General features: G+C 51.9%; 5 protein-coding genes across 5 annotated transcripts in view; 3 read left to right on the top strand and 2 right to left on the bottom strand.

Moving 5' to 3' along the window:
• Positions 1 to 1,484: 1,484 nt before the first annotated feature.
• LOC116947244 (serine/threonine-protein phosphatase 2A 56 kDa regulatory subunit epsilon isoform-like) lies at positions 1,485 to 36,752 on the top strand. Its single transcript, XM_032962762.2, has 13 exons — positions 1,485 to 2,053; positions 17,311 to 17,507; positions 23,228 to 23,329; positions 25,759 to 25,851; positions 26,254 to 26,384; positions 26,831 to 26,890; positions 27,630 to 27,738; positions 28,121 to 28,174; positions 28,602 to 28,652; positions 29,558 to 29,677; positions 30,271 to 30,398; positions 32,289 to 32,390; positions 32,901 to 36,752. The coding sequence occupies exons 1-13, from the start codon at positions 1,900 to 1,902 to the stop codon at positions 33,007 to 33,009; spliced, it is 1,410 nt and encodes a 469-aa protein (XP_032818653.1). The 5' UTR covers positions 1,485 to 1,899; the 3' UTR covers positions 33,010 to 36,752.
• PACC1 (proton activated chloride channel 1) lies at positions 36,239 to 48,234 on the bottom strand. Its single transcript, XM_032962761.2, has 9 exons — positions 47,987 to 48,234; positions 47,012 to 47,102; positions 46,700 to 46,812; positions 46,052 to 46,217; positions 45,719 to 45,873; positions 44,423 to 44,565; positions 42,378 to 42,516; positions 41,133 to 41,240; positions 36,239 to 40,077 (listed from the first exon to the last, which is right to left on the bottom strand). Exons 1-9 carry the CDS (start codon positions 48,023 to 48,025, stop codon positions 39,913 to 39,915), a joined length of 1,119 nt encoding a protein of 372 aa, XP_032818652.2. The 5' UTR covers positions 48,026 to 48,234; the 3' UTR covers positions 36,239 to 39,912.
• A 610-nt stretch (positions 48,235 to 48,844) lies between these two features.
• On the top strand, positions 48,845 to 52,120 carry NENF (neudesin neurotrophic factor). The gene is made up of 4 exons (XM_032962760.2): positions 48,845 to 49,343; positions 49,990 to 50,050; positions 51,323 to 51,426; positions 51,576 to 52,120. The coding sequence occupies exons 1-4, from the start codon at positions 49,161 to 49,163 to the stop codon at positions 51,750 to 51,752; spliced, it is 525 nt and encodes a 174-aa protein (XP_032818651.2). The 5' UTR covers positions 48,845 to 49,160; the 3' UTR covers positions 51,753 to 52,120.
• A 561-nt stretch (positions 52,121 to 52,681) lies between these two features.
• LOC116947239 (rho-related GTP-binding protein RhoQ-like) lies at positions 52,682 to 58,079 on the bottom strand. Its single transcript, XM_032962756.2, has 5 exons — positions 56,992 to 58,079; positions 56,131 to 56,189; positions 55,658 to 55,822; positions 55,192 to 55,287; positions 52,682 to 54,690 (listed from the first exon to the last, which is right to left on the bottom strand). Exons 1-5 carry the CDS (start codon positions 57,113 to 57,115, stop codon positions 54,535 to 54,537), a joined length of 600 nt encoding a protein of 199 aa, XP_032818647.1. The 5' UTR covers positions 57,116 to 58,079; the 3' UTR covers positions 52,682 to 54,534.
• Positions 58,080 to 60,737: 2,658 nt separating this feature from the next.
• GLRX5 (glutaredoxin 5) overlaps positions 60,738 to 69,906 on the top strand; it is an 11,651-nt gene continuing 2,482 nt past the window's right edge. The window contains exon 1 of the mRNA XM_032962758.2: positions 60,738 to 62,002. Coding sequence (XP_032818649.1) covers positions 61,687 to 62,002 — 316 coding nt within the window. The 5' untranslated portion in view covers positions 60,738 to 61,686. The remainder of the gene's footprint in view (positions 62,003 to 69,906) is intronic.

Raw genomic sequence — 69,906 nt, forward strand, 5'->3', positions numbered from 1 at the left:
TTTATTATAAATGCATGGTATTGAGTTACACGGCTGGTAAAACAATATATAGGGACTTTTAATGTCTCCGAAAGACTTTAAATTCCCAAAACAGCTACTGGACAACCAGGACCGGTGGAAAATTCTTACCTCTGACCCGTGGGCCCTGGCACATTGGATAGCACGTCACTGGGGAGTTGTACTCTGTCGTCTCTTCAGAGAGATACTGCAAGATGGGAGGGCCCTTCTGTTTGGAGGTTTACAATGGGAGGACCTTAGCGTGCGGAGGTTTGAAGTGGGGGAGCCCTGGTGTTTGGAGAGGCCCAGCGTTTTTTGGTGGACCCTAGTGAGGAGGGATGCGGTAAGGGGCCCTCTTCAAACCCTCACGAGATGGGCCCGGGGCCGTGTGAGCGAATCGAGCTAGAAACATTGGTGCTCGTTCCGCTACTTTTTGACTAAAAAAAAAATGCACTCGGCAGACAAAGCAAAACGAGAACCCGGGACGACTCCGAGTTTTCGTGACCTGTCGCATTTTAATCTTGGGAGGCTCGGCAGGCTTTGGGCCTGGGGTAGCGCTTGAAAAGGGCGACCACGGTGCAAAGCAGACCCCCACCGGGTGTTGGTTCGTGGTCGTTTGCGTGGCTTTGCGCGCGCGTGCTGCCAACTGAATGAGGCAGCGCAGCCGCAAAACCCGCTGTTGTACTGCACTTCAGCCAACGTCTGCGCTCCCCAGCCTCCAGCGTGAAGTCTGACCAAACAACCCGCGCACCATCCCGCTCCCTCACCGACGAGCAGCGGATTGTTCGTTGGTGTACGCGACGTGATTCTCGGTGTTGAACCACGCAGAAACTTTGTGATGGGCCGCACATGGCTGGCGTTGAGAGGATAGAGGGGTGGGGGTAGGGATGGGGTAGGGGTAGGGATGGGGTGGGGGTGGGGATTGGGTAGGGGTGGGGGTAGGGATGGGGTAGGGGTGGGCCCCGGGGTGGGGGCCCCCGCGTACACGCCCCGTGACAGTCGCGGAAGGTGACACTCGGGAACATTGAGATTTTCCCACCCCCGCGAGTGTTTGTCCCCTTTTAGGGCGGCCATGTTTGGTAGGGAGGGGGACAGCAGCACTCTTGGGGTACGCAGCGACTCGCAGAGGCTGGCGTGACGTCACTGCACGGCCCCCGTGCCTCCGCATCAATGAACGGGGGGGGGGGAGAGGAATCCTCACCTACCCAACATGGCCGCAAGCTCTTGCCAGCCCCCGCCCCCCACACGAGTGACGTCACGAACATACCGCGGCCTCCCACCTCCCCCCCCGGCTTTGTTGACGTCACGCGGCCGTCATTGTCACATTTCTCACTTAGAATAGGCGGTTGCCCGTCCCCGGGGGTCACGTGCGCGCTCGCTGGCCAATGGGACCGCGCCGTCGCGGACGGTGCGTTCTATGAAATCTAATAACGCGCGTCGCCGTCCAATGAGCGCGCTCACCGGGCATCACGTGACGTATATAAGGGCCGTCGCCCCGGCAGTCGCTTCATAACGAGCGGCGCGGCGCCTGGAGCGCGGCCAACTTTCCGAAAGCAGAACAGAATTAAAACAAAAAAAAATAAGTAACTCGCGCACGAATGCGAGTAAAGCACATTGCTTCGCACAGTAAACGTTCACTCTGTTCAACCATTTCGTTTTGCCGCGGTCGCAGGCGCCGTGAAGGTGATGGAGGAGGCGATGACGGCGCCGTGAGGAGGAGGGGGGGAGGCCCCGCGTGGGGGTGGCGGCGGTGGGAGAGATTTAACTCTCCCCACTTGGACTTTTATTTCACGGCATTTACATCTTTATTAAACGCGCACAACTCGCGAGGATTAAAGGCGCACCACCGCCGCCGCCGCCACCACCCCCTCTCCCGGTGCTGCCGCGGCAGAGAGGGCAGCGATGTCTGTGGCGAGTGCCGTGGGGCTGGAGAAGGCGGACGGGTTCAGTAAGCGCTCGGTGCGGCGCGCCGCCGGGAGGCTCAACCAGCGCCGCTCGTCGCTCTTCCGTGCCCTGGGCGCCCCCGTCGAGCTCAGCCCCCTGCCCCTTCTCAAAGGTGGGTGCCGGAGGTGGGGGATAGGGTCCCGGTGGGTCCTTGTGCGTCATGATAGGTCCGCGTGGCAGGGGTGGCTTCTAAGAATATAAGTGGACTCCTTTGGCTGGGGTTGACTGCTGGAGGCTCCCCGTGCCTTTTCGATTGGCTTCTGGTACGACACTGGGTTTGGAGGTGACCCTGGTGGACTTTGTAGGTCCCTTTTGGTATGGGGTGACAAGAGTAAATGGCAGTGACGATTGGATGATCGGGTTAGCCGATTGTCGTTCTCTTGGCTGAGGTTGATTAAGGAGGGTCCCGGTGCGTGTTTTGGTAGGATTCTGCGACTTGGGGTGGCTTCTGGTGGAACCCTCTGGCTGGAGGTGACCCCGTGTGGGTCATCATGGTTCACTTTTGAGTGGCTGTGGCTGATGAGGGTGGCTTAACGTTCCCCCCGGTGGTTTCCTTGCGGCTGGGGTTGATTTCCTGAGCTGAGGATGGCTTCTGCTAGGGCTAGCGTTGCTACCTTGTGACTCCTGGTGGGTCACTTTTTTCTGTGGATGGCACCCGGTGAGTCCCTGTGAATGGAGGTGGTAACCTATGTGAGCACACATTGGTGACTGTTTGACAGCGGGCAGGCTATAACATAGCACCCTGCCTTAACAGCACACCAACATAGGTCATACCAACACCCTAACATAGCATGTATTGTTAAAATCACACGCCATAACATTGCACATGAACACATTAATATTAAACGGCGGTACAGGGTTACTTCCACTGACAAAGACATTCTGACAGCACGAAATCCAAACAGCACGCTCACTGACAACACGTACCACAACGTCCACCGTCACGTATAAAACCTGCAGCTAAACTTGACATAGCACATACCCAGGCACACGCTGTGACACAATAATGTACAGCCTGCGGAAATCCACTGCTGGACGAAGGCCTCTCCACTCCGTTTCGTTCATGGGGATTGTTTGACCATACTTCACCACGCCGGGTAGTAGGGATAGGGTCAGTAAGGGGGAGGAGAAGGCCAATGCCCGGTTCCGATCCGGGGCCGGGAATCGGAACTGAGGTCGCCCAGTGCATGGCACAGCGTGCGCTAATCGTTGCTCTACCGTCTCCACCCAAGCGTGACACCCTAGCCAAACAACCATCGTGACAACCCGACAGAACACACACACACACAGCCGCTCGGCGCACACACCGACGCGCAGAGTAACATGGCCGCATACCTTAGCAACACTCACACCCTCGCAACAGCACGCGCCCTAACGCCCACGCGGACTGTAACAGCACTCCCAGGTATGCACGAGCCCTGACATAGCGCCCACTGGCATGGCTCACACCTCAAGGGCTCAAGTGCCTAGCTATTCAGAAATACCCGATTGGGTTGGTGTGTGTCTCGGGAGGAGGGAGTTGCGTGTGTGTGGGGAGCGGTAGCGTGGTGGTTAGCGCCCTGCGCTACGAACCTGGTGAGCCGAGTTCAATTCCCACTCACGGCCAACATCTGTGACGATTATCCGAACCCGTCCTGGCCTCCCCTTGGTCGAATTGGCCTTAAATGACAACCTGGTACGATATGTAAACCTCGCCACTGGGGAGACAAAGGCGGCCGGGCTGCATAGGTGCTTGCTAACAGCACTTGCCTCAAAAGTCTGAGGCTGTACGTGGGAGTTTTGGTCTTTGTGCAAGTTCACTTCTATGTGGTGTGTGCATGTTTGTGTTGTGTGAGTTGGTATCTGTGTGTGCGCGTGGTTTGTTTGTTAATGCGAGCCGAGCGTATTTCGGCGTGTCCATGTATTCGTCTGTACATGCGTTATTGCGTGTAAACTTCGCTTAACACTGACCACGCATAGCAGCAGCCTTGAGAGACGTGATTGTGGCGGTGTCTGCAGAGGTGTCGTCCTTTGACGAGGTGGTCCGAAAGCCGAGCCGCTGCCCAGAATAAAGCCCTCGTGTTTTCAGGAAGGGCTTCCCACACCTACACACCCGGTCAGGCCCCACAGGGACTGCATTTCCTGGGCAGCATTCGCTCGTAATTGTCCCACGCCAACGTGGGCCCCGGCAGTGGCCCACGCTCGACACGGGGGGCCCAACGTTAATCAATCCGCCCCTGTTATGAGCGCATCGTCGTGATATCGGCGCTGATCAAGTCACTGCCCTCGCCAATGAACATTAGCCTACAGTACAGTACCACTATCTGCCCCTCCAGCAGATGAGCTAGATATCATTGTTCCATCTCTACAATTGTAATCCTCTCAGGCATGTTTTTTTTCTTCTTTGGCTTCCAATCTGTCACCAGTCTTGTCCATCGGACCTTTTTGTGATGCTGTCCCTCAAACATGTTCGTTCGGTGAACTTTCTCGACATGTGCAGAGGAAAGTCTTGTCGCCGAGTCTTGTTCAGCAGGGTCCTACTGCATTGGGATGTTTGGTTAGCTTCATTCATGAGTGTTTTTGGCTTCGTGTTCGAGAAAACTGGACTCGATGGAGAAAACCCACAACTCGCAAGGCTTGGTGCTTACCATTGGTTGCAGTGCTGTGTTTCACGTTCACAGTATTTGTTCACTACAGTGTATCCATCGCTCATTTTTCAAGTGCACTCCTCCACACCGCTGTCACGCAGTGGTGCCCTCAGCCTAAAGTTTGTCACTTATTGTTTAGTCACATCGGGTATGAAGATATCTTAAGGCCTCTAATGGAAATTGGCATCAACAAAGAGAGAACTGGAGTCAGAAGTTCTCACGTTATAAACCCAGCAACCCGAGTACGATTCCCGGCCACGGCTAATGTCATTTGGCGACTGATTTCCAAACCGGTCCTGGGCTCTCCTCTACACTGCACTGATCAGTGTGATCAAGTATGGGCAAACGACACCCATAATCTGCACGGCATGGGTAGGCCTTCATGTACCAATGGAGTAACAAAGGGCCGTAAATATTTTATTCCGTTGTATGTCATAGCGCAAATACAAAATGATGCCAGTCAAGCTAGGCAATGAAGGAATAAGGAATAATAGTGCTTCATCCGCTCGTGAGGCTGATTGATGCCGCTGCGTAGATTTCTGCGGTTATCCTCTACAGCTCTCCCATGTGCGTCCAGGTTGTACAACATGCTGCTCAACCCGAAAAGACATCAGAGGCTGATTCGTATTGACAGTAATTATCCAGAAAAACGCTCGCACACTCTCGAGCCTCTTATCGGAGGGGATTCTGAGTGGCATGTTTTACCAATTCCCCATTGATCTGTAATTATTTGACACCTTTAGGCACGCGTTTCCATGCCGTGGTATTTGGCTCAAGACCACATTTACAAAATCCATCTCAAAATCTCCCGGCGCTCGTCGCGGTCGAAAGTGTTGCGTTTCCACTCCTGGTGTTTAGCCAACACAGCGCAAATGTTGGCACCATCGCCTTCTCCCTGAGGGTCGTTTACAAAGCAGCCCCGTACTCTCTCTCTCCATTGTGTTATAGAAAACACGACGTTCCAGCAGTATGACTTTACGACTGGGACGGATAACCCAGCTCGGGGCACGAACTCAAACTCGTCTCGATGAGAGCCCCTGGTTCTCTCTGTCAGAAGGTGGTTGTAGCATGCTTAATGATGACGATGATGTTGTTCAGTGATGGTGGAGTTCGTGGCAAGTTCCACGATGATGGGAGTGATTAAGGTGTTTGCGGGCAGTTGAATGAGGATGACCATGTGTACCTTTCGCACCATTCAAGGTTGCACGTGGCTTGCGGGGTGATGGTCGGGCGTGAGAAATTGAGGCGTCGTGAATCTGAGCCTCCGCTTGATATCTTTGAAACGTCTCGCTTAGCGTCGTCAGATGACGCTGCCCTTTCCGTAACTTGCTGCTAAATATTGAATCGCTGCTTTATTGTGCTGGCTTCATACGTGAGTGCGTAAAGGAATAGGGCCAGTGATCGCAAGTGAACCCAAATGAAAGGCACCTGTAATAACAGCGGTTACATGGCAACGGCTTCATCATACACGATAGATTTACAAATAATACACTGTCTCACAACCAGGCTCTTCAGTTCCATGGTGTATTTAGTGCCATCTGTTTAACTTGCAGGTACAGTAAGGTGCCCACTGGAACAAAGAGCGTCTCTTGCAACTCTCTGAACTTTGCGCCAACGATGTGGTCCCTTGTGTTTTACTGATTTATTTATTTTTACGTCAAATACACTCCAAATGTAATGTTTTGAAATGTATCTAGAGTGCTGTGAGTTGGCACAGCTTTCACAAGCTATTGGCTGCAACAAGACTGGCAGCTAGCCTAACAATACCGGCAATCACACATGTTTGTGTTTCATCATCTCGTGTGTATGGTTTTAAGCGCCTCTACCACTTTGTCGGAGGTCAGCCACGGTTATGCTTTGGAGAGACCGGCGCACGCCAGAGGAATGTGGAATTTACGTAGCTGGTGCGGGGCCCACTGGTACAGCCCCAACGCTGGATATCGAGATTGAGCTCCGTTTGCGCAATGCACACGCATGGCCCTTTGTTGTCACCCTGCTGCTGGACAAGTGCCTCCCACCCCCCCCCCACACCCTGCGCATCGTGGGGGTTAATTGACCGTATTTCCCCACGCTGGTCAGTGCGGGTTGCTGAAGGTGAAGAGCGTGGACATGGAGGCATAGGAGTGCAGTGCAACAGCGGCTTTGGCTGCACTGTCCTCAGATGCACTGTCCTCGGCTGCACCACGCATAGCCCCTGAAGCCTACGACACCTGCTGTGCTTGGTAGCTGCCAATGCAACCAGGGTCTTTGCTCAACTCTACCCCTGTCTTCCTAAGATCTGACGGGATCGGGCGCATTTCGGGTGACTTGGTCATAGGCGCAGCTGAATAGATGCGCAATGCAAGTACGAATCGTACATAATGCTCAGTCGAGCTGGGAGACGGCTTCGCTTAAATGCCGTGTGTGTGTGAGCATGCGCAACCACAGGTCCCGTTTCGTCAAACATTTAAATGGACCGCAGCAGTAAAATTCCTTGGTCCATGTGTGTGTGACGAGTTTACCTGTTTACAAATGCGCCCCAGAGTTGGGTTTCTGAGTGGGAGGAGAATGAAGCCGGAAGGGATCGGAGAGAGAGAGAGACTTGAGTTTCCATGCAGAAGTAAGAGAACCAATTCCACTTGTTCAGATCGAAAAAGCCTATGTAGCAAGTTGAGCCACTTTTACCGTTTTCTACAATGGCGTTGTTTTTCTATAGCAGTCATTTAACTGCGGAGCTGTAGTTAGCGATGTCGTCGGCTTGTGTGCAGGTGCTGTGTGGATTGTTACGTCCTGCGACTGTGAGATATAGCGATGGCTTGAGGAGGCTTCTTCCAGCAGTGGATTAATCGTGTCCGATGATGATGGTGTTTTGTGCTGTGCTTTACACATTGATTTTACAGTTGCATCCTAATTGTGCCTATCTGGTTGGAATATATACCCCTGCATATTATTTGCTACTCATTCTCTTCATCCTCAACTTATTTATTCGGCAAAATAGAAAGGACATGCACATTTTTTGTCCAGTGCCAAAGTAGGATGCATTTGTTTCCGTCCCGTTTGTGTTACCAAATGACTTTGGTTTTAATAAACACCATCTATTCATGTCAACGAGTGCAATACAAACGTGACAATGGAGGAGGTGATGTTTACCGTCTCATGCTGTGGTGATGCCTCGTGGGTGATGGGCGTGGGTCAAGATTAAATGAGCGAGTGTGTGAGTGAGGGAGCGTGCGTGCGTGAGGGAGCGAGTGAGAGTGTGAGTGTGCGTGCGTGCGCACGGGTGAGTGAGTGTGCGTGCGCGCGCACGGGTGAGTGAGTGTGCGTGCGCGCGCACGGGTGAGTGAGTGTGCGTGCGTGCGCACGGGTGAGTGAGTGTGCGCGCACGCGCGAGTGGGAGAGGCACTCCGCATGTTCGTTCGTATCGCGGGGCAAGTTTGCGCACGCGCCGAGCATTCCTCCCACTGCTCCCACCAAGCAAGTTGCCGGGGCTCCCTGGGACGCCCCACCCCCCTTGTGGTGGGAGGAATGGTGCCAAGAGAGTTTTGAAAGGAGATGACGATGATTCACAACAAGAGCCGGTGTCTTACTGCTCGCATGAACGTGGGATGGCATCTGCGTTCGTTGGGGAACCAATCTGCATGTATTGGGTGGATTGTTGCATTGCAGCACCGTGAGGGAGTGATGGGGAGGCCTTCATCCAGCAGTGGATTTGTCGTGGCTTATTATTTACGTCTGGAACTGATCTGTCATTGTGGACCATTGAAGGAAGGAATGCAACAGTACCCGGAGACAACCCATGCTTATGAGGGGTTAATACTCATGCACAGATGGATTGGACATCTTGCAGACCAAGCCTACAACACCTGGTATTTCCAGGGAGTGGCTCATGCACGTACTGAGCAGGATCGACCCTACTTAGTGTCTAAGTTCCAATGGGATTGGATGCGCTGAAGGTGATTCGGCTGCAGAGTTGATGGCTGTATTGATGTGAAAATGTGCACAGCAGTCGTAATTGTACAGCCGGGCTTGATGGCAAATGTCATGTAAACAATACCGTTGAACCAAGGCAAACCCCTGGATTGGATTCGACTTCATTGGGTCTCATCAGTAGGATGTGGCCTCTTGTTTTAGGTGAGAGGCATCTGATAATAGAGTAAGGGACGGTGAAACACTGGATATTTAACCACGGCAATTGCAGACAGAGGCGAGGAGGAAAGTCTTAACCCAGCACACAAACAGGGAGACGGTCAGCAGTGTGGATGGCCAGGTCGAAGGCTGAGAGCTCCAGACTGGGGACAGCAGAGAGAAGCAGCCGCCCTCCCACGGAGAAGGAGAGGTCCACGGGGGGTGTTGTTGAGCGGATGACGTGGTTCATGGATCAGCTTGGATCGCGTCACTGTAATCTCTCGCTGCGCTCGTGTGCGTTTAAAAGAGCCACGATTGTACGATGCGGCCCTGGGTTTACGTTTCCAAAATATTTAGGGCATAAAAGTGGCGTTGTGTTGTTTTTACCCCGCTGCCCAAAGTGTCATGTGCTGGGAAATGTTACGTGAGAGAATGAGAGAGCGGTGTGTACGGGTTGTGGTGAACAGTCGATTTGTAGTGAGCAACGGTTTATAGTGGAGCTCTGTTACCGTGTGACGGGAGACGTGGGGCAGCAACGTAGCCTAAAGCAGTGCAACAACTTGTCCTTGCCATCCAGTGAACTTCACGGTTTGATTGGAGAATCAGTTGCGTTTTAAATATTTGTGGCCTCTGGTCACTAGAGGAGTCACACGAACACATGACATCCAACAAACATATCAATATCGCCAATATTGCCTGTCAAGAACAAGTAATTGGGCTTGGGCAAGACACGTAGCTTGGAGGGATGATGGCCGGTGGTTGAGACTAAACAATGGAGTGGCAAACAAAGTGTGGAAACTCACCCGAGTGGATGTACACTGTACTAATGCAGAGATTGAGCCGTGCATTATGCCACTATGCAGGAGCTGGATGGATTGGTTACATCGCGTGACCGTGAGGAATGGCGACAGCTTGGAGAGACCTTAGTCCAGCAGGGGTTATAGCATGGTTGATTATACAATGGAGAACATCGACTTTTGAGCTATATTGAGCTTTAATTTCATGAAAATCTGCCCATCTCGGCTCTAATAGTTGCACATGCATGTAATGCCAGGTCACAGCCGCGGTGCTCTCATTGCCAGGTCTTTAATGCAAAGCGGCCTTAGCAAGATGCGTGTGCTGCTTCATCCTCTTGGGGTCGCAGGCCCCCACTGTCTTTAATCCGGCACGTGGAGTGTAATCCGGATTGGCCTCATATCCGCATGTTGTTCAGGTGGAATTATAAGGTGATGGCAGTACACGTGGGGGTGGGGGGAGAGGAGGGGGCAAACCTGGTGGTGACGTAAAAACCGAGATCTTTAGGAGTTAACGGAGGATGTGGTCATCAGAAAGAGCAGCGTGGTGGCACATTGCGCTTGATTGTTTTACAAGGCATCGAGTGAGTGCATGGCTGAGAGCGAGGGAGCCATTGTGAGTTTGAGGGATTAAGTGAGGGGGCTTGCGAGTAGGTGAGCGAGCAAGTGCCTGAGTGAGTGACTCTAAGTATGCAAATAAGCAATCGAGTGAATGAGCGAGCCAGCGAGCGGCTCGGTGAGTGAGTGAAGCGAGCGAGTGGCTGAGTGAGCCGATCTGTCTCGGATCTGATTTCATTTCCAAATCCGCTCGTTTTGCGATGCCCGCCGGCGAACAATCGTTTCATTATTCATCGCGTGGCACTCGGCCCCACTCTAATTGAGGAGGTGTGCTCACTGAGACCACGTAGTTTAATCACATTTCTCTGCTCCCTCCTCTCACAACCCCCGACTTCCTGCCATCCCACTTAAGTCGCACACACACACGGTGGTTGCTGTCGGGAGTGCGCGGGCCGTGACAGTGATGGGACCTCTTCGTGTCACGAGGCCGCCTTTTGGCTCTGTGTGTGTCGGTCAGTCACCTTTGTTAGGTCATATCGAGTCCAATAACTCCAATAATGCAAACTTTATAAAATTGGCTATGCTAAATAAATTCCGCTTGACCCCTGCACTTACATACCAACACACCTATAAGCGCACGCATGCATTCAAACAAGGGCAAAAGTAAACCATATAACTATACAGACCTGTTTATGAGCTTACACATCATGCCAAGTACTCATTTAAAGCTGAGTCAACCTTGGGGGGGGGGGGGGGGGGGGGAAGCCCGGGATCAGTTAAAATATCTGCCACTAAATATTAGCCATGGCCGAGAATCGAACTTGGGTCACCGGGTTTGTAACAGTGTGCTCACCACGACGCTTCCCCTCCACCAAACCTACCCACATGCAGACCCATAAAATCTGGTAAACAAACAGAAACTGCATTCCAAGGACAGACACTCCCCGTGCATGTACGCTCCCACACCTGAGCACGGCCAGAGCTCGGGGCGGCCGTGTCCGCAGAGTCTCTTATCGATCGCAAACTTCAGGGGTCGACGGGTAGGCATGTCGCCTGCCCGTCGACCGGGGTTTTCTTCACCATCCCTGCTTTTGGGTCAGGCCAGCAGCGAGTGAACATGGTTGATGCTCGCGACGCACGCATCGAAGTGTGTGAATGACGATGAAATATTTCCGATGACCGATATGTATATATTTTTGCAAATCAATTGCTGATTACTGGACTATGCAAACGAGGCAGGAACAATAGGACGAGCCTGTTAAAATGTAGTGTTTGAAATGTTTTGCAACCTCGATTCGTGATTATTCATGTAATCATTTGAAAGAGCTGGGTGGGAAGCGTAGGGGGAGGGGGGGCAGGGGAGAGTGAACAGTTACATTCCGAGCAATGAACCAATTACTGTGTCCGGCTTTATAATTCGTCCCTGCAGAACATCATTCCAAACAAGATGCACACTCTGGCCTGGGGGGCTCTCGCATGTGACCTCCATCTGCCTGGGTTTTTTCGCAGTTGTGCTTTCTGTGCAGCTCTCCCTCGTATTGTTGAGTTGTGCCACCTTGTGATGTCCAACACGATGTCTTGACGTTTCGCTCGACGAGCCAAGAGCTTTCTCAGGAGCTGAAGTGAAGAAGATCCCAGCAGGTGGGGTGAAATGTCACTCGTCATTGGAGGAGCTATGTGAGCCGCTCTTCCGAAAGTCGGCAGAGGCCGGGCACAGGTGGTTCTGCACACAATCTACTTTCTACCTCTGACAAACTATAATGAGTACAAATTAAATTCTTCTCCTTATAGGTGATATCACAGTTTCATTTCCAAACCGCTCAACCACTTGAATTGCCAAGTCAACAAGATCAGACTTTCCATTCCACATTCTAGCCGCCATAAGGGGCAGTCCCTAACAACGTGTACATTATATACATGAGGCGGTGGGGGGGGGACGTGGTGACCCAGTGGTGAGCACAGCTGCTCCTTGAACCCAAATATTTGAGTTTGGTTCCTGGTCACGTGCAGTGAGCTAATTCTTTGGCCACGGCCACACATTGGTGGTGACTGATATCAGAACCGCATCACCGCCAATATTGTGAAGAATAGTCAAAAACCCTCATCACCTAAATGGCCCGGGAAGGCCTTAATCCGTTTGTGGATTTAGACTGCCTAGAATGTACTTTCATTGTTGTGATTTAGTTAGACCAGAGCGCTACATTCTCTTTTGGTAGTGACGGTGGTCGCGATGGCAGGGTGGGATGGAGAGGCAGCTTCGTGCGTTTTCGCTGTGCGTAAGCAGGGATGACGACACGTCCTGGAAGCCGGCCAGGCCGTGTTGTTTGTCGCCCACTTAGGCTAATTGCTTGTCTCGATGACGCCGGTGAGTTTTCCGCGGGACTGTGCCTGGCACGACCGGGAACGTTCGCGCGGAGAGATGGATTTACGCTCGGTACAGCCTGTTCGTATTAGAAGATCTTAAGGCATGATGGAGTTGCCCTGGAGTCTCACACCGAGTCGCCACGGAGTCACCCTGGAGTCAAGCTGGGTGACACGATTGTGGGGTTTTAGAGGGCGTTCTCAGGAGAGCTCACAGCAGTGCCGTGTGCTTAGGTTAGTGACCCCATGAGGCCACAGCAGGCAGTGCATTGAGGTCCACGTGAGAGGTCACAGGGGTGCGATGAGGTCGTGATGCGACAATGACGTCTTGGCAGCTGCATTGTTTGCGTGGCAGGGGCCGAGGTTACACCCCACCCAAGTTTCAACTCTCACCCGACCCTTCCTCCGCTCCTGCCACCACCACCGGTAACGCCACCATTGTTCATCGCACCCTGTAAACGTGACGCACCTCTAAGTGACCGTCTGTGTTCTATGGGAACGCCCAACCCTGAGAACTCAAAATTAAGGCACAGCGGTAAACACAGCGGCAGTAACAGTGGGGCGCAGCTGAGGGTTGCACTGTCAAACACAAGGTGTGACCCGCTTTTTGTTTTCAGAGGGTAGAGAGACAACATGGGGAGGAGGAGCGCCTCCGGAGGGGCTGTGGAAGCGTTTCCAATTCTTCTCCTCTCCGATTCTCTAGAGAGTGACAGGTGCTTCCTGGCACGGTTTGCTCATCGCCGAGTGAGAGCAAGCAAAAGGGAGAGGGACGAGAGAGCAAGATCGACATGGAGAGATAAGAGTGAACAAAAGAGAGCGATGGAGAGCAAGAGGGAGAGATGTAGAGCACGAGAGCAAGATGGAGAGCAAAATGCAGAGTGAGAGAGAGTGAGACCGCGAGAGAGTCAGACCCAGAGCAGGGTCTCCCTCCCTTGTGGGCCCCGTGAACCGCGCGTGGGGCGAGAGTAACGCGACGGGATTGTCCCTCGCACATCGCTCCCACGCCAGGGTTCACGGGAGGTGCCGGTCGCCAGTCGAGGTGGAGAGAGGGAGGCCTCCGGGGAGCGGGGAGGGGGCTTGCGCTGTCCTTCGCGTCGGCGAATTGGAGCGACGGGAGCGCGCGTGGCTCGTGGGTCAAACTATGGTGGCACGAGCGCCGTAATTGGGTTGAGGATTGCGCAAGCGTCGCGCGAGTCGCACCGCGGCCACGATGGTGCGTAGGAATTAGTTTTCGTAGTGTGCCACCCGAGGTTAAAGTCACTTGTTAAGCGACTTAATCAGCCACGCGAAGCATGCGAAGTGGCGCGTTCCCGGTAATTACCGACCCGCCCGACTGCTGTGCATAACGTGTACAGACGGCGCTCTTGCCATTAGAAGCCCCGCCGGCGTGATTTGCGAGGAGAGAAATGTTTCTCACACCCACCCAGCCCCCCCGCGTTTTCCTGTCTTGAGTTTGTTTGTGTGCGTGTGCTCTCGTGTGTGCTTTAAAACAAAAACATTACGGACAAAAATAAACAGGTCCTGTGGTATGTTGTACCGTACCACACTGTGATGTGCCCGTGACATACTCTCACATACTATCACATACCATCAAAGTGAGCAATGTGCCAGGATTCATGGTAGGTGGGGGGGGAATAGTTCCAGTTTGAAATTGATGCTGACATGATACCATATCTTACTGCAGGCCAGACCTCTCGCTCACCAAGACCGCCCCCTTCCTCCTCTTACCATCCCTCCCCTCACCATCCCTCCCTTCACCATTCCTCCCCTCCCTATCCCTCCTGTTACCATCCCTCCGCTCCCCATCCCTCCCATCACCATCCCTCCCCTCACTATCCCTCCCCTCCCCATCCCTCCCCTCACCATCCCTCCCCTCACCAACCCATCCCTCCCCATCCCTCCCCTCCCCATATCTCCCCACCCCTCCCCTCTGCATTCCTCCCCTCCCCCTCACCATCCCTCACCATCCCTCCCCTCCCCATCCCTCCCCTCTCCATTCCTCCCCTCCCCATCCCTCCCCTCCCCATCCCTCCCCTCTCCATTCCTCCCCTCCCCATCCCTCCCCTCACCATCCCTCCCCTCACCAACCCATCCCTCCCCATCCCTCCCCTCCCCATCTCTCCCCACCCCATCCCTCCCCTCACCATCCCTCCCCTCACCATCCCTCCCCATCTCTCCCCTCCCCATCCCTCCCCTCTGCATTCCTCCCCTCCCCATCCCTCCCCTCCCCATCCCTCCCCTCCCCATCCCTCCCCTCACTATCCCTCCCCTCACCATCCCTCCCCTCCACTCCCCATCCCTCCCCTCCCCATCCCTCCCCTCCCTATCCCTCCCATCCCTCCCCTCACTATCCCTCCCCTCACCATCCCTCCCCTCACCATCCCTTACCATCCCTCCCCTCACCATCCCTCCCCTCACCATCCCTCCCCACCCGATCCCTCCCCTCACTATCGCTCCCCTCACCATCCCTCCCCTCACCATCCCTTACCATCCCTCCCCTCACCATCCCTCCCCTCCCCTCACCATCCCTCCCCTCACCATCCCTCCCCTCACCATCCCTCACCATCCCTCCCCATCCCTGTCCTCACCAACCCATCCCTCCCCTCCCCATCCCTCCCCTCCCTATCCCTCATCATCCCTCCCCTCCCCATCTCTCACCATCCCTCCCCATCCCTCACCATCCCTCCCCTCCCCATCCCTCCCCATCCCTCCCCTCCCCATCCCTCCCTATCCCTCCCTTCACCATTCCTCCCCTCACCATCCCTCCCCTCCCCATCCCTCCCCTCCCCATCCCTCCCCTCTCCATTACTCCCAGCACCTCTAGCACCTGGCCATCGTTATCTCATTGACTCGCTCCAAAAGCCACTTCAGTCACTCACCTCGTGGTCAGGTATGTACAGCAAGACGCTTCCCACAAACCGAACGGATTATCTCGTACATTGGATGGCGATCGTTGAGGCTGCATGACAAATGCTAGCCCAAACTCAATTCGAAGTCATGGTCGGGTGCCCCATTATGGTGCCCGAATGTTGCCACGGCTACGCCACTCCCATGCATTTCAATTCCATGTCCGTCCGGTGCCATCACAACAAGCTGTTGTGCCTCAACACGAGTCCCGAGGTCTTTATCTCTTTTTAACGGACAATAGTTCGAAATGCTCGCCAGACCTCATGCTTCGTGCAGCCTCCGGTTAGCACGGATGCCTACGTGCGGTGCGAAGGAAGTTCAACATACTTAGGTGTGTCCCAAGACAAGAGCTCCCTTTCTTTCTTGGGATTTAACTTGCGGCGGGTTTCGAGGGAGCACGAGGGCGGCTCGGAGGGATTCGTCGCTACTTGTAATCCTCGCATCATGAATGAGGCCCAGGTCGTGCTCTGATGGAAGAAACCCCTTGACTGTAATGACAATGGAAAATAATAATGCCATTTTGATCCAGGAAAGCTTCGCTGAGTGTCAAGACACTCTTTGAGGAACATCCTACATTTGGATGTTTGTCCAGTTCCATGAAGGAGTTTATAGCTTCACGTGGGGGAAAACTGGACAACCCGGGGAAAACCCACACATGTGAAGGGATATACATTCCAAACTCCGTACAGATGGGTGCCGGAGTTCATTGCTGTACTGCCATCTCCTGGCCATCTCATAGCCCAAGCCCACAACACTTGGCATTCCCAGGACGGTACCTGCTTAGCTTCCAAGACCTGATGAGATCGGAGGCTTGCGTGGTGATTTTGACGTAGACTCTGAAGTCGCGAATATTATCCACCGAGCTGCCATCGCTGCTGCGGCTGCCATCGCTGCTGCGGCTGCTATGACAGTGCGAATGACGGGAAACCATTGCACTTTGTGTTATTACTTTGACTGTAAACGTATTGAACGCGTTGGCACGTTCCTACATTATTAATCTGCCAGTTGGCGTCCGCAGACACCGTGTATTGAGCGAAGTTTATCAATCTTTAATGGGGCCCTTTTATGCAGCGGAATTACAGGTTGCGTTTTAAACGGCCGATGCACGCCCATCCTGATGATTAGAGGCTCGGTGATGCCGGCGGGGGGTGGGGGGTGGTGAGCAGTGTGCCGGCCTGTGCTCCGGTCAGCTGGATTGCGACAGGTTTTCAACGGATCAACGAGGGCGGCTCGGAGGGATTAGTTACGATTTGTAATCGCAACGGACCGCGCGCTACTACATTGGGTTTCTGCTTGGTGGGCTGAAGCCCCCGCAGAGCGATATGCCACACAAAATAGCAACCAACGATTAAACTAACTACCTTCTTGGCTGTTGTGGGTTAGTTGGGGTCTTTAGAAGCAGTGAATCACTTGAAATTGTAATCTTATCATGGCCTATGCTGTTTGGGTAACTTAATAAAACACGGGTTGTGTGTATCGTCTGTATGTGTGCCTGCCTGCCTCTCTGGACCTTTAACACATACTGGAGAGTGCGATTACGGCACTGGTCTCACTGAACAGTAGTAGGTGAATTGTTCAACACTGATTCTGACAGCTGTGATTCATATCGGGAGCGTAAAAATCATCCGTAATTAGTTGATGAACTGATTAATTGGTTCGTTGGAGACAAATTGGTCATCTCGTGTCAGGTGTGCAGAAGAGGACTGTCATGTTGAGCAGAATGAACACCGCTCCATCGTCGCCGTGACGCAATTTCATCCCACCATTGTCGTCTTCTTCCAATCTTTTATCTTCTTACTGTCTTCTTCCTATCTTCTCTCCTTCTCATGGCCTCATTCTATCCTGTTTTTACCCCATTCCTAAGATCACAGCCGGAGAGCGCTGTCTGGTTACGTGCGTGCGCATCGGTCCTTTGGAGGATGGCATCGCTTGCGAGGACGGCCACGTGTCGGAGGGCGCTGTGGGGATCCGTGCGTGTTCGTGATCATTCTTCCCCACGGCTTGCTTCGCCCGCACAGACACGCCGGCGGGGGAGGTGCAGGAGCTGTTCTGCCACAAGCTGCAGCAGTGCTGCCTGGTGTTCGACTTCCTCGACTCTGTCTCCGACCTCAAGGCCAAGGAGCTGAAGCGCGCTGTGCTCAACGAGCTGCTCGACCACCTCACCTCGGGGCGAGGCTCTCTCACAGAGCCGCTCTACCCCGAGATCATACGCATGGTGGGTGGCGGCGGATGTGCTGTACGGTGGTGTGTGGTGGCATGGTGGGTTGTCATAGTGTATGTTGGGCGGTGGTGATAGTGATGTATGGTCGTGGTGTATGGTAGGTGGTGGAAGTGGTGTATACTAGATAGTGATGTGTGTGGTCGGTGGCGATGGTGGTGCATTGTGGGTGGCGGTGGTGGCATGGGGAGGTCGTCATCCAGCAGTGGATGCAGAAAAGGGCAGTACACGTTCATTAAAACTGGCAAATGTTTGTCCAGTGGCCTGCGTGCAGCGTGTGTGCGCTTGAGAGATGTTGCCATGGTGCTCTCAGTGACACCGCAAACCCCACGCGAGAGTTGGTAACAGGATGAGCGCTTCCTATTTATTTTCGAGGCCGAAGCCGGACTCAAGATGGGAGGGGGAAAAAAAGTCTGAGCCGAACACTTGAACCCCTCAGCGGAGCGGCTGCACTGTTTACCGACCTCGTGTTGAACCCTGGTGTTTGCGTAGGAAAGCCTTCCTTTTTGGGTAAAGGGATCTTTGTGGGGGGGGGGTGGGGTAGGGGGAGTGGACGAGCAAATTCCGCTGTTGTCTCCGGCCCGCGCTGTCCTGGTTGTGCCCTGCGTTTTTGTTTCTTCTCTGTAGCCGAAACCGCCAGGTCTCTCTTGCTAAAGAGTTTATTGACACTACACCGCTACACCTTGTCCTCCAGCAGCAGCAGAAACCTCTTGTGTTGTTGAGTAATCATCATCAGCCATCGTTAATAAACTAAACTAAATGTTTTTAAATTAAAAACTAAACAATTTTATTTACGAGGTTAAGCCTACTGAGCTATATAGCTCGTTTTCAGAAGTGACGCAGCCACAATTGATAGCTCAACGAAGTGGCTTATCACGTGGAAATTTATAGCAGTCAAATACTCTAAACGCGTATTGAATCTAAATGTGGAGGGAAAAAACCGGAGGGCCCGGAGAAAAAACACCCCGACCACGGGGAGAACATGCATACACCAAATATACAGCAGGCGTCAGGGTTGGAATCGAACCCGTGACGTCCTGCATACCAGGCGAGGGAGATAACATCTCGCCATCGCGGGGCCCCTGGATGAAGGTCTCTCCAAGCTCCCGCCCATGCCTCGCGGTCCTGCAATGCACCAAGCAGCTGCACACGAGTTAATGTCATCATCCATCTCCACAGTGCACGCCCTCCTGGGCTTGGTCCCTCATTTGACTACCGCTCCTTCTCCTTGATCAGCGCTCATCATCCCTTCGAGCGACGATTGCTACCCAAGCCCACTTAGGTTTCTTAATAGTCACGATGGTGTCTCTGGGTGGCGACTGTTGCGTAATCCATCTCTTCCCCTTTCTCTCTCGGTGTAGCTCTCACCTGGTTCTAAATGAAGCCCAGTGATTGATGCGCTCATAGCAGTGGTGGTTTACATTTTAGTGCAAAGGTGTCTGCTTCACCAGCTGTGCAACTTGCTTAAAAAACGAAGGAAAAATCTGCTGATATCATTTATACTTCATCCCAGCAGTCACTGAAGCAGCAGTAATTCATTAGGATGACTTATTGTAGTATGCTTGCACAAAGCCTTTGTGCCTACATAGGTGTGAGGAGTGGTGGCAAAGTAGTTGGCTTACTGAGCGACCAACTCGGTGACCTGGATTCGATTTCTGGCCATGGGCAACATGGATAACATCACAATAATCAATTGCAATCCAGTCCATCGATTACATCACCACATGTAGCGGCTCGTTACACACACGGAGCGTCGCATGCAGCAGCGGATTTTCTTTGGTCACGTAGGAAATTCACCCGCATGCCCACGGTTGTTTTAACGCCGTAAATCTTGGCATGGCTTGTTACAACGTTGGTGGCAGGTGCTCACTGCGGCGCCGGCGCTACCAGCAGCTGCCCTCTGCTCTTTACCAGCAACACCTCGTGGCAGCTTGTTAGCGTCTGCTGCAAACGTGCCGTGGTGGAGTCGGCCAATTGTTATGATTAAAAAGCTGTTTAGTTTTCAGCCCATGTCGCACTTACGATTATGCCGGGGCGTTATTTTTATTTATTGCCTGCCCGAGCCCCCAGGGGCGGCAAGGAATGGGTAATTTACGTTTAATTGGCTGCGTCTAACGCTGGCCTCTGTTAAATTGGTGTGTCCATTCGTGCAGGCCTTGTCTTTTCGTTTGCACGATGATTCTCAGTCCTGCCTCCTCACCTCCGACCAGCAACCACCGATGCCTCCTTCGACGGGAGTCCGTCTTCAGATTTCGGGACTTTTGTCGCATGATGTGACGCTGTGACTGTGGCACCGTGAGAGCCATTGCCACGGTGTCACCATCGCGTGGCACTCCAGATGAAGTGTGTGTTCTGGCACGCAATGTATTATTTGAGTTTTGTTTTATTTTTAAATCGCACTTGGCGGTGAGTGGCTGGGTGGGTGGGTGGGTGTGCCGTGCAGGCGTAATTAGAGGGTGGGTCTTATTGGAAAGCGTTCACAATGAGTGTGTGCGGGAGGCACCTGTTTTACGTGGTCTTGTAAAAACCCGATGCGGATTTGCTGTGAGCCGGTCCGGAGCATTGCTCTGCACATGCTGATTGTGGAATGTTCCCCTTGGAGGGCATTGACACCGATGGGTTTTTTTAATACCCAGAGGCCTTCGCTAATGGAAGACACATTTAACACTGATTTCCTTCTGGGCAATTCTTTCTTTGGCATAACTCGACCTGAAAGACCCTTTAAGGTCAAGGTATGCTACAATAAGACGTAGAGTGATAGGCAACGTTGTTAATGGGGTAATAGCCGACTTAAGATCTGAAGTTTATTTTTCAAGGGAGAACTGGCCTTAATTACGAAAAACAAGCATCCAGATTTGAATGTCTAAATAAAACTGCAGAACAAAACATTAAAAAGTACATCGTGAATACAAATATTTTAATAATTATGTACAGTGAGGGTAAAAAGTATTTGATCCCCTGCTGATTTTGTACGTTTGCCCACTGACAAAGAAATGATCAGTCTATAATTTTAATGGTAGGTTTATTTGAACAGTGAGAGACAGAATAACAACAAAAAATCCAGAAAAACATGTCAAAAATGGTATGAATTGATTTGCATTTTATTGAGGTAAATAAGTATTTGACCCCCTCTCAGTCAGATTTCTGGCTCCCAGGTGTCTTTTATACAGGTAACGAGCTGAGATTAGGAGCACACTCTTAAACGGAGTGCTCCTAATCTCAGCTTGTTACCTGTATAAAAGACACCTGTCCACAGAAGAAATAAATCAATCAGATTCCAAACTCTCCACCATGGCCAAGACCAAAGAGCTCTCCAAGGATGTCAGGGACAAGATTGTAGACCTACACAAGGCTGGAATGGGCTACAAGACCATTGCCAAGCAGCTTGGTGAGAAGGTGACAACAGTTGGTGCGATTATTCGCAAATGGAAGAAACACAAAAGAACTGTCAATCTCCCTCGGCCTGGGGCTCCATGCAAGATCTCACCTCGTGGAGTTGCAATGATCATGAGAACGGTGAGGAATCAGCCCGGAACTACACGGGAGGATCTTGTCAATGATCTCAAGGCAGCTGGGACCATAGTCACCAAGAAAACAATTGGGAACACACTACGCCGTGAAGGACTGAAATCCTGCAGTGTCCGCAAGGTCCCCCTGCTCAAGAAAGCACATATACATGCGCATCTGAAGTTTGCCAATGATCATCTGAATGATTCAGAGGACAACTGGGTGAAAGTTTTGTGGTCAGATGAGACCAAAATGGAGCTTTTTGGCATCAACTCAACTCGCCGTGTTTGGAGGAGGAGGAATGCTGCATATGACCCCAAGAACACCATCCCCACCGTCAAACATGGAGGTGGAAACATTATGCTTAGGGGGTGTTTTTCTGCTAAGGGGACAGGACAACTTCACCGCATCAAAGGGACGATGGACAGGGCCATGTACCGTCAAATCTTGGGTGAGAACCTCCTCCCCTCAGCCAGGACATTGAAAATGGGTCGTGGATGGGTATTCCAGCATGACAATGAACCAAAACACACGGTCAAGGCAACAAAGGAGTGGCTCAAGAAGAAGCACATTAAGGTCCTGGAGTGGCCTAGCAAGTCTCCAGACCTTAATCCCATAGAAAATCTGTGGAGGGAGCTGAAGGTTCGAGTTGCCAAACGTCAGCCTCGAAACCTTAATGACTTGGAGAAGATCTGCAAAGAGGAGTGGGACAAAATCCCTCCTGAGATGTGTGCAAACCTGGTGGCCAACTACATGAAACGTCTGACCTCTGTGATTGCCAACAAGTGTTTTGCCACCATGTACTAAGTCATGTTTTACAGAGGCGTCAAATACTTATTTCCCTCATTAAAATGCAAATCAATTTATAACATTTTTGACATGCGTTTTTCAGGATTTGTTGTTGTTATTCTGTCTCTCACTGTTCAAATAAACCTACCATTAAAATTATAGACTGATCATTTCTTTGTTAGTGGGCAAACGTACAAAGTCAGCAGGGGATCAAATACTTTTTTCCCTCACTGTAACGAGCTCCTTCCTTCAGGCAGTCCTGCAGCATCTTTCTTGGACTGCCTCTCGGTTTCTATCCCAGAATAATTTCCTTCAGCACCTTCCGTCAGCGTGAGCTTTCACCTCCGAGATTGTGGCCAATGCACATCTCCTGCAATGCCAGCATTATTCTAACGCCGGCTCCTCTCCTCCCAAGCCTGCTCTAGAGCCTCCATCTTTCACTCCAACAGATTGCCTCCATTCATCACCAAAGCCCACATTGAGACTTTGCAGCCTTGTTCTTACGTCTTCCTCTCTCCAAGTATCCGCCGCACATAACGCTACGCTCTTCATCTGGGGTCTGAGGGATTAGGTCTGCTAGAATGCCGCCTAGGCCAGGAATGCGTTGCCAGGTGCCGGTGTTAGGGTGGCCGGGTCGGCAGGTCACGCGTGGGTCCCTCTGTTTCGTGTTTACTCACTTTGTGTTTTAGTTACGGCTGAAGCCTCTGTTTACCGATTTGTTCTCTCGTCTCGCTGATGGCCGCGGCGCTGTGTGGCGATGGCTGCATGCGTCATGGCGCCCACGTGTGCTCTTCAGCACGTGCGTGGCGTGCGATCAAGGCCACGTGGGCGCCGGTAGAGAAGGGGCGGGTGCCATCTCGTTCTTCAGGCTCTTTAGAAATCTGCTGGCACCCCCCCCCCCACTCTTTTGTGTTTTTAGAAAAAGAGTATTTAATGGCAGCCTTGATGTTATCACGTTTTATACCTGAAGGAAAAGAATGCAAGACTTCATCTCTGTAAAGGCTGCTTTTGTTGCTGTGGTAATAATAATGATTAAGAATGATTCTTCTGCATGCCAATTTCTCAGTCATGTGAGGTCTGTTTTGTTGGACTCCGCTAATTATTGGCCCATGTCTGTGTCCATTCCACAGTAGTTCATAATAACTATAATAAGTCCCTGTGTCAATCCACTGCTGAATTGTGACCTCCATGTGACCTGATTTTTTACATCGTATCGTCGAGTCGCTGGCAGGAAGAGCATAAATCGTTTCATGCCTAAGCTCAAGATGCACAAACCGGAGAGATACCCCTGCAGGATCTCTGTGGCGGGAGGAGAGATTGTAAACCGGAGCACCGTTGTGCTGAATGTGGTTGACGCGGCATAAGCGTGGTTGGCGGTGGCAGTTAATGCGGCGGTGGTGTCGCCGTATGGTCGCCCGCAGGTCTCCTGCAACGTCTTCCGAGCGCTCCCGCCCAACGACAACAACGAGTTTGACCCCGAGGAGGACGAGCCCATGCTGGAGGTCTCCTGGCCCCACCTGCAGGTGCGTGCTCGCCCCCCCACCCCACAGTACACTCACAGCCCTGAGAAATCCCACACGGGTTTACATAGGCCATTGCGATGTATTACTTGCCGGATGCACTTAATTGTGAAAGGGTATATTTTATTAAACCATTCATGACGCTCGGAACACCGGTGAACAGAACTGACCAAGCATCTTAATTCAGTACCCTGCTGGAAATTGAGTCCTGATGGGACTTCATCGATAAATAAAATTAAGTAGTATCACCACAACAATACCCACTCCCCCACTTAACCCACCTCCCTCTACCACAGAGCACTTCCTTTCTTCTCCCCTCATCTTCGTGACACCAGACATAGCGTAAACTCATGGCCGGTCCCAACAATACCGTACTTGCATACAGTGAGGGAAAAAAGTATTTGATCCCCTGTTGATTTTGTACGTTTGCCCACTGACAAAGAAATGATCAGTCTATAATTTTAATGGTAGGTTTATTTGAACAGTGAGAGACAGAATAACAACAAAAAATCCAGAAAAACGCATGTCAAAATGTTATAAATTGATTTGCATTTTAATGAGGGAAATAAGTATTTGACCCCCTCTCAATCAGAGGTTTCTGGCTCCCAGGTGTCTTTTATACAGGTAACGAGCTGAGATTAGGAACACACTCTTAAAGGGAGTGCTCCTAATCTCAGCTTGTTACCTGTATAAAAGACACCTGTCCACAGAAGCAATCAATCAATCAATCAGATTCCAAACACTCCACCATGGCCAAGATCAAAGAATGCTCCAAGGATGTCAGGGACAAGATTATAGACCTACACAAGGTTGGAATGGGCTACAAGACCATTGCCAAGCAGCTTGGTGAGAAAGTGACAACAGTTGGTGCGATTATTCGCAAATGGAAGAAACACAAAAGAACTGTCAGTCTCCCTCGGCCTGGGGCTCCATGCAAGATCTCACCTCGTGGAGTTGCAGTGATCATGAGAACGGTGAGGTATCAGCCCAGAACTACACGGGACGATCTTGCCAATGATCTCAAGGCAGCTGGGACCATAGTCGCCAAGAAAACAATTGGTAACACACTACACCGTGAAGGACTGAAATCCTGCAGCGCCCGCAAGGTCCCCCTGCTCAATAAAGCACATATACATGCCCGTCTGAAGTTTGCCAATGAACATCTGAATGATTCAGAGGACAACTGGGTGAAAGTGTTGTGGTCAGATGAGACTAAAATGGAGCTCTTTGGCATCAACTCACCTCGCCGTGTTTGGAGGAGGAGGAATGCTGCCTGTGACCCTAAGAACACCATCCCCACCGTCAAACATGGAGGTGGAAACATGCTTTGGGGATGTTTTTCTGCTAAGGGGACAGAACAACTTCACCGCATCAAAGGGACGATGGATGGGGCCATGTACCGTCCAATCTTGGGTGAGAACCTCCTTCCCTTAGCCAGGGAATTGAAACTGGGTCGTGGATGGGTATTCCAGCATGACAATGACCCAAAACAACAAAGGAGTGGCTCAAGAAGAAGCACATTAAGGTCCTGGAGTGGCCTAGCCAGTCTCCAGACCTTAATCCCATAGAAAATCTGTGGAGGGAGTTGAAGGTTCGAGTTGCCAAATGTCAGCCTCGAAACTTTAATGACTTGGAGAAGATCTGCAAAGAGGAGTGGGACAAAATCCCTCCTGATATGTGTGCAAACCTGGTGGCCAACTACAAGAAACGTCTGACCTCTGTGATTGCCAACAAGGGTTTTGCCACCAAGTACTAAGTCATGTTTTTGCAGAGGGGTCAAATACTTATTTCCCTCATTAAAATGCAAATCAATTTATAACATTTTTGACATGCGTTTTTCTGGATTTTGTTGTTATTCTGTCTCTCACTGTTCAAATAAACCTACCATTAAAATTATAGACTGATAATTTCTTTGTCAGTGGGCAAACGTACAAAATCAGCAGGGGATCAAATACTTGTTTCCCTCACTGTACATATGCTATTTCCTATCCAGTTTAATGCAGAATAACAACTTGAAAAGAAAGCATGCAATACAAGTATTCTGTGACGCTTTTAACGTGTGTGTTTGTCCCTAGAGGTATTTAGTTTGTGATGATTGTATCACCTTGTGAGCCACACGCGATGCCTTGTCACATCTTTTGGGGCGAGCCTTTGATCAACGTGGCCAGTTTTCTATGGCGCAAGTCCCTAACAGCAACATGACTTTACATTAACATTCCATTTGTATTGGGTCATCTTTACGAGAGTTTCCATGACCCTGAGTGATAGACAGGTGGACGGACAGAGTTAATGCATTAACGCTTTCAACATTTCGCTGGAAAACATTTGAAAACAAAATTCACACAACTTACATTGCCACTGCGATCACTTGCACGTGGCCGCACGGACCAACAGCAGCGCACAAACGTTCCCGCTCTCCCGCTCTCCTACAGCTCGTCTACGAGTTCTTCCTGCGCTTCCTGGAGAGCGCGGAGTTCCAGCCGGCCATTGCCAAAAAGTACATCGACCAGAAGTTTGTCTTACAGGTACGGTCGCCAACCGCATAGCGTGCCTCCGTGTTCTGCCTGATTGGCAAAAAACAACGTCACCTGCCAGGAGCACGTTCCGCCACAGCGGGGAAATGTGGGGTGATTAATCATATGTGGACTGTGGCGTGTACAGCATGCGTACTGCGCGTGTATACCGTGCATTAATACCGTGCGTATTAACTGTGCCTGTGTACTGTGCGTGTGTGAGCCGTGCCTGTACCATGTGTGTACTGTGCATGTACCGTGCGTGTGTACCACGCGCGTACTGTGTGCATACTACGAGTGTACCCTGCGTGTATGCCATGCCTGTAACATGCGTGTGAACCTTGCCTGTACCGTGTGAACCTTGCCTGTACCGTGTGTTGTTCCACGCCTGTACCTTGCATGTGTACCGCGCAGGTGCTTGAGCTGTTTGACAGCGAGGACCCGCGGGAGCGCGAGTTTCTCAAGACCGTACTGCACCGCATCTACGGGAAGTTCCTGGGGCTGCGCGCCTTCATCCGCAAGCAGATCAATAACATCTTCCTCCGGTGAGACACGGATCCACGCACTGCTCCAACCGACCGTGCTCTCCGCTGCTCCCATCATCGGCATCATCGGCCATGATCAATCCACTGCAGGATGAAGGCCTCCTCCCCAAGCCTGTCGTCGTTTCTCTTGGTTCTGCGACGTGACCACCCGAAATACCCATTTGGTACCTTCAAATAAGTGGAGGCCTTTTCATAATGGCACTGTGTTTTATTCTTCCTCTGGTTCTTTGTCCTCTTGGGCCGTGGGCCGTGACCATGCCCTTCACCGGCATCTCCTCGCATCGTCTCTCCACTCCTTCCTGTCCGTTGCGGCGTCTTTCAACCGAGCCCACTTCCATCCCGTCCAGTGTTTGATGTTTGACGTTCGGTCAGATGGTGGTCATCCTCCTCTACCCCTAGGACCTGCCGGTGGCCCCTTCGTCACCATCCCCTGCCGTGTGTTGCAGGTTCATTTATGAGACGGAACATTTCAATGGCGTGGCCGAGCTGCTCGAGATCCTGGGCAGGTGAGAGGAGCCTTCGCGTGCGCACACACGTACGCCCCCATTGTCACGCCGTTGCTGGATGAGGGCTTCCCTACGACGTGCGGGCCCGTGGGGGTTTATCGACCGTACTTCACCACGCCGGTCAGTGCGGGTTTGGTGTTAGGCGGAAAGCGTAAACGTGGAAGCGTTGTACAGTGCAACGATGGATCTTGCTACAGGTGCCCGCTGCTGCCCTCGCATGCGCCAGTAAATCGGCGTTGCATCCTGACCCTGCGCGTAGAATTGGACTCGTGTTTATGTCTCCGAGCAGTAACCTGTGACGTCGAACGGGAGTGGTTCAAGCACAGAGCACCACGCTTCGTCTACTTCACTCACAGATGTTAACGATCCCTGGACGTCATTCGTAAGAGTAGGCCATTGTGTGCTTGTGTCGGGGTCCAAATTTGCCAAATTCGAAAAAATTACACCGCAAATTACTACTAACATAACAGCAGTCATGGACCCCTACTGGCAGGCTAATGCCCCATGTCACTCATGCACATGAGACTGTCATGGTCTTTTGAGTTCTCAGCTAGTTAAACAAAATAAACTCGTATTTGTGTGTGTTGGCGTTGATGACTGTGTAAGGGGAGGAGGAAGGTGAGTGGGGGGGGTGCCTCTTCTCTGATCTGGTATTTCATGGGTAAAGATCTCTAAACCTGGCCCTGGGCTGGATCTTCACTGAGACTGTGTCCGCGTGTTTGTCCGTGTGTCTGTGCAGCATCATTAACGGCTTTGCGATGCCCCTCAAGTCGGAGCACAAGCAGTTCCTGGTGAAGGTGCTGCTCCCGCTGCACACTGTCAAGGTTCTCTCCCTCTTCCACGCACAGGTGCGTGCTCTGCCCCTGTTAGACAGGTGTTGTGGATGCTGCACACGCACGGCAGGCAGGTTCACTGTATCCTTGCTTACAAATGTGCTCTATCCTTGTTGTAGACTGGCGTATTATAGTTACTCGTGTTACAGACAGGTGTGCTGGTACTCTCAATGTAGACAGATGTGTGCTAGTTACTCTTATTACAGACAGGTCACAATGCGCACAGATATGTGTTGTACCTTTGTTATCGACAAGGGAAATGCACATTTGTTACAAACAGGTGCGCTGTATCCTCACATACATATGAAATAGGTATCTCCCTGCATTGTTCGACTCCTGTGCTGTAGTTTTAACCAAGTAAGCATTGTGCTGTTTTTGTTGCTCGGTGCGGTTGCAGCTCGCGTACTGTGTGGTGCAGTTCCTGGAGAAAGACCCGCAGCTGACGGAGCCGGTGAGTTGGAGACTGACATTTCCCCCCCCCCCCACCCCCCCGATGACCTGCTTCTTCACTCGTTCACTCACTCGCTGACCTACGCGCCCACACTCGCTCGCTGACCTATGCGCCCACGCTTAGTGAGCCCCAGGGCGTACGTGACCGAGGGCCCCCCCCCTGCTTACGTTTGCCTCGCCCCCGGGACTTGTGACCAGAGCGTGCGTTGCACGCGGTGGTCGCTTTCGAGAAATGCCAAACGGTGTCCAAACGGGCAATGTCACCAACCCGAGAATGATCAAACGTCTCGCGGAACACAGCAGTTGACGCTACCACTCCACAAACTCGTTTCACACAAACCTGATAAAAAAAAACATAGTTTTTATGTATGTGCTCATATTGAAACCGAACTAAATTGTAATTGTGTCTCTCCTGCCCTCTTTCCCAGGTGATTCGAGCGTTGCTCAAGTTCTGGCCAAAGACGTGCAGCCAGAAGGAGGTGCGTAACCGCACAGGCAGCCCCATCCATCTCTGTTACTCATTTATAATCTTTCAGCCGGAATGCAAAGCCGAGACCTGGAACAAAAGAGGGAAACGAAAATGCGTTTTGCTTCCCGTGCTGCCCCTTCCTTGCTGCTGTCGTTTCTCTTCCTGCTCCGAGAGGTCGAGATGCCTTGTCCTCTGCGCATCGTTGTTGCGATGACGCCCACATGACGACCCGTCTGCTGTGTGCCACGGTGACGAGATGTTAAATACCCCTCGCCTGGTATACAGAAGATCGTCGGTCCGATCCCGACCCTGACGCCTGTATATTTGGAGTTTGCATGTTCAACCCATGGCCGCGTGGATTTTTCTCCCGGGTCTTCCGGTTTTTCCCTCTACATTTAGAATCAACATAACATGCGTTTAGAGTATTTGGCTGCTTAACATTTTTTCACGTTACGCTAGGTCACTTCTGAAAAAGAGCTATATAGCTCAGTGGGCCTTACCTGGTAAAAGAAAAAAGTTTCAATAGTTTAGTTTTAGTAGTACACCAAGTCTGCCAAAGCAGCCTTGAAGTCTTAATCTGTTGGAACCACGAATTGGTTAAAGCAAATAAAGCCAGCACACCGCCCAATAATGACATTTTCAACACGATTGAAATCTTACTCCTCCCGGAGAGAGAGAACACCTCGACTGTGAGGCTACATGGGGGCAGCAGAGGGCACTGCATCAAAATCCATTGTTGTCCTTTGCTTCTATGTTCCCATGTCTTCTTCCTGCCTTCCGCACGAACCAGCGGCTTAAAGTATGGTCCAAAAACCCCCACAACCCGCACGTGATATGGCGAGGCGTGGATTGATAAAAAGGGGGCTGCATGTGCACGCGTGGGTACTGACGGCATGGTCCCCCGGTGGCGCACAGGTGATGTTTCTGGGTGAGCTGGAGGAGATCCTGGACGTAATCGAATCAAACCAATTTGTCAAGATCCAGGAGCCACTCTTCCGCCAGATCGCCAAGTGCGTGTCAAGCCCCCACTTCCAGGTGAAGCAACGCACGCACTCCATCCCGGGTTTTCGTTGTTACGTCGCAGGTTTTGGTGTTGGGCCACAGCGGTGGATGTGGACAACCTTGGTCGTTTTCAACGATGTCGCTTAGTCTGACCTTGATGCTAAAACAACCCCGACCTCGACCTCCCACACAGCCGACCCCGTGACTGCTGTAGGTTACCAGCGTCATAAACGCCGAACAGCTGAGTGGCTCCACGTGCTACACACACGCCCTATATACATACACACCCGATGTATACACACATACATATATAGACATGTATCGATCGAGTTAGGGGGTTCCAGACAGGCATTTGGCATGTCACAGGTGAGGCTTCGCCTAGCCTGCCCACTGGGTTGACCACCCCCGACCCATCGGGTTTAATATATTTTAGTAACACGGCCAACGATGCATCACCGTCGTACGTCACGCCCGTCCCCTACATGCATCCTGTACACCGGTATTGACGTCGCGCGATCGCTCGCCCGGCGCTCGTTAGCGGTGCCGAGATCTACCGACCGTGGTGGACGAGGGCGGGAGTGAAAAGCTTGGCTCGCGCTCGGCGCGATGTTGTGTGGCACGCGCAGGTGGCGGAGCGGGCCATGTACTACTGGAACAACGAATACATCCTGGGACTCATGGAGGAGAACATCTCCACCATCCTGCCCATCGTCTTCGGCAGCCTCTACCGAGTCTCCAAGGAGCATTGGAACCAGTGAGCACTACCGCCACCACCACCAACTGCTGCCGCTACCGCCACCACCATGCCTAAAGAGCGTAGTTCCGACCATGGACAAAATCCGCGTCTTGTTTTCTTCATTTCCATTCCAGCTTTATGGAGGCCACTGGCTCCATGTGTGACATATGTCTGGGATATCGTAATATTTAAGTAATCGATGACTCTTCAAATTATCAGTTCGACTGCTCGATTAACCAGATCGCACGAAAATTATTGGGGAGAAGATTCTCACCTCTGTTTCTGCATGTACCGCTTCACTGGAGGTGATGGGTGGGGCATGGTGATGTATCATCAGCCGTTTTGCGCTGGGCGTGTTTTGTATGGGGTCTCTCACCTTCGAGAGGCAGCGTGGCCATTTTTAACGGGGTCCGAACAATCGGCCAGAAATTAAGTAGTTGATATATGCTATCTTTGATAAGTCGACTAAACGTCCCAATATTAGCCGCTAGCAGTCCTATTCCATTGTTTTCTACCAAACAACGAGTTGCTGGTCTTGCGTCCTTTCCATCGCCTCCAGAATGACCCCTTAAAGCCGTCCGTTTCAGCTCGGACGTCCTCTGCTTCTGTTGCCTTCATCTGTCGTTTTTTTTTGTTGAGCGGTAGTGTAGCGCATGGCAGTCTACATTATTCAATCCTTGGTGTCTTTTCTTTTTCAATTCTCTGCCGATGAATGGTCTGGTCCATGACACAGTCGCCAAATGCCACCGCCGCTGAATTGCACTTCCACCGCAGGTGTCTACGGCACTCAAGTGGTCGTTTTAATGCAAAATGTAACCCCATCTATATTGTCTCGTAAACTGTTGACTCGCCGACGCTGATCTTAATTTGAATGTCAGTTTTTACTTGCTGTAGACTCCCAGCTCATTTTATTTGGGTCTTTCGGTAAAGTCACGTAGATAGGTTAAAAAAATCATAAAATCAACAGAAAACTAGCATAATTTTTTGAACCTATCTACGTGACTTTATCGAAAGACCCAAAGAATATGAATTCCTGCAGTCACGAAAGCTTTAAGTCAAGATTTACCCAGATCATTGTTTACACGTAAACCTCACGGGCAAAGGAGAATTGAGGTTGCACTCAGTGTGCACGTGTGTGTCTCTGTGCATGTGTGGCTGGGTGGAGCAGTAGCGTGGTGGTGCAAACCCGGCCGCCTTGGTTTAAATTCCTGGGCATGGTTTCTATCTGTGACGAGTTACTACTAAACCATCTAGGCCTTCTCTTGGTCAATTCAACCTTCAATGGGTTATTGGTGGAGTGTGTAATACACGAGCACGGCTGAGGCAGGTGCCAGGGAATGTCTCTTTTAATCTTGATTTGAAGCTTTCGTGACTGCAGGAATCCATACTCTTTGGTTCTTTCGGTAAAGTCACGTAGGTAGAAATTAAACAAATCACGTTTCGATCGTAACACAAGCAATCTTCATCAGGTGGAACAACCACAGCAAGAACATTTTCCAAAGGGTATGAATGTCTCTTTTCCTGTGTGACCTAATGTGTGTACGCACGTGTCTGTGTGTTGGTTTCTGAATGTGTTTGCCCATGTGTCTCCGTGTGTATGTGGGAAGCGGTCGTGTAGTGGTTAGCGCGCTGCGCTATGAGCCCAGCGACCTGGGTTCGATTCCTGCTCCGTCAACAGCAATGACGAATATCTGAACCGGTCCTGGGCCTCCTCTAGGTCGACTCAGTCTCAAAATGAGTACCTAGTGTGGTCTGTAAACATGACCACTGTCGTGTGATGCTGGCCACCCACTCCCTCGTGTGCTCTATCGGCCTTCATAGGTGCTCGCTAACAGCACTTGCCCCAACAGTTTGTTAAGGCTATACGGGGGGGGGGGGGGATTTGTCTTTGTGCGTGGCGATATTCAGAACCATCGTTGCCCTGGTGTACAACATCCTCAAGACCTTCATGGAGATGAACAGCAAGCTGTTTGATGAGCTCACCGCCTCCTACAAGGCGGAGCGGCAACGGTGAGAGTTCCCTTACGAGACGGTCACTGTCGCCGTCCACTGGACGTCTTCAGTGCGGCGTCGCCGTTCGCCCCGTGCATGTAAATACGATTGTGTTTGACCAGTGAATAATTGATGCAGTTGGGTATCTTTTGGAAAGTGGTCGGAACTCATGAGACTTAACACACGAGATGATACACACAGGACATTATAGACACAAGACGGTAGACACAGGACATCGTACATGAGGCTGGCCAAACGAGATGTTTATTACAAAGAGAACAAAGGAGACGGATCAAATGGCACGAAAACAAACACCAGAGAATGTTAATTGATTCGGCAAATGTGTTACTGGCCTAGGAAAAATCTTAATCGTGTGCATTCAAAGGTCAATTCTTGCCACTGGGTGGCAGCAGTCGTGCATGATCCTTTCCTCCTCAAACATCTCGCAACCAACTGATACGCGAGACCCCCCACCTGAGATGTGTGCGGTGTGGTGTGTGCGGTGTGGTGTGTGTGGCGGCATGCTAGGGAGAGGAAGCGGGAGAAGGAGCGTGAAGATCTCTGGCAGAGGCTGGAGGAGCTGCAGCTGCAGCAGTCGCCCAACAACAACAGCGCTCGCGCGGCAGGCACCAGCTAGCTCCTCCTCGTCCCCCCCCCCCGCAGACCGCGGGTGTCCCCACGTCAGGTTTTCATCCTCCTCCAACATCCTCTCCTATTTTTTTTTTACTTTATAATTTTAGTTTCTATTTCTTTGAGGGGGCATAACACGAATTTGCAAACATCAAAAGTGGTGAAAGGAACGCTTGAGATGGTGGGTGTTTGTGCGTTGCGTTTCTAAGTATATGAACGTCCTTTGGCCTTAAACTCACCGCGCGTGAGCTTTAAAATAAATAAACAGGTGGTGCAAAATGTCCAGAGAGCGAGACGATAGGCGAGCGCGCGTCTTGTGTCGGGTGCAGCATGCGCACGTAGAATGCGAGCGACTGTGTTTGTACGCGCGATGTGTTTGTACGCGTGTACGCATGCGTGCGTGTGTGCAGCGTTGGCCGACAAGAATGCCGAGAGGGTGCATGTGTGGTGGTTTCACTCCCCAGAGCGAGTGCTCTGTACACGAACGCCTCGACTCCCTCTGCCCGAAAAAAATAATACCCTCCGCCCCACTGCGATTAAACATTTCAGGTTTATTCATTCGGACGTTACGTACTTCAGCAAAAAAAAAAAAAATACCGCAAACATATCTGGACAAGAGCTCGTTCCTGAAGTGCATCCAGGAATCGGGCGCGTCACGTGACGCAGCATCGACTCGTCAGACACCTTGTACATATGCCTTTGTCTTCCACAGGGTTTTTTCGTAAACAGTTACGCAGACGTTAGCGTCTCAAATTTGGTTTTTAAAACGTAAAAGAGAAACTTAATGCAAAGGTGTTCTACGTGAGTATTCGAAGTTCCGTAGAAGAACGCAGCGAGCGGCCGGGTTGCGTTTCTTCCCAAAGTTTTTCTTCCTGCGACTTCATTTGTTGGGGTGCGCCCCGGCACTTTCACTTGTTTCCACATGGATTAGTACCGGTTTGTAAAGTTGGGTTCTGTTCTTGGGAAGGTGTGTGTGTGCGCGCGCGTTATAAGGGCACTCCGTGTAAAGGTCGTTATATTTTTTGTTGCTTTTGACAAAGCGAACGGACGGAGGTGTGCTCAATACAAACTCACGTCAGAGGTGCAGATGGCCGGGGAGAGGGGGGTGGGGGGGGGGGGATTGAGACCTTTACACCATTACTCTTATTCAGAAAAAGTTTGTAAAGATGTTGCATAGTATTTCCGTTATTCTGTAAAAGTAAAAAAAAAATCAAGCCGTAAAAAAAAAGACGTGTAATGACGTTTATAAGAGCTAGCAGGCCAATCTGGTTGTGATTGCCGGCCTGCTGATGGCACGAGCCGCCGTATGAGCACACCTCCACCACGCATGCTGCGCTACCCTCCCCTCCCTCCTGCCCGCCTGCGCCAGCTACATCACTTGCGGTTTTGGGTTTTCCCTTTGCCCAACCACCACGTGCGCCGTCCGCTGGCACGTTTGGAGCACCTCGTTGTACACCGGTGGGAATCTTCGTTCCGCGTCCTCGCGCTAAACCTGGCGGTCAATTTGTGAACTGTTCTTGGGTTTGACGCGAAGAGAGGCATAGGTGCGGAGAAGGCTGCCGCCCCGCCTCGCTTTGTTCCGGGAATCGTGAACCTTGATGACTTGTTTGCTCTTTCCCTCAGTAGCTCCTGTGATTTGCTTGACGGTGCGGAGTATTAGACTGTAGTCCGGTCCAGGTTTTCCAGGCAGTTTATATGCGGTGCAGTGGACGCGTCGGTTGCCAAGTACAAGGATTACTGTCGTTTAGCTACTTGTCATGAGATGGCCCAGAGTGGAAATTTGGTCGAACCTGAAACTGGATCTTTTGCTTCTCGTATAAATGTAGATGCAACCTAGCCTGGGTGTATGAACACAAGCAGGCTGGGTCTCTCTAGCTGTCCGACACAAGCGCAACGGTGTGTTGGGTTAATACGCCAGTGCCGTGACATCGTGGTAACACCCGAGTACGAGGCCAGGGGCAGCCCAGTGGTGGAGCGAGCGGCTTGCAATCGGAAGGTTCGCGAATTCAAATCCTCAATGCGGGTTCATTCGGAACGTCATCCCAAATTTTAACATTTTTTTAAACTCGTGTCAAATGGCCTAAATACTTGCGCAAGTGTGGGTTCCCGTATCCACAAGAGCCACGTGTTTTTTGGACTGCATCTGTAAAGTTAAACAATGCCTCAGCGGCTGTTGGCGCTGGGCGGTTCAGGTAGTGTAGGGGTGTGTGTGGGAGGTGGAGTGCCATCATCTCGAGCAGATCAACAAAGGTGGATCGCGGTTGAGTGGCCGTGCATGCAGGGACCTGTGCAAAAAGACACGAAGGTCTTTTTAAAGCAACGCGCACCCTGTTTGGTGTGTATGGTTGATCCCAATAGGACCAGTGCTTCAATACAGCTCGGTCTGTCCAGGTTGGTGGTCCGAAAAAATATCCCGTACCCGGCACACCATATCCAGTATACGCTCTCAGTATGGCTGCGGCTACTAGTCACTTGCAGTCTGCGCCAGTGTATCAACGACCTGGCTAGTATTAGGTGAGCAGTAGAGAAAAAATTGAACCCCCATGGCGCCGCCTAGGTGTTTTGTGCAAGTTCCAATCCAGTGAGCTGTCGTTGACTGACTCACCAGGTGAGGACACACCCGTGGGTGTCTCCTACCACGGGAAAGGCCTGCGGCTGTGTTTTGCCGAACATCACGCCTACACACGCGCGCTGTGTCTTGGGTGGTGCCGTAATTAGCGCCGCTGCTGTTGAAAAGCAGCACTTCAACCAATCAGTAGCTCTATCCCAAATGCCAACCTCCATCACCAGCCATGGTCAATCCACTGCTGGATAAAGGCCTTCCAAAGCTGTCACCGTCCCATGGTCCTGTAATGCATGAATCCACTTAGCACCTGCACAAGCACTGATTTTATCATTCTGTCTCCATGGTGGAGGTCCTCTCCGACACTTTCCCTACATTGGCTCCCACTCCATCATTTAGTCTTGATCGTGCGTAGGTGCATATCCAACCTATGATCGTTCCTGCCTAAGCCCAAATTTTCCATGAGTCAAAATCTTATCTTTAACCTCTGCATATGTTTGTGAAGCCATGTGTTAACTCCATCCCTATCGATCCCGGGGTCACATCGTTTGTGCCCTGTGAGCCCCACAACTAGTGCCGGTTGATGGAGCACTAGTACACACAGCAAGATTATCTTGTACTGCAGCAGCACAACACAGACACCGGGAAATGCGATGCCCTTGGTCAGCACAGGTCAGTCCAACTGTTTATTACAGAGCTGTTTTTCCACGGTTTTGTTTGCTTTTTAATGCTAAAGGATCATGGATCAAACCGATTTAAGTGTTTGCCCTTGTGAAGATGAACAGGGGCGGCAGGTCCACGAGTTTGCGAGCGGGATTTTGGATCAGGTGTCGTGTGGTGATGACGACAGGGCTTTGATGTCGCGAGCCGACGGTGGTGGTGGTGCGTAGATTACGAGAGCGGTTCACTGGGCGCAGTCAGGGTGGCTCAAGAATGCCGTGTGGTGCGAGAGTGACGTTTGTTACCTACTTACATGAATGCCTTTCGTAAAATAAAACAAATACATTATTTTAAAAAAGGTATTTTTATGCTCTAGAGTATCAGCGGAGGAAACTTTCATTCCAAAGACGATGATCGGATGCCGTCTTTTACTGGTGCACGAATAATGGCATCGCGATCACCCGTGTTTTCAGTCTTTGACCTTTCAAGGCCGAATGTTGTGAATACAATAAAGCAATTTGAGAAGACTTCGCTTTCTCTCTCATATCCATTAATAGCCTGGTTATTTCACGTGGTCACAGATTAACGACTGGTCTCCCTACACGACTGACCGAGCCATTGCTGGTTGCATTACAGGCAGTCAAGTGGTGTGTGTGCTCCTTTTGATTTAAAGCTTTCGTGACTGCAGTAATTCATATTCTTAGCTCTTTCGGTAAAGTCACGTTGAAGGGAAACAATAAAATATATATAAAACAATAAAATATATTTATTATTTTATTGTTTCCCTTCAACGTTAATTTACCGAAAGAGCTAAGAATATATATTGTTGGAGGTTCGCTGTTCGAGTCCACGGACGCCCTGTTTAATACTGCACATGTATCAACCATTAATGTGCTGCCTGTGTCACAGTTGACTTTAAAGATCCCGCGAAGTTAATCGAAAAGAGCATGTCACGTGTGCTGGTGTCAAAGTCCAAATGTAAAAAAAATCACTTAATTGGGAACATTGCAACAATGCCCTCTGCTGCAAAAAAAAATTGGCAGGATCCTCAGTCTTAGGGGTTCACGAGGCTTTCCTGGGTGAACAAGCATAATACCTAACCAGCAATTTCGTTATTAAATCGACTGTCAAATATTGTCTCTTAAAATCGAGTGTTCCCAAAATGCAAGGAGGACACTGCTGAAATTAAACTGTGTTTCCAGCACACGGTCCTGTATGTCACAATGAGACCTTGCCAATATCAAAACTATGAAAAAAGTATCATTTGTTTTATTTGTTCATACTTTGATATTGACTAAAAGGTCCAATTTTGTAGCTGCTCGCCCCGAGCTATAAATGCTGTGATAGTGGCGTTGTCTTTGTGCTGTTCGCCTTTCGGCGTTCTCTGGTCTGCCACTGATGAAACGAGGCCCTAAGGAAGGCTGTGTCTGGTGTAGGCCAATCAGTTCCTAAGACAATGCATATACAGTATTATCGGAGCATGTTTGTTTGCATGTTCACCACAAGTACCTTTGGTTAATGTAGACATGATTCCTTGCAAAAGGTTTCTATTTGGTGTTTCAACATCTTAACACCTGTCCTTGGTTCTTTCGGTAAAGTCACATAGAAGGGAAATAATAAAATAATAAAAATTTAACATTACAATTCTCACGACGTTTCGATTGCAACACAAGCAATCATCATCAGGTGTGAAAACCACAGCAAGAAAATTCGAAAATGCCACTTTTCAAATTTTCTTGCTGTGGTTTTCACACCTGATGATTGCTTGTGTTGCAATGGAAACGTCGTGAGAAAATTACATTTTTATTATTTCCTTTTATACGTGACTTTACCGAAAGAACCAAGAATATGAATCCCTGCAGTCACGAAAGCTTTAAATCGAAATCTTAACACCTGTTTTATTGCCAGAAAGGGTAAAACCTATTCCTGTATGTGTCCTCTGCGTTGACTCACTGCGCAGCGGAAGCGGTGTGCAACAGCCACCGTTTACTACACGGCAAGCCACGAGCAGGCCTTACAACAGGCAGAGCGATCATGCAATCAGTTTGTCGGAATAAGTGTTAAAATCACAATCGTCGTTTGTACGTTTGATGTAAAAACAATGCATCACACTTTGTGTTGGCGTCTCTGTGAAATGCAGGGGATTGGTAGTGCTTGCACCGTGTCCTCTTGTGAAAACCGCACGCACACATACTTTCCTGGCAGGCAAAGATGGGTAAAAATGCACTAGTTACAAATTACTGGGGTGATGTAATTTCAATGCAAGTCAGAACCATGGGTCATTTCGCTGAGATACAAAAATTACCAATTAGTTTTAAGTGTATAATTTAGATGCCAATTACAAATGTATTGAAATTACTTAATTTATACTTAGATACTGGTCATCTCTGTTCTGAGGTTCATTGGCCAATTCCATAAAACAACTCCAGTGACAATCTCCCCAAATAGACACGGATTTAAATAGGAGCTAAGGGGCCATCCATTTAGTACGTACGCAATAATCTGTCAAAACTTGACCCCTCCCCCCTTCCCTGTGCGCACGCGTACTTTTTACCCCCCCCCCCCACCTGCGTACGCTTGACGCACCCCCTCCCCCTGGAATCCTATAGAACGGACGATATTAATCCACGCAGAAACGATAAAGGATTAATAATATTAACGTGTTTCTAACTCATTTGAAGGCCAGTGGAGACAGATTATTATCGAGGCTTCACCCCCCCCACCCCCGTTTCCTATGCGTCCGTACATTGTCAGTAGACCCCCCCCCATATGCAAGTGTACGCAGTGTACGCATTTGGGTTAAACACTCCTCCCTCCTCCATGCGTACGTACTAAATGGATGGCGCCTAAGGGAATAACTTAACTGGCCAGAGCTTGAAGGACATCCCATCTTCCACAAGCTGTCACCTGTTCCTGTCCCCATCCACTGTCGTTTGCGACCCCCCCCCCCCGCAGCCTGTTTACCCGTCTCCCCTGGTAGTGGCGCTGCCATGCAGCTGCAGAACTTGCGCAAACAATCAAACACTTTGCCAAATCTAGATTTTAATTATGAAGCCCAATTTGGCCACTGGGACCTAGTGGTTAAATTTTATAGGATATGTTTGTTAAAGATCAACGTTATGGTATCTTATACTCCTTTTCCCACTTGCACATCAGAGCCATGCCAGGACAGGGCCATTGTGGTACAGGTAGCTTTCCACTGGCTATGAAGCCGACCCAGTATCTAACTGGACAACTGGTGACAAGAAATCTGGATCTGGCTCGGGACAAAGGTTAATAAGTTTCATCCCGCGTTCATTGTGTATTATGTCGGTGGCACGGCTCGCCTTCTGCAATGGAAAAACAACACTTGCACCTCCTGAGCCGCACACTGGGCTGGCTTGGCACTGGCGTCGCTTGGTTGCATGGTGGAAAAAGAAGCATTCGCTCCGATCATCCCCCGCGAGTCCTCCAAATCGATGGAGGAGCAACGACAGACACGGCTCTTCCAATCCAGAGATGACGACGAGTGGCTATCACCAAGTGGTCCCAAAACGAGTGCGATATTTACATAGAAGAGCTCAGTTTCATTACCACCACTGGACTGGCGCCGTGTCCAAGTATCTCCTCCACCTAACTGCGGTCATAATTCTCTAAACAAAGGAAAGAAAACTGCGCGACGACTTTGGTCTCTCCCCAGTGAATGAGTCACGCGGCCATGTTGTTCATTTTCTGCACACGGTGCCGGCGGTTTCGCTTGCGGACGCGGATCATCCAGCGCACGCTGCTCGTCGCAAAGTCGGCAACCTTGAAGATGAGCAGTAGCACCCCGCACAGCACGGCCGCCACGCTCCACGGGTTTGCTGTCACGATCTGCGTTAACACCGCGCGCAAACGGAGATGGCTCACTGATACTGCCCGGCGCTATGATACCGCCGCTGCCACCACCACACGGCAACTCCGTGTCCTCGCCGCACAGTGACGTGGCTACACCGACAAAGTAGAATTGCTGCTAAATACCACCGAACACGACTACATTGAGACAGTACAAACACGACTAGATACCATTGCTACACAGTAATATAAAACCATCACTACACCACGCAGTGACACAGCACGTTAATTGCACAATACCACCACGACAACACCTATGCCCTGAAGTAACTACTCAGTAACTCTGCAGTGTAGCAGCACAGCCACTCATTAAAAGAATTAACTCTTCTAGATTTGAAGCTTTCGTGACTGCAAGGATCCATACTCTTTGGTTCTATTCGTTAAAGTCACGTAGGTAAAAAATAAAACAACAAAAAATTAACTCTACTACTACACATGAACACAACCACAGCGAGGCCAGGAAATGAACCGGTTTTCCCCTGCAGTGATGCAATGAATCTTCACGATTCTGTGTTCCGAGTAATGAATCGTTATTTTCCATCTTGTTTACATTCTCTCTTTAGCCTTTTTCTGCTTCCTTAACCCAAACCTAACAACATAATTTACATGTTTTTATCTTGACTTAAAGCTTTTGTGACTGCAGGAATTAATATTCTTTGGGTCTTTCGGTAAAGCCACGTAGATAGCAAAATAATAAAATAAAAATTTCACGACGTTTCGATCGCAACACAAGCAATCGTCATCAGGTGAAAAAAATAAAGGAGAGCTGCTGAGGCATGAAAAAAATATGTAAATATATACATATATAAATATATAAATAAACATATCCGCATTAAGCAAATAGCAAGCAGAGCAAAACAACTTCGGTACATGCGAAATCGAACTTATTGTTAATGTTAATTAAAATATATATTTTCCTGCAATTAACGTTTGACTGCAATTACTTAAAAATAAGTTTGCAGCAAACAAAAAATTATTCGTGACATCCAACAGTTGGGATGAATGTTGCAAATAATGTCGTTGGGGTCACTCACCCCCTGCACTTCCTGGATGAGTGCGTCCTTCCACTCAAAGACGATGAAGAAGAGCTCGTCGGACCGCTCGCTCTCCGGGCGCTCGTCGTTATACTTGACGACGCTGGACTGCGCCGCGCACACGAAAGACATGCCGCGTGAGAGACGACGGCGATGAAGTTCCACGCTCGGTTGCTTCATCTCACCGCAAGGGCTTTTTGTGCCAACAAACGTGGTCGAGGTGCGAGTGAATGTGTGGCTGCCCACATAAGCCATTCGGAAAGTTCTATACGGCCCTCGGGTAGGATTCTGTTTTCCCGATGCCTGGTGTAGAATGATGGCGTATCCTGCCTGGCCAATGAAAAGCGAGTATTTTTTCTGAAAACGGTGAACTCCTGGTTGTTGATAGTTTACAGTGCCCAACAACCTCGGGTGGTCACGTTACCTCTGATCTCTTTGGAAGTTGTCATCCCCAGTGCCCACTAGAGGGCGCTACCATCAGATTTGTCCCGGGTTGGGAATCCTACGTTCGTTACATGGAAAATTGGAGCGGCGACTATAGGCCCGCAAAGACTTCCCCAACATTGTCTAAATGTAGCATGCATGACCTTACGGCTCTGAGCATCGAGGTGGTGCTCGTCTCCCGTTCACAGCCCTAAGACAGCAGTCGCAATTCCATATTCCTATGGCGGGGAAGAGTATCGAACCAGCCTTATTACAGCAGACGGCTCTTATCTTGTACATACCACAGCTGTGTGTCCCGGGTTGCCCAATACAACACTGAAGCATCACGAGTCAAATATAAAATATAAAAGTTACACACGGGAGCATAATTATAGTGTTCATGACATCACTCCTATACATATGTAATGACAGCCTGTATGCGGTGCGAATGCACTAGTGGCCACGGGAGGTAATGACAGGGGTATCAGTTGTGATTGCGAAGAGACTGGTGGCTCCGGGAATATTTGAGAAGGGAGCGTGGTCAGGTGACAGAAGAGGACGGTAGAGTCTGCCCATGGAGTGAGCGTCCAGAGTCAGCGAGAATGATCGAGAAGGGGGGCGTGGCCTCGGTATATTAGGGAGATGCGCGGGAGACTTGGCTGTTACACATCAATATACGGCAGTGCAGTGAAATCACTTGAGTACCATGACACTCCTTACCGTAACATTTAACCCTGTCCCTGTAACATCGCTCGACCGTATCGTTTAACCCCTAGTCCCTGTAACATCGCTCACTGTGTCGTTTTAAAAAGGTGGTGGCACCTCGAGGGTGAACTCCTCAGAGGGCCGGTCCGTCTTGGTGCGCACGAGCGACATCTTGACCCACGTGCGGAAGCCTCCGGAGAACGTCCACATGGACTGCGTTCGCTCCATCTGCATCATGAAGCTCGGGCGGTTGGTGCTGGGAGAGCACGGGGAGGGTGGAGGGTGACAAGGGGGGGGGGGTGAGCGTTGGCGAGACGCAGCTGTTGCCCGAGTCGCCGCCTCCGAGTCGTTTGCCGAGCAAAATCCGGTGCGGAAATTCAGATGCAGAGATAAACTCGCACAGACCGAGCAAGCTGGGCACATACTTTTCTCACGAGCACTGTTTCCGCGAGTTATGATAACGTCCATTATGGCAGGCAATTGCTGGTTCAACCCTCCACACACGAGGTGGTGGCAAATATCGAGAACAGAGAATTAGGTCAATCGTATTGCACACTTATTCTGGTTTCGACTACGTCACCATTGACCACGCCGGTCTCTGTTGACCACAAAGGCGAGCAATGGAGGCGTGGAAATGTAACAACAGTCGTGATTAACGTTAGCAGCATGCGTGACTTGGTCAGTCACACGCAGACATACCAGAATAAAGTTGGGATATGAAGTATGAAGTGTAATCAGGGCCCGTTGAAACATTGAACCTAAAAGAATGCGGTAACCCACTTGCAGTATTGCCACTCTGCTTTACCGTGGACTGCAAGCTCCTATGACACCAGCCTCTCCCATGGGCAATCGCTATAGTTGACTTCAACTTCTGTTCAAGCGCTTTGCTCGCAATTGGAAGGCTGCAAGTTCAGATCCCCGGTTAGTGGTTAACTCAGCGAATCACCCTTCCGGGAGAGATAAAAACGAACAGAAGTTGTTGTTGTACGCGTTTCGCTCGCCCCGCCCCCATAGCAATGCAGAATTTCCAGCTCTAGCTCAGCTGGGCTGTAAACAGGAGATGAGCAACGCCCACGCTTGTAACAGCCAGAAACAACGCGGTCTCATTAATAAACGAGCGTTATCTCACGATGATAATCATGACGTGCCTACTTTTAAAGCATAGCTTCAGTGAGTGCCAAGACCGTTTTCAGGAGGGTCCAGCTTTATGTTTGGCCAGTTGTTTATTGACTTGTGGAATGTACAACATTTATTACAATGAGGTTGGCACTGGGATAGCGTCTCTCGAGTGCGTGACTCCAGCACGCACCGCTCACAGATACTTATCAGCATTTCTCACTTCCTCCCGCCTTCCGCTGGTTGAACGCGGCTTCTGACCAAGCGTTCTATGTGTGCCTCGCATTAGTGCCCTATAGTTTAACGGCCCCCGGCACGAGCCGAGGTTCAGTTAAAACCGCTGCCGCCTTGACCTCCGTGTGCTCCCACACCCACGTGGTATGACCAAGCGTTGAGTGGAAATGTAATAAAAAAAATTGTGTCTTTGTCCTCGGGTTTTATCTTTAAAGCGCAAGGGCATGATGTGACAGTTATCATGCCATGAGATGTAGAATCCACTCAGATCTCTTACAGAGCAGTGCAACCCTTCATGTGACAGAATCGCCCGCAGAGGCAAGTATCACAGAGCTACCTTTGAGTGACCTTATCTACCAACACTTTCCCACACAACCTGAAAATGATTGTCAAACCCAATATTTTTAACTCTTAGCGCTGGAATTTTGGCAAATTAAGCGTAGAACCAAATTTTGTCAGTTTTATATTTTTGTGCACTAATTGGGTGACCGGGCTGAGACCATCAACTCGCTACACCTGAAAAACCCGTTTGCTAACAGGCGGCCAAAAGCTGAACGAGAACCCGGACTTCAGCACTTTGACCTCCGAATGACCCGGCCTCTTCCTCACTGTGTTTCTGTCGAGGAGGGGGTGAGTAAAAGGGCTACATCTCATGGAATTTGGGAAGTCGCTCCATTTTGGGATTCTCATGGGACTTGCGCTGCAAAGGAAGTGAACGCCGCTCGGAAGGACGGTGGTGCGGGATTAGTCGGCTAGTGGATGAAGCCGCTAAAACATTCAAGTCGACTACTTGTGGTGGCGGCGGCGAGCACCTGCGCTCAAGGCTGACGTAGGAGGAGAAGAGTAGGTAGTCGATGGCGCTGAACTGCTGCGTGCTGCCGTTGAGACGGAAGTGGAGGAAGATTTGCTCCTTCTCCTGCACTCGCTCAGGCCCCCGCACCACCAGCGCACTCTTCTGCACACGCGCAACCACGCACTTCCCATCACCGCGCTGCACGGCACTCCACGGCATGGCGGCACGTTGCGGTAAACTACACTTTAACTTTTTAAAAACCTCTAACCCCAATTCTATCCTGAATGCCCTGCCGCTTTCACGAGACGAAGGATCCCTTCAGATCTCGCGCACGACCGCTGCGTCCCTTCACGTGAGAAAATGGCTTGGAGAAGAGAATATTGTAGAGCTACTTCTGAGGTCCCTTCAAGCAACAGTAGGGGATGTTATTTTTTCCACCTGCTCTACTGTATGAGAGTCATGTTCATCGCACGACAATCAAACTGACAGTTTTACAATATAACTGAAATTTTGTAACATGTGCAGGACGTAATTGAAAGCTATTAATTTTTTGTGCAGTCATTGTTAACCAATTGAGACCATCACCTCGCAACACTCCAAACCCCGGTTATTCACAGGCAGCCATCAAGATTCAAACACCAAGCTCTCCGCGTGCTGGCTCTGTGCTCTTACCTTTGAGCCACCTCACAGTACACAATACTTCATAGACAGGTGCAGAACACACACCTCTCTCGCTGTGACTGCGGCTACTGGCCACGTGCCACCTTCTCCGTTCTTAACGGCAATGTGCAAAACATTCCGTGAGCAACTAAGCCCTAAAGCCCAGTAAACGAGACAGCTCCGTGCAGTAAATTACACGGAGCAATATAGTGCTGCTGCTTGGCACGCGACCTTTAAGTCAACATTCAAACCAACACTGCAGCCCAGCGGAACCGCAATCGCCGCTCGTTGCAGCGGTTCAAAGTTTGACTACGCACCATCTGTTTCACAGTGGACGTTCAAGATCCCGTGATACCATTCGTAAGAGGAGGTCGTTGCATGCCGACGTCACGGGCAGGATTTGACAAATTTGCAAAACCACCCACGTTGGAATATATATAGCCAACGTCACCCCCGACAAGAACTTGGAAAGACCCTCCTGAAAAAAGAATAACGAGACGCGGGCTCTCCTGGGTAAACAAACATAGTAATGATAATAAAACACTGCAGGAGGTGAAGGACTACGTGATCAGCGTCACGGGAGCGTGCGCTGCCCCGTCATCTGTCACGCCGCCACCGCACTGCGTGGTGCTTGTGGGTGCCGTGCGGAGAGCACCTGCGAGGTGTTGTGGTAGGGGTCCGGGTAGGCCACGGTGAAGATGTTGCACCGCACGTCCCCGGGCTGGCCGGGCCTCTCCATGACCGACACGCCGCTGTGGAAGTAATGGCGGCACGACAGCAGTTCGGCGCTGCCCAGGTAGAGCGCGATGCCTGTGGTGGGCGCATGGGGAGCAGCAGCAGCACGACTACAGCTGACGTCACATCAGGGTGATCCCCAAACTCAGCCTCAACCCCAAGTCTGACTCAGGATGACCCCAAAAAATACCCGAACCCCGCTTATAGCCACCCTGGCCAGAGTAGCGCTGGTGGAGGGGGGAGGGCAGCGTACCGGGCGCGTCGTAGCGCTCCACCGCCTTGTACGAGACGGACATGGCCGGGTGCTGTGCCTGGTGCTGGAAGTCGGAGATGGACTGGTATGCCACGAAGGAGGCGACTGCCGACAGCACCAGGTAGAACACCACGAGCAGCACCGACACCAGGTTCTTGAGGCACAGCTGCAGCAAAGGCAGCAGCAACCACCGGCATTCATATTGTGCCCATAAACCTAACCGACTGTCTCAGATTGCAGTTTTGCTAGCCTAGCGGACGCACTGATGGCAGCTGTCCCTGTGTGGCGTGAGCCATACGCAGCACCACTCAGCCATGCCGACGAACAGTGTGATCCAGTTGTGTCCAATGTGACCGGGCTCTCCAGTGTCCTGCCACACGGGACTATGAATGCTCATTGATGGAATCGGCCAAACACCCCAATGTAGCAAGACCCTCCAGAAGCACAGCCTTCACGTCTCAATGTTGTCTGGGCCGCTGGTAGACAGGGAGGTGGCACCCGAAGCCAATACAATATGTATACTGGATGTGGTGTGCCGGGTGCAGGAATATTTTACACAAACCCGGCTGAAATTAAGGCCTGGTTTTGAGACCCAGTGAGGTTGTCCAAGATAGAGGGCATTATGATATTATAAATTACTTTGTTCACCTTACTCACGCGCATGCGAAACCTTCGCATGCCCCCCAACACCTCCTCAGCTGTAGCGTCCCCCTCGCCCCCCACATCCACCACCTCGTCACCAGGTGGATCTTCCTCCTCGTCTGCGGGAGACACGCACCACCACCTCGTCAACGCGCGGCGTTCGGGGGACCCGTTCTACTCACTCCCCCCGGCCCCTACTGAACCCCCGAAAATCCAGAACCCCCTGGGTGTGAGTGGCGTAGCATGATTGGCATGAACTCTGATCCCTGGGACCCCACACGTCGGGACCCCGTGAAGCCCTAGACGGCAACAACTCACCGTCACCGACGCTGCCATTGGGCGAGGAGGTGACCGCCTCCTCGCCTCGTCTCTCCTTGACGACGTTCGCCTTCTCCTCATCTTCATCCAACTGAGACGGCAGCGCGCACAGCGAGGGGGTGGGTGAGGAGAGGGGGTGGGTGAGCAGAGGGTGAGGGGGTGGGTTAGGAGAGACGGTGGGTGAGGAGAGGGAGTGGGTGAGGAGAGGGGGTGGGTGAGGAGAGGGGGTGGGTGAGGAGAGGGGATGAGGGGGTGGGTGAGGAGAGGGGATTAGGGGGTGGGTGAGGAGAGGGATGAGGGGGTGGGTGAGGAGAGGGGGTGAGGGGGTGGGTGAGGAGAGGGGGTGAGGGGGTGGGTGAGGAGAGGGGATGAGGAGAGGGGTGAGGAGAGGGGATTAGGGGGTGGGTGAGGAGAGGGGATTAGGGGGTGGGTGAGGAGAGGGGTGAGGGGGTGGGTGAGGAGAGGGTGAGGAGAGGGGTGAGGGGGTGGGTGAGGAGAGGGATGAGGGGGTGGGTGAGGGGGTGGGTGAGGAGAGGGGTGAGGGGGTGGGTGAGGAGAGGGTGAGGAGAGGGGATTAGGGGGTGGGTGAGGAGAGGGGTGAGGGGGTGGGTGAGGAGAGGGGTGAGGGGGTGGGTGAGGAGAGGGATGAGGGGGTGGGTGAGGAGAGGGTGAGGAGGTGGGTGAGGAGAGGGGGTGGGTGAGGAGAGGGGGTAGGTGAGTTGAGTGGAGAAGTTTCGAGCTGATAGATGAGACGCCATGACGGTGGCGATGCTGGAGAGTGACGATACTGTTGCTGTTAATGAGGATGTTGCTGCTGCTGCTGACGAGGATTCTGCTGCTTCTAGTGATGATGCTGCTGTTGTTGCTGCTACTGATGTTGCTGCTAATGATACTGCTGATGATGTTGTCATTGCTGCTGTTGATGATGATGCTGCTGATGTTGTTGCTGCTGATGATGCTGATTGTTCCCCTCACCTCGGAGTAGGAATTGGCTCGAAACTCCGCGCGCATCATCTCCTCACGCCGCCATCTCAGCCGTGAACGCGCGAGAACTCCCCACCGCCTGCAGCAGCGACCGACGCCTCGACCGGAACTACCAACAACTACAACATTAACATCAACAATATAAAACAACAACAACCGCTAACCGCGAATTGCGCGGGTGGACAACGGCGGTGGTCGGCAGCGTCCCCGGCCCCGAGTTCGCCCCACCCCCTCGGGTTGTCGCCCCGCCCCTGCGCCCACGTGACCCCTCTTCCCCGCCCCTTCCCCTCCGAGCAAGACGAGAGCAGCCGCAGGGTCGAGAGACTCGGTCACACCACGTGGTCGTCCACGAGGGGCGGGGTTGGGGGAAAGGGGCGTGGTCTATGAAACTCGTGGCTTTTGTTTACTTTTGACAAATGTTTCATTTTCTTGTTTTTTTTATTATTGTATTGTTTCCCTTCTACGTGACTTTACCGAAAGAACCAAGAATATGAATCCCTGCAGTCACGAAAGCTTTAAATCAAAATGTTTAATTTATTTTCTTTCCCTTAAAATTGTATTTATTTGTTGCGAATGTTTTTTTTTGAAGATAATAAAGTACATCATTCAGTGGATATTTTTTAAAGAGTTAAATATCAATGGAATGTTTTTGTTGTTGCTGATTGTTTTTGTTGTTTTTTTTTAAGTTAAACATCAATGGAATATTTTTTGTTAATCGTGTTGCAATTAATATTTGCGTTGTGTAAACTTCGCGAAGACGGCAACTCCCCCACCCCTACCCCTTGAGTGCCCCCGCGTGACTCTCACGAGCCGGGTCACGTGGGGGTGGGGCAGCCGCCAGCGGGCGCCACGTGACCCGGTGTCACCGCGCGTGACCCCTTGCCGACAGCGACCCTGACCTTCTCTACACCCAGCAGCAGCCATGCTCACTCCACTGCTGGATGAAGGCCTCCCCACGCCGTCGCCATCTCTCACGTTCATGGGTTGTAATCCATACCCCACCTTAAAGGTGAACGATGATTGAAACCACGCCCTACGTGACACAGGTAAGACGAACGCGGTTGGCTTTACTATCGACGCGCGCGGTGCTCGGCACGGCGCCCTGAGTGAGCGCACTTCCTGCACGTGGGGGCTTCCGCGTGGCGTCTCCTCCTGGGCGAGCGACATGGCGAGGAGCGTGGGGGCCCATCGGGGGTCTTCGCTCCCATGGGGGTCTGGCAGAGGGGTTCTCGCAGTGCTGGCTCTGTCGCTCGTCGCTGTGGCCGCCACCACGGCGGCTCCCGGGCAACAGGAGGAGCCGGTGCGGCTCTTCACGGATGCGGACATCGCGGAGTACAACGGCGACGACGTGAGGCCCCGCTCACCTGCCTGCTCACCTATTTACCTGCTCCCGTGACTCCCTGCTCACCTGACTCCCTGCTCACCTGACTCCCTGCTCCCCTGACTCCCTGCTCACCTGTCGACCTGCTCCCCAGACTCCCTGCTCACCTGACTGCTCACCATTCTACCTATTCACCCCATGGGATTACCTGTGTACTCACCTGTAGATTTACCTGTCTGTCTGCATTCCTGCTCAATTGTCCAGACACACCTGTTCAACTTCCTGTCCAGTTGCCACCTCACTGTTCTATTTACCTGTTTGCCCATCTGCACGCATGTTAACCTTCCTACTTGGCAGCTCACCTGTATGCATATCCGTGGTCCTGCGCATCTGCTTACCCGTTCACCTGCCCCCCTGGTTACCTCTCCACCTACTTGCCTACCTCGCTACCTTACAGCAGCCTCACCTGTCTGAGTACCTGCATGGGCCCCCGCGATCACCTCCCTCCCCACATGCCTGCCTACCTGCCCATTCACCTGTGTCTGCCGGCATGCCTACCTGCACCCGGGGTTTCTTGTGCCTTGGTCTGTGGGATCCAGGGTTTAGGGGTCCGATGCTGACCCCTGTGCGCTCCCCACCCCCACCCCCCACCCCTCACCCCTCTGTCCGACAGCCCGAGAAGCCGATCTACATGGCCGTCAATGGAGTTGTGTTCGACGTCTCCACGGGGAAAGGTGCGCGGGGGTCACGTGGTGGGGGGAGGGAGTTTAGAGATCCATCCGTGGGGGATAGCGAGTGGGTGGGGGTTGCAATAATAATAAGTAGGAGTGAGCTTGGGCGGCAGATGGTGAGGATGAGGGTAACTGTGATGGTGATTGATTGCGATGCCGACTACGATTATTGAGACGAATGAAGATGGCGATGAGGTTATGATGATGATGGGCGCTGTTGCTCGTTATGCAGATGATGAGGATTATGATGATGAGGACGATGAGAATGGTACCGGTGATGTATTATGATAGTTATCGTTATTGAGGTTGATGATGGATATGTTTTTGACTATGAAGATGTTGATGAAATGTTGTTGCTGCTGCTGTTGTTGATGCTGTTACTGCTGCTGATTTTCCTGCCCGATCACCTCTGCCCCTCCTGCTCGCTTCCATCTTTAAAGCACGCCCAGAGACACGCGTTTGAAGAGGCTTTTAGCCGAATTCAGTTGAGAGTAGTGAGCGGTGTCCAGTGCGGCTGACTTGATCTCCCACGTGGGGTGTGGATCTCCCACGTGGGATGTGGATCTCCCACGTGGGGTGTGGATCTCCCACGTGGGGCGTGGATCTCCCACGTGGGGCGTGGATCTCTCACGTGGGGCGTGGATCTCCCACGTGGGGCGTGGATCTCCCACGTGGGGCGTGGCTCTCCCACGTGGGGCGTGGATCTCTCTCGTGGGGCGTAGATCTCCCACGTGGGGTGTGGAGGGTGCTGGAGGTGCCGCTGGGATTGTTTATCTCCTCGTGCAAACGCGATGGTAGTGATCGTGGCGGCGACAATTGAGTTCGCTCCGTTAATGATGTTTTTTATGGTAGTGGTTGTGATGCTGGTGTAGCTGTTACGGTGAGGATGATGATCATAATGATAGAGATTTCCAGTGAGTTTTGGCGTGGGTTTCATGAATAATAATTCGCTGTTGTTTTTGCTGTCAGTTTGCACATTCCCTCCACCTTGCGATGCCCTGTAACTGCCTCCACGTCCGACGGTCTTGGACTGTGGTTGTCCTTGTAACAGAACTGCTTGGCTCAATGAAATAGGGATCTTGCCTTGTTGCTTGGCTCAACTGAAATAATCAAGCTTGATGATGATGATGGAGTTGATGATGATGGAGTTGATGATGATGTTGCTAAGCAGATGCCTCCTGCCTAGCCACCCCCCGCGATCAATGAATCCACTCCCCACCCCATCAAACAATGACTGTGTGCTTCCCTACATGCGCTCTGTGGGGGGGGGGGCAGGGTACTACGGGAAGGGGGCCTCCTACAATGCGCTGGCCGGGCGAGACTCCACGCGGGCCGTGGCCAAGATGTCCCTCGCTCCGGAAGATCTCATCAGTGACACGGTGAGGGGGGGGGGGCAGTGGGGAAAAGTGGTGGGGGGGGGCAGAAGGGGAATGGGAGCAGTTTTTACACCCGCACCCAGGCCCCTTCCATATTTCACCCCCTCCCCCCCACCCCCTTCATGTCCCCCTTTGCCCTCGCCTCGCTGCAGTCCGGACTGACGCAGGATCAGCTGGAGTCTCTGGAGAGGGTGTTCTCCGGGGTCTACAAGGCCAAGTACCCCATCGTGGGGTACATGGCCTACCGCCTGCTGCTCGCCGACGGCAGCCCTAACCCCGACTTCCACCCCGAGGAGTTGAAGGAGACAGAGCCCCGGGAGGAGCTGTGAGGGGGTGGGGGGGAGCGTGGTGGGAGGAGGGGGGGAAGTGATGGCACTGTGAAGTCTCAACGTTCACCTCTTTCTGGCGAATAGCTCTCGTCATCTACCTCTGTGGTTGTAGGCGGTTGTGTGTTGGTGGGAGGCAATACCCTTCATAGTCTTCCGGCGCTGACGAGCGATGGGACGACACTGCCCTGAGCTAGCGGTGGAAATTCCACAGTGCTGGGGCGGGATTCTGGGTGGAGGTGTTGGTGGTGGTGGGATGTGGTTTGTGTAACCCTCTTAATTGGCATGCAGGTTGCAGTGCGGTGTGGTTGTCGAGTTTGGTGCAGTTGTAGGGCGCGGCTGTAGAAGTGGTAATAAACGTGGTGCCGCGGCATGAGAGTGCGGTTCTCTACATTCCTCCTCGTCGCTCCTCGTCGCTCGTGGTGACGTTTGGTGAGAGAGCAGCCAGACCAGGGCCACTACGGTGCATAGCGGGGAGGGGGGAAGAAGGGGAGGAGGGGGGGAGGGAGAGAGCCGTGCTCTGACGACGCTGACCCCACTGTCTCAAGGTTTTAAAAATTCATCAGACGCTGTGCGTCGGTCGGGCGCTGGGGAGAGGGGGGAGGGGGTAGATGACGTCATGGGGAAGAGCTGTCTACGGTGACGATGACCCGAATCGTTAATGGGATGGGGGCTGCGGGGAGAGGGAGAGGAGATGGACGGGGATGGAGAGAGGAAGAGATGGGAATGGAGGGCGTGGGGGATATTGAGAGATGTAGGGGGAAGGAGGGAGGGAGGGATGGATTGGGGGCTGCACCCCCCACATTGTCCCATTACCCGTGTCGTGTTACTGCTGCGACTGGATCCGCGTGGCCGTGTTGTCATGGAAATGAGGCCGAAGTGACGTCTGCCCTCACGCCCGTCAACCACTCCCAAGCAGGTTCAACTCTGTGTCCGTGTGAAATCCAGGCCTTTATTGATCCCATCTGCCCTCTGGCTCCATCAGCATCATCAACTTCATCGTCATTAAAATCATCAAAATACCGCCATCAAAATCATTACCATCAAAAGTCATTAGCAACATATCATCACAATCAGCAAAATTACAACCAGCATCATATGGACGAGATGTGCAATACGAGTGGGTGCTTCCGAGTCATAAACTCCACCGAGACTCCGAAATTTGTCTCAAATCCGCTGCGAGGTCACAGGACAACGCATGGGGTGCGAGGGTCGTGGGGTGACTGGAGCAGGTGGCGTTCCAGGGCCCTTGGGTCACAGGGCCTTTGGGCCACAGGGCCCTAGGACCTCCAGCTTGCGTCACCGCCTGCGCCTCTCGAGTCTCTAATCCCATCCCCCTCGTACCTCAGTCGGGGACCTCCCAACGAGAGACGTAGCGGATCCTCGTTAGGGGCTGTATCCTCCAGTTCGCAGAGTTCTAATTAATGGGCATCAGCTGCATAGGTCACGAGGCTCCAGATGTCAAATACCTAGAGGTCACTGACCTCCAGCGGAAATTGGCCCCAGGGGTCATTGACCCAAAGGGTCACCACGATCTCGTTTCTCCAAGGTCACTGCCAGGGTGTGGGCTCACTTGCCCCATCCTCCATCAGGAGCACGACTTCCCCTCCAGCCCCATCTTCCCCTCAATCATGTATTCATTTAATCCTCAATTATCCAGGATTCCTTGTGCAAGACATCATCACCAGATAGCGTGTGAATATCATCATCGTTATCATCAACATCATCGAGTTCTCTACGTGTGGTGTCGCCGAGCTCCATGTTCTGATGGCTTTGTTGAAGTTTGTGGATTGCTCGCAGATGGGCGTGCCCCTCGTCGTCACATCCCATTTCTTTATCAGGGTGGCTTCTCATCACATTCATCTCCACCATCGTCATCGGGGTATCCTCTCAACCATCATCATGACCGTCGCCGATGCACCTCGAGTGTCCGTGCCGCCTGGTGATGCCACGCGTGCAACCCGCTCATTGTTCACGCGTGACGAGGAGTCGGCGGACCCCGATTGAGGGTTCGCGTGTGAGGGGAACCCCGCGGGGACAGCGGGGGTCTGGGACGGTTGGGGGTGAGAAAGGGCACGAGGGGGTGGGGCGGTGGGGAAATGGGCTGGGGGTGAACCCCCGAGAAGCCGCATGAGGGGAGAGGGTGGGCGAGGTGGTGTTGGACAGTTGGAGCCAAGGGGTCAGGAGTCAAATTTGGGGGCTCCAGAGGTTCTTAGCGGGACCTGGGAAGGGTTGGATGGGGGGCGTGTGAGTGTGAGATGGGTCACGCGGCAGGGGGCGATAATGAGTGGGGTGTGCTGATTTCGGTGGGGGGGGGGGGGGGGGGTGTAAAGGTTAAATTCAAGGCCAACGGAAGAGTGATGGGGTCGGGTACGGGAGTGATGGGAGCAGGATTAGGAGAGATGTGATTGGGTTATGGCCATGTTCAGTGTGAAGAAAGATGCGATTAAGGGGTCAATGTGCCTCGAGGGGTGATGGTGTTGATGGTGGACATAAGGGATTGATGCGGTGAGGGTCACGGGAGCGAGGGGGTGGACGTTCTAGGGGATTATGGGAGCATTGGGGAACATGAATTCGGAGAGCCGTGGGAAGCTGAGAATAATGGAGAGAGGGAGCAGGTGGGTGGGTCGAGAGGAGAGCTCGGATAGGCGGGCGGGAGCAGGGGCGATAAAAGATCAGGAGAGATGAACATCAAAGAGACGCGGGGAATCAGGAGGGAGCGGAGGGGTGCATCAAGAGAGGATTTGAGGGATCTGGGGGTGGGTTTGGGTGGGGGAGGGACTGGTCACGTGATGAGGCAGCACTGCCAGTATCGCGAGTGGATGTGCTTGGGGCGGCACGCGCGGCGCGGCCTCAGGATGGCGAGGATCGCTTCGTCAAACACGGGCTTCAGGCCCTTCTGCGTGAGCGCCGAGCACTCCAGGTAGCAATGCGCGCCGATCTGATGGGGGTGGCGGAGGGAGGGGGGGAGGGGGCACGGGGTGGGGGTGGGCAGCGGGAGATGGGGGAACGGGGCGGGGAGGAGAGGGGGCATCACGATCTCCATTAAATATTTATACCGCACCTCCCATGCAGTACGGGGGGGGGGCAAGGGGTGGGTGGGGGGGGGCGGCTAGGGTGCCGGGGGATGGTGGGGAGGCGAGAGGCTACAGGGGAGTGGGGTAAACAAGTGAGGACGGGGTCACATTGGGTTTGGCAAACGAAGTGAGGAATTCGATGAGTGATGAGGGTGAGCGACAAGGCAAGGTACATGGTGCGATGAGGTGAGAGGGGGAGAGATGATGTTAGAGGTGAGTTTATATCAGTTGTAATGAGGTAAGTGGTGAAGGGAGTGGTGGTTTGATGAATGTCGAGGTGAGTGTCTCGGTGAGGTGGTGAGCTCATAAAAGCTGATTGACGATGTGAGTGGTGAGTTGAATGTCGAGGTGAGAGGTGAGGGCACCTCTTTGGCCATCCTCATGCCCTGCTCGTAAGGGATCGGCTTCTCCTTGATGAGGCCCAGGCGCGCGATCGTCTTGGGGTCATCACGGAGGTCAATCTACAGCGGGGCACTCGGGTCACCATGGAAACCACACGGACCGCACACTCGCAACAGCCACCATTCGTCACTAAGTTATGATGACTTCCCATACACCTGCCTCCACACCTGGCCGCACACCACTGTCCGCACATACACACACACCGGCCCGCACACACACCTGCCTGTACACACACCTCCCTCTACATACACACCTCTCTGTACACACACACACACACCTCTCTGTACACACACCTGCCTGTACACACCTGCCTGCACACACCCGCCTGCACACACCCACACACTTGCCTGTACATACACACCTCCCTCTACATACACACCTCTCTGTACACACACACACCTGCCCCGACACACACACATGCGCACGCACCTGGGTGCCTACGAGCAGGAAGGGCACGCGCGGGAGACGCGCGCTCAGCTGGCGCACCCAGAGATCGCGCGCGTTGGTGAAGGAGGCCGGGTTCACCACGGAGAAGCACACGAGGAAGACGTCCGTGAGCGGGAACGAGAGCGGGCGCAGTCCCTCGAAGTCCTCCTGGGCACAGCGCGATGGCTTAACGGACATTCCCTTCCAGCCATACTCACGGACATACCCTGCCAGCCATAGCCTCGCAGCCGTGCAATTTCAGCTATGCCCTGCTAGTCGCGCCCTGCCAGCTATCCTCCTTACCTGTGCACTCCCAGCTATGCCCTCTCCCAGCCATGCCTCCGAGATGTATACTGCACCCATGCTCTCGGAGCAATGCAGGACTTAGTTGTGCTTTCCCAGCCAGTCCCACTCCTTGCTTGTTCCCCACCCCTAACCTGTCGTCTACCCCTCACCTGTCCCCCACGCGCGCTCACCTGTCCAGCCGTGTCAAAGAGTCCCAGCAGGTACTGCTCCCCCTCCACCGTCACGTTCACTGCCAGACACGCGCACCTGAGTCAGTCGCGCAAGGTGGCCCGTCGGGTCGAGCCATGCTGACTCGTTGCACCCTTAGCGAGCACCTAGAGGGGCTGGTGTGGCCAGCACCACGCCCGCCCTCCCGCCCGCCTAAGCCTCGCCAGTGGCGATGTATACAAAGCACCAGGTACTCATTTAAGGCTGAGTCAACCGAGGGAAAGGCCAAAGACCGGTATAGACATTCGTCACTGATGTTGGTCGTGAGCCAGAATTGATCGAACGCTGGTCGCCGTGTACATAATGGGGTGAGCTAGCCTCTACTCTACCGCTCCCCATGCACGTGTAGTCACCAATGCTTAGATACACACCCATGTACACTCCGATTTCAAAAAATTCCATCGAAACACACTCATTGACACACACACGTCCACATACACCCATTGACACACTACACCGATTGCTGAACGGACAGTAGGGACAAGAGCTATCAGCGAGTACCTATTACATACAATGCTTACACGTACCACCGTCAGACACACACCAACACAGAAACACGTATACTACGTAGAAAGAGACATTCAATTCACCTATTCACACACGCAGCACTTCACACACACACGCACAGCAACACAAAGACAAAGGCGCACACACACCGCTCACGCCCCACGCCCGCACACCTGTCCCAGGTACCTGTCACAGGTGCCACCAGCGTCCACCAACCCCACCCCGGGATTTAGGCGTTGGACAAAACCTGCCCCCCGCCTCCCCCCTTCACGACCCCCCCCCCCTCTCGCTGCACCACCCCGTGCGCCCGACCTCACCTGCGTAGTGGTCAAATACGGTGGGCACGTACTCCTCGGGGAACTGGTCATTGGCGTAGCTCATGAGCAGACAGGTCTTGCCCACGGCTCCGTCTCCCACCACCACGCACTTGAGCATGTCCATCGCCCGCGGCTTGCGTCCACCCTGCGCCCACCCTGCGCCCAGCTCGAGCCAGCGCGCCACCAGTGGAGCCGATGGTGGTGTTCTTTGTGTGCCAAGTGTAAACTACTCGCGCGCGTGCGTGTGTGTGTTTACAAGTGCAGCGCGCGTGCGTGCGTATCTGTGTGCACATAGCCTGGCACTAGCGCCGTGGTGATGTCACCGCTGCTGAGTGGCGAACGGTGGTTATTGTTGTGTGTTGTGTATCATAACCGTGCATGTGTATATGTGTGTGAGTGTTTACATGGAGAGTATTGTGTGTATACACAGTCTGCGTATCTGTGTTTGCATACTATATAGTTAAGTGTGTATGTATTGATGCATGTGTGTATACCTACATGCCTATGTATGTGTAAACAAGTGCGTGTATGTGCGTATTAAGGTGTATGTATGTTTATGTGTATGCCCGTGTGTGTGTACACGTGTGAGTGTGTACACGTGTGTCTTTGTGTGTGTATACGTGTGTGTGTGTCACTATCTGTATGGCCGTAACTGTAGCGCCCCGCCCGTGCCACGCACACACAACTGCGCGCCCCTGTCCATGGTGCTGATCCTGAAATCGATCGTGATATCAATGCTGACGTTGATGATACTGATGACAACACTACTGACAATGTTGATGCTGCTGCTCACGATGATGCTGTTGATGATAATTATTATCTCAATACTGATAATACTGCTGCTGATAATGGTGTCAATCTCACTGAAGATGCTGCTGCTGATGATGATTGATGGGAATGTTGCTCATGATGATTTTTGATGCTCCTGCTGTCGTCTCTTCCCGTCAGATATCAGGAATCACCCGCGCCTCTGAACCCGCGTCTGGGTCCCCCGCATCCCCGAATCCCACAAAAAGTCTCCCCGCGACCCTAGACCGCGCCCTGCAGCCGTGCTCCCTCCTCAGTCAAGTCCGGCCCCGGGTTCCTTCCCCGGCTTTTATCGCCAGCCCTGACCCCTCTCTCCATCCACCCCCGCCCCCCCCGTTCGTGCTCCTCACTGGCCGCCCACGCTGGAGGCTCCATCGCCAGAACAATGACGTAATGGTTGGTGGCGCCCTCATGATATCAGCTGATCCACGCTCCCCCGCTCTCGCTGCCTCCGCTGCTCCCCCCTCCCTCCCTTCTACCCGCTCGCCTGGGACATTACGTAATGCCACTGCGCAGTGTCTGGCTCGCTTCGTGTTCCTCCTTCGCTTCCCACTCCCACCCACATAACGGGATTCCCGTATCTCTGTCTCCCCTGACTCCCTCCACCCCACAGCCCCTCCACCGGATAGGAGCTGCGGGCTGCCCTACAGCCACTCCACCACCACCCTCCTCCCTACCCACCCCCAAGGGAGGACACTGTCACCTGTACGTGGGGTCGTGGAGGCATCCCCTGCGTGTGAAGCCAGTAAACCATGGACCCACGGTATCACACTCCGCGATGGGAGGCTGGTGCAGCACGGGGGCAGTCCAGGTGGAGCTGGGAAGATCACGGAGCGAGGACGATTGGAAGCAGTGGAGATCTTGTGGAGCCTGATAGAGCTAGATGGAGCTAAGTCGGAGCCTTGTTATGGCGTTGCCATTATGAGTAGAGCATGGGTGGCGCCGAGTGGACCGCGGATGGAGCTGTGTGAAGCCGGAATGGAGCATAGTTAGAGCCACGTGCAGCACGAGTGGAGCCATGGGGAGCACGGGTGAGGGACGATTGAAGCCGATGGAATCGTGGGTAGAGCATAGCTCGAGCCAGGTGGAGCACGGTTGGATCCACGATGGAGCCGGAGTGGAGCCACGCGGCAGCACAACCCCTCCCCCGCTCACGTGCGGGGGCGGGGGGTTGCAAAGGTGCAGGGGAAATGAGTGAACGCGGGATGCGCTAGATTGAGGAGCGATATGCGTGCGGATATTAAAAATGACGGAGTGGAATGCGTTTCTGGACGACTTCCAACGCGGAGATGGAGCGATAGAAATCAGCTCGCGGTGTGCAGGTGCTGCTGGGCGGACTGTTACATCGCAGGATCGTGAGAGATGGCGCAGGCTTGGAGAGCCCTTCATCCAGCAGTGGATTCACCATGGCTAATGTAATATATCACAGCCACGCCGAGACCCAGGCATCTGTCTGCACCGTTTTTTTGTGATGTCTCGGAGCGCGATGCGCGTGCACGCGGTCGCGACTGCCCGATCGGGGATCGAGGGTCTGTGATGAGCACAGCTGCGTGTCTATAAATCGATGAATATCCACGCTCGACCGAAGCGATCCGCCCTGATAATCGGTGGTGGGGCGCCGAGGTGGCGAGGAGACGGTGCGAGGAGATGGTACGCAGGGTTAGCGGGTTCGATCCCCGACCTTGACGAAGCGTGTTGTATATTTAGAGTCCGCGTGGTCTCTTTCCTCGTGGTGGTCGCGTGGATTGTTCTCCGGTCCCCGCCGGTTTTGCCTTCCATGTTCAGAAACACGCGTTACGATTATTTGGCTGAAACTGTACGTTCCCACGTGCGATGATATAAGCCACTTCGATAAGCTTTCGTTGTTTGGCCAGGTCGCCTGCGAAAACGAGTTCATATAGCTCAGTGGGCTTTACCTGATAAATATTGAAGTAGTTTAGTTTAATATGAACCGATGCATTTTTATTCGTGTGGGTCGTATGCAATGGGCCTCACCGTGACCCCCTCCGGGGCCACTGGAGGTCGCTGCATTCACAACTGGGCTGTCTTGAATGGATCGTGACCAGGTGGCGCAGTCTGTTCTCGTGTTTGCGAGCGGTGGCGGTGTGGTTAGCGCACTATGCCACAAACCCGGCAACCTGGGTTAGATTCCTACCCACGGCTAACATCAGTGGCGAGTGATATCTGTACCGGTCCTGGGCTCTCTCCCCCTCAACCATTCACCAATCCACACTGACGAGGCGTGGTCAAGTAACACCCAACACGGCATGCGGAGGCCTTCATCCTGAAGTGGATTGACACCTCCGATTAGCACGGTTGGCTACGTACGGTGCGAAATAAGTACAACATACAGTACATGCATACATGTGCATTGTTATAATTTAATTTAATTACAATATATTATATTATGAAAGCCTTACCACCTGTAGTACAACTTTATCAAAGCTCCAGAGTTCAAATCGATAGTCGACTTAGTCTTCCATACCCATCAATAATTATCTCTCAGTGGCCAAAAAAATTACTACCACGTTGTGGAAAGTTGGCAGTGGTTGTCATCTTCGTATATATAAAAGGCAAAGTTGTGATTGTGTGTCTGTTCAAAATGTTTAGCGTACTTCCCGACATGCAACACACTTGAAATTTGCCATGTGGGTACTTTGCAGATTGTACACCATGCAAAAATTATAAAAAATACACTTTTGTGTTTTTTTTTGGCGAGGGGGAGCTCAATAATGAATATTTTTTTTGCACGGCAAGTGAGCTGTGACGTCAAATCTGTCACGTGACCCGCGCATGTGAAAGCGTAACGCATTGTAGTGTAGTGGTTAGCGCGCCGCGCTACGAACCCGGCGACCCGAGTTCGAATCGTCGGTGACGATTATTTTAACCGCTCCTGGGCCTCCCCTAGGTAGACTCAGCCTCAAACGAGTAATTGGTGTGGTGTGTAAACATCGCCACTGGGGAGACAAAGGCGGCTGGGCGTGGTGAATCCAAGTCCCGGGCGAAGCCGAGTAGTACAGCTAGTACAGGATATAGCAAACGTGATGGTATTCAGGAATCGTGTTGGCAGGTCAATGTGACCCCCTTCCCCACCCCAGCCACTGTGTCCATGGAGCCGGAGCTGGAGTCACTGACTGAAGGGAGCCCTACATGAACCATGATAACTTCAGGCTGTATGCCCGGGCTCCGGATTTATTATCGAATGAGCACTCAAAGTCCCCTTCTGCTGGCTCCATACTCTGGGATTCCAGGCTCCTGAGTCTTGGCTACAAACCCGGTCCGGGTTTTGTACACTTGATTCCAGGCTCCACGTTCGGGATAACAATTTACCTTGCCACGGATTAAAAGTTCACTACCCACGCTCCAGATTCCGGGTTCCTAACACCAAACTCCATGCACTACTTTCTCTCTCTCAATGCAGGTTGCGGGTCTTGACTCCAGGCATCAGTTTTTATACTCCATTATTAGGCACCGGACCTCTGGATCCAGAGACAAAATTACAGACTCCAGGTTTCGTGTTCTCCACTCCAGGCTGGAAACAAACACAGCACGCTCCAGGGTTTGGTTTCTCCACCATAATATTCTAAATTCCAAGTTCCAGGCTTCCTAACTCGGATTCAAATCTTCAGACCCCATGTTACAAATACCGTAATCCGAGCTCCGTTCTCCACACTCAAGGCTCCATGTACTCCATACTCTAAAATCCGGGCTCCGGGTTTTACTTCACTCAATGCTAAAAATTCAGCTCTCCGAGTGCCTTTCTGTTCACTCCAGGCTCCGTACTCCGAGCTCCTGCTTTTAGTTTCTCTACTCCAGGCTCCAAATCCTTCCCTCCGGGTTGCTCCTCCTGCTCTGGGGCTCACTCCTTGAGTTTGTGCTTGCGGAAAGATGAACGCGATGATGCTGAGCGCGGCCCGTGGCCTCCTGCTGCTTCGCGGCGGCGGCGCCGCCAGGGCCTCCTCGTCCCTCCTCTCCTCCTCATTCTCTTCCGCGGGTCCTCGGGCCCTGAGCTCGGCCGCCGACGCGGGGACCCGGGACCGCATCGCGGGGCTGCTGTCGCAGGACCGCGTGGTGGTGTTCATGAAGGGGGTCCCCTCGCAGCCCATGTGCGGATTCTCCAACGCCGTGGTACAGATCCTGCGCATGCACGGCGTGGAGGGGTACACCTCCTTCAACGTGCTGGACGACGAGGGCCTGCGGCAAGGTGCGGCGCGGCGAGGGAGTACTGGGGAGGATGGGTTATCAAGGGGTCCCCGGGGGACTCGGGGTTAGAGTTCCGTGGAGTCATGGGGGTACAGGGTACGGAGAGGTTTGTAACCTGTTGGGACAACTGGGACCTGTTGCAGGGTCCAAGCGAAGTCCGTTTTGGGGTACCGGGGTTCCTTTTGGTTTCGAAATAAAGTGGTCAGGTAGGTAGAGGGGTTTGGGGGAGAAAGGGGACCTGGGGGGATTTGTGAGAACATCGATTTGGGAGTTTTCGGATGTATCAGAGGTACCTGAGTATTTGTGGGGGGGGGGGGGGTTATTGGCATACGGGGAGGATAAGGGAAATACGGAGGAGTTGCAAGGTCCGCATGAATTTTGGGATTTGGGAATCCCCGAAGTCTCAGAGTCTGGTGGACCCGGGGACCCGACCCGCTTGCGGCCTACTCGTGCCTACTCGTCTTGCCGGGGTATGGGCGCGCGATCCCGGTTAGTGGCGCTAGTACCACGGCCTCTCGGGCCGACTCGTGTTAACGGCCGGCAGACATGTCGGTGTGTTTTGAGAGGCAGGTCTCCCGTTTAGTGTGGTTCTTGTAATCCGTGATACCGTGTGCGTCTGTCTGGTTGATGTCTGGTTGGTTGTGGTTGTTGCCGCATGAGCTGGGTGAGAGTTATTGATGTCTCAGGGGCCGAGGCGCGGAGCCTCCTGTCATCAAGGTCGTGGCGGTGTTGATGAGGACGGAAAGGCTTTTTTGTGCTGTTTAAAGCGTAATTGTGTCACATTTGTCGTGTCCTCCGGATCGTAAGACGCTCTGGAAAGTTAGACGCACACCCCAAGCTCCTGCCCGGTATCAAATAAAGTTGTACAATTCTGGTCACATTTACCGGATTACACTACGTAACACAATTTTTGTGCCTGGGTACTGAGTGGGTTTTTTTATTGCTTATGCCTAAAAAGTTTAGAAAATGGCTATTATTCCTCACAAACTTTGCTTTTGTGACCAGGACTTTATGTGAACGAAAGACACAAATGCACACCACGTTTTCTCATTGAAAATAGGTACATTTCAAAATATCACTGTCCTGGTCACAAAAGCAAAGTTTGTGGGGAATAATAAACAGCCATTATCTGTACATTTGAGGCACAAGCAATTAGGAAATAACACTTACTACCCAGGAACATTTTTTTTGTTACACAGTGTTTAGAAGACGCACCGAAAACGCTTAAGGGGACAAAGCGAACACGTTCGTCATCATCGGCAGCAACCACAGGGTCCTTCCACTCCTGTGTTAGCCCCTCTTCCCCACACGCCTGTTCGGGTCGTGAGGGTTAGTGACTTGGCCGCATTGCTTCTCCGAGCCGGGTGAGAGCGAGTTAATAGATCTCGGAGCGTAAACTCCGGGTTGTGGAAGTGCCGATCAACAGTGGAGTTTGCTGCCTGGCCCACTGCTGCCCATCATATAGCTTCGTCGCCTGTACCGGACGACCTGTGTTGTTGTGCAGGGTGGTCGCCCATACAATGTTTAAAGCAGATTTAAAATTACGCTTGGTATTTTGATATCATCCGGCCCGGATGATTTTGGTCATGGACCCATGATTACAATAATAACAATAATGTACTGACAGGTTACGTTAACGTGATCATGAACAGAGGGCCATCGGGCTGAAAAACACAAACTGTACTCGGTGGTGATCAATATCAGAAACTGGTTCGAGGCGCCCCCTGCAACCCGCACTGGCCAACGTGGTGAAGTATGGCCCAAACAATCGCCGTGGACCGACACGGCGTGCAGCAGTGGATTGGCAGTCAAGCAAGCAATGTGTTGTCGGTTGAGTTGGGGGCCTGTCTCTTGGTTTGCGACCTTAAGTAGTGCAAGAAGCTGCGCTATGCCTCTCCTTCCCTTATTTGGGAACGCCACACCTCGGTTTTCTATTGTCTATACGGAGAGACAAATATGGGAGGGGAGGCCTTATTTTTTTTTTTGCTGCCATCATTCTCCACAGCGAAGCGTAATTGTTTGTGTTTAGCGGCGCGTGGTCATTTTCTGCGCGGTCATGGTGGAATGACCGCAGCTCGGTGGAGGTTGTGATGACCCCCGTTCCTTCTAACCTGGTACACGATACAAAGTAACCAACACGCGGCATGGGATCTTCTCAAGATCAGCCTTGAGACCATCCCCCCCTCGGTACTCGGACCGTCCAGTGTTTCTGAGCAAACGTACGTAAACAAAATAAATGGCCTCCTTGATTGAGATGGGTTATTCTTTATAAGCGTGAAAACTCGTGCGTCGTATTAATTTGTGAACCAGGTGTTTTATTTATTTTTGGGTTTTTTTTTTAAAGGAACCAATGTAATTTCTAGAGGGTTCTAATGGCTCTTACCAATATCAGACGAGCTCAGCAGCAGTTGTTACAACAGCTCCGCACGCTGCTGATGAGACTGACAAAACTTAAAACCGTTCAAGGGTTTCGCTGCTGGCAAAAATGTTGCTCAAGAAGGCTCATAGGCCGATTGCCTAAAAGTATTTGTCCACAGTGACAGACTGATGTTGGCTATTTAAAGAAAAATTACTTGTACTTTAGCCACAAACGCGCTATGAAATTATCCGCACAAAATAATGTTATAGTCTGTCACGTCCGCTTGTGTGTGTGTGGATTATGAAACTCACTTTGCCATCCTTTGTTCTGGCCTGCTGCGGCCAGCTCCCAGCCACTCCTAGCCCGTCCAGCCGTGCCATGCAACAGCTTGCTGAGACCTGCTGTGTATGCTGCTGTAGTAGCTTTAACGCGCGGTAGCCTGACGCTGCCTCGTGACCTGCTGTTTGTGGTCTTCCATGACCTCCCCGTTTATTTGCCGAGACAACATAGGCTCTTCACCGTTTACTGTCAGTGATGACGAACAGTACTCTAATAATATCTGCTGCAGGATGAGTATAATTGTGGCATGGCCACGTGAGTATTCCTTTGGCGCGAGGCTATATATAGTTACGCAAACACAATGAGCCCCCATTAGCCATACAAACTGTTGGGGCAGTTGCTGGTAGCGAGCGCTTTTGGAAGCCGGAACGGCACTCCCCACTGCATTTGTCTGCCCGGTGCTGATGGTCACACTTCACTCCATATAATAATTTATAGCCGAGTAATTTTATGGGAGTCCCAGAACTGCATCGGATAATTGCCAATTATGTTCGCAATAATGATACACCAAATAATATACTCACGTTACCCACACACCAATTATAATCTTTGATCTATCACACTGATTCATTTCAACTCTGCTTACAACAAGTGGTGTACGATATGAGCAATGACGGGCTGTTATGTAATGACTTAACATGATGTGAAAATCGTAATGGGGGTGGGAGGTAGACTCTCTACACCCCCCATCTTTGGGGGGTTTAGCAGCGCTGTAGTGTGTAGGTCACTTCTCCATTGCATTCCTGCAACCTGAGTTTAAATACTCTTTGGTTCTTTCGGTAAAGTCACGTAGGTAGAAACATTTAATAAAATAAACAATATATCACGACGTTTCAATCGCAACACAAGCGGTCTTCCTCAGGTGGAAAAAAGAATAATAATCCAGCAGTTCTATTTTTCTACCTATGTGACTTTACCGAAAGAACCAAAGAGTGGATTCCTACAGTCACGAAAGCTTCAAATCAAGACTGAGTTCAATTCTCAGCCATGGCAATGAGTGGCAAATAGGGTTGCCACCTATCCAGGTTTTCCCAGGACATGTGTTGAGGAGGTAGTTACTGTCCTTGGAAGCCTGTAAGTCTTCCCAGGACATTGACAGTCCCAGTTTGTGTCCGTTATGTAAAAGTACAAATATTGCATCACCCAAGACCATGCATTGGCTTGTATTTGTGTCTTCTGCTTTTGTGAGACATCCGTATTTCTTCTCATCATTTGTTGATGTCACATTTGATGTTGTTGATGGTATTAAGAGGAATTCCACTATTACTGCCCATGCGCGGGCCTGTGCCCACGAGTGGTCGTCATTGATACGACTTAGTTGGTTTGATGAACAAAAGTAATGAAATAATATCCTGTATTATATATATACACACACATAATTCGAAGGTGGCGACCCTCGTGGCGAGTGGTGTCCAAACCTAATCTGGACGCCCCCCCCCTACCCGAGTGTGCGAGTGGTGTCCAAACCTAACCTGGACGCCCCCCCCCCCTACCCGAGTGTGCGAGTGGTGTCCAAACCGAACCTGGACGTCCCCCCCCCCCACCCGAGTGTGCGAGTGCTGAAGTGGCAGCATTTGCGACCGTGGCGCTGCGCTGTCCGGAGGAGGGAGGACATCGGTTTCCGAGAGCCGGCTCGGCCAGATGTCACAACTCGGCACGCGCCTTTCACAACGAACGAGCACACAGCACGAATCTCGAAGTCCTCCCTGGGGACGACCGACCCGCGCCGTTTGCGACACATGGCTGGCTCCCAGCACCGCGCTTGCGCATTTACCGATAACTGATAATGATGGCTACTCGATACTGCCCACCGCAGCTGCTCCCTCCCATTAGTGGTCGAGCATATGGCAGGCGAGTGTATTCGTCGCTTGAGCACCGTGATGTGCCTTCCGCTTTAGGGGGGTAGATAATTGTCATCGTTGGTCACGATTTATCCACTATTGGAGGAATGCCTTCCCATGCCATTGTATCACATTTACCGTGTTTTCCGGATTCTAAGGTGCTCTGAAAAGTGAAACGCACCCCAAGCTTGTGTCCAGTTTTCAATAAAACAATACCAATCTGGTCACGCACACACATAGCGACTGGATTATAAGACGTGCCCCCAACTTTTGCTTTAAAATACAGAGGCAAATGTCTCTCGTAATCCAGAGAATATAGTCATCATTGGCAGCCGCACTGCTGAATAAAGGCCTTTCCACGGCGTCACCTATTCACACGGTCCAGTACTGTTACCATCCACCTCACTTTTTCGCGTGAACTGATCTCATAATCACTCCATCACTGCCATGGAATGCCAGTCGGTTACCTTCACGAGAGTGTGAATGTACAGCTCTATTATCAATCCACTGCTGGATGAAAGGCCTTCCCACGCTGCGTCAGTCATGGGAGTTGTTTTATCATACTTCACCATGCCGGTCATGTTTGGAAGCGGGGGGTGGCCCAGATCCGTTTGAGACGTCGCTCGCCACTGCTGTTAGCTTTGGCCGAGAGTGTGCAGACCACTGTCCCGCCGCTCCGATCCTCTTTTTGTGCATTTCATCGTTTTTATTGGTGGATGTTGCGTGCGCGGGAATGTTGTGCAACGTCTCCAGCCGCAATCGCATGCGAGTCTGACGGCGCTCGACGTGAGAGCGGGGACTGGTTTCTCAAGTTGCGTTTTTGCTTCAGGGAGAAGCGGTTGGTTTTTCACACCTCGAAGAAAATACCTGATCCTCAAAACGAAGCGTAATTTCATTATGTTTGCATCTCAGTGAGAATCTGCCCACCCCCTGTGCAGGTTGTACTGTACGTGTCCCCTGAAGTCTTTACTTTCCTAGCCTTCGGTAGGTCGTGCCATGAAGCGAATGCATTACCCCGAGCAGGACATTAATAGGGGTTGTGTTCTATATGGACTGCCTCCTGCCATAGGAATGTGGAAATTCCTCATTGCTCAGGGGTCTGAACAGGAGGTGAACACCACCCAACACTTTGCTTGAGCAAGGAAACTGTTTTGGAATCGCGTTTAGAGTTGTGTGGGACCGGGTCAAATATTTCACCTCCAAAGCGTGGTAAAGTATGGTCAAACAATCCCCATGACTTGGACGACATGGGGAGGCCTTCATCCAGCTGTGGATTGGCAAAGGGCTGTAGATTATTATAGTACTTTTTTTTACATTCGCACATTATCGAACATGGCCAAGAATATAACATTGTGATAACCTTTAAAAATGCGTGAGTTATGCCTCAGCCATCGCATAATCCACCGGTACCGATGAGCACAGCTCCGTGCTCATGAGCACCTTCACCAGATGGGATGACACCGCCAAAGGTCGAGACGAATGACAGTGGCAGCCAAGGGAGGGGACACGAGTACGCAGGTTTTTGTGGTTGTGCTGTGTTCCTCTGCAATGTATTTTCGGGTTCGACCGCGTTTTGTTTGGCATGATGTCCGCCGCTTTGCTTTATATGCTGGGAGTTTATTCGGGAACTAAATGTCCCCCAGCACATGCAGTGAAATGTTGGACGTCGTGCCGAACAACGCAATGTACAACCCGAAAACGCAGAGAAAAAGGGGCCACACACCCCCAAGAGTACATCCAGTGCAGAGATGGAGCGGTGAAATTGGCTCGCACGCAAGTGCTTGTCAGACTGTTTATTCGCAGGCCCATGAGCGATGACGATGGCTTGGAAGCCTTCATCAAACAGTGGATGGATCATGGCTGATGATGATGCTTCTTTAGCAACACGATACAACACCTGGAATGAGCAGTGGGGGGGAAGGGGGAGAGCGATTGCTCGTTTATCATTACTGCAGCCATCATCATCATCAGCCATAGTCAATCCGCTGCTGGATGAAGGCCCCCCCTCCACCGGCCCCAAGCCATTTCCATCTCTCACGGTAGCCTGTGTCCACGTGAAACTTGTCACACTTCGCGTGCGGAGAAGGCGACGGGCTCCGCTCGTTTGTCACACGACCAGGTTTCCGGCATGCAGCCATTCCTGCCGGACCGAGCATTAATAATCGTTGGCCGGGGGGGGGGGGTGTGGAGGGCCAAACCCCCAGGCTAAGTGCCGTCGGGCGTTTGGAATTGAAACCGCGACACGTGGGCATGAGCTCATCCCGGTGCGTGCGGCTCATGGCCCCGGTCAGACCCCAGCGAGGGCTGGGGTGGCGGCCGCGATGGCGCTTAAGTGATTTTTAAAAATGTCTCGCACACAGAAACACGATCTGGCATGGGTGGCGCAGTGGGTTCGGGGTGCCTGGCTCGCAGTCGGAAGAGTGCGGGTTCACATTCCGGGCAGGGGTTGGTTGAGGATTGCGTACGTCCTAGGGTCGACAGATTGAGTCTTTGCCTTATGGGAAGATATAAATATTGGTTGCCCTGAAGATGGACTGGCTACGATCGTCGAAATGTGGAATTTCCAGCACTGTTTCAGAGCTGTGAACAGGAGATGATGAGCATCCTTCGGCTGAGTGGGAAGCAATTTTGACTTTTAAAAAGATAAACATGTCATCATCATGTTAGACTTTGATACAATCCATTTTGGAATGCGGTTGCATTTATATGCTCTTTAAATCAAAATTGTGTAACGCGTTATTAAACACACGGGTAATTACGCACACATACACACACTTATACACTCGCACAAACTATTTTTTTAATTCCACTTTAACATTTTACAATGCAGATGTTGCAATGCTGCTCTGTGATATTTAAAATACTCTGAACTCAACTGGCATGCTTGATCACCTCTTTCCACCCGTTTTCTATTAAATATTATCGATTGCACATTCGTTCCAGGTCTCCCCCGAGACAGTGGTAGTCTCTCAGCTGGTGATCAGCAACGGTCACACCTCACTATCTGTTGTTAAAAGCACATTTGAGAGCAACTCCCTTCTGCGTAAAATGAAAACAAACCTTTGACTTTGCATACAAATATTATCCAGCAGCATCCGTTTAAGCACTCAAAGTCCTGGACCGGTTTCAACCTTCTGGGTCTCATCAGCAGTCAGGCTTGCTAAACAAATGCTGATGGGTTACCAGATGTGATTTTTTTTGGATGCGTGTAGTGCTGCTGTGAGGCTGAATCGCGATAAGCCACGGCACAAATTGCATTGACGCAGCAGCAATAATCTCGTGTGCAGGTGCTGTGCTGATTATTACTGGAGCGAGAGAGGGGGGGCGGCTGTTATGAGAGGCCTTCATCCAGCAGTGGATTGACCA

This window comes from Petromyzon marinus, chromosome 29, assembly GCF_048934315.1.
Source record: "Petromyzon marinus isolate PM22_M1 ecotype Great Lakes invasive population chromosome 29, UKy_Petmar_22M1.pri1.0, whole genome shotgun sequence".
In the NCBI taxonomy this organism is placed as follows: Eukaryota; Metazoa; Chordata; class Hyperoartia; order Petromyzontiformes; family Petromyzontidae; genus Petromyzon; species Petromyzon marinus.

Bases quoted from the DNA above. Each gene is read 5' to 3' on its own strand.
- LOC116947244 (XM_032962762.2), top strand. From the start codon at position 1,900: ATGTCTGTGGCGAGTGCCGTGGGGCTGGAGAAGGCGGACGGGTTCAGT. The intron at 23,330-25,758 runs GTGCGTGCTCGC...GCTCTCCTACAG, and splicing joins TCTCCTGGCCCCACCTGCAG to CTCGTCTACGAGTTCTTCCT. The intron at 28,175-28,601 runs GTGAGTTGGAGA...CCTCTTTCCCAG, and splicing joins ACCCGCAGCTGACGGAGCCG to GTGATTCGAGCGTTGCTCAA.
- PACC1 (XM_032962761.2), bottom strand. From the start codon at position 48,025: ATGATGCGCGCGGAGTTTCGAGCCAATTCCTACTCCGAG. The intron at 47,103-47,986 runs GTGAGGGGAACA...CTGCCGTCTCAG, and splicing joins GAGCCAATTCCTACTCCGAG to TTGGATGAAGATGAGGAGAA. The intron at 45,874-46,051 runs GTACGCTGCCCT...CGCCCACCACAG, and splicing joins GGAGCGCTACGACGCGCCCG to GCATCGCGCTCTACCTGGGC.
- NENF (XM_032962760.2), top strand. From the start codon at position 49,161: ATGGCGAGGAGCGTGGGGGCCCATCGGGGGTCTTCGCTCCCATGGGGG. The intron at 50,051-51,322 runs GTGCGCGGGGGT...GGGGGGGGGCAG, and splicing joins CGACGTCTCCACGGGGAAAG to GGTACTACGGGAAGGGGGCC. The intron at 51,427-51,575 runs GTGAGGGGGGGG...GCCTCGCTGCAG, and splicing joins AAGATCTCATCAGTGACACG to TCCGGACTGACGCAGGATCA.
- LOC116947239 (XM_032962756.2), bottom strand. From the start codon at position 57,115: ATGGACATGCTCAAGTGCGTGGTGGTGGGAGACGGAGCCGTGGGCAAG. The intron at 56,190-56,991 runs GTGAGGTCGGGC...CGTGTCTGGCAG, and splicing joins CGTATTTGACCACTACGCAG to TGAACGTGACGGTGGAGGGG. The intron at 54,691-55,191 runs GTGCCCTCACCT...CACCCCCATCAG, and splicing joins GCATGAGGATGGCCAAAGAG to ATCGGCGCGCATTGCTACCT.